The sequence below is a fragment of the Artemia sp. Qi Xiang Cuo genome, chromosome 20 (genome assembly GCF_049724085.1).
Source record: "Artemia sp. Qi Xiang Cuo chromosome 20, ASM4972408v1, whole genome shotgun sequence".
Classification (NCBI taxonomy): domain Eukaryota; kingdom Metazoa; phylum Arthropoda; class Branchiopoda; order Anostraca; family Artemiidae; genus Artemia; species Artemia sp. Qi Xiang Cuo.
Window position 1 is genome coordinate 28,532,880 of NC_142813.1, and position 72,089 is coordinate 28,604,968.

The following is a 72,089-nucleotide window of genomic DNA, read 5'->3' on the forward strand; positions in this document are numbered from 1 at the left end:
CAGCGGTAGCTCGCTAACTATTAAGAGACGATCACGCCCCATAGTAAAAACTAAAGTAGCCCATAACTCCTGAAAAAAGATTCAGATCAAAACAAGAATTACACTATTAGGACCACAATAGGACAACAATATAGAGATACGTACTTTATGAATTAAGCCAAAAAGGTTTGTTTTTAGGATGCAATAATAACTTTGAACTAAGATGATATAAAATTAATGGCGTAAAAAAATGGCGTAGCGAGTTAATTGAAGCAAAAGGAAAACAAAACTAATTTTATAATTTTGTGTTTTTTTCTGGTTTGAATTAAAAAATGGAAATTAGTGATCAGACACCATACATATTTTTGTACTTTGAAGTTAAATAAAATTATTTTATTTAAAATTTTTAGGAATGATTCTAGTTTCAGTTGACAAATGAGATTTTTTTAAGGAATCGAGCAGCTAACTAAGTCTGATATATGCAATGGTATGTTCTTCGAATGATCGTCTTTTAATTAGATTGTGTATAAATATTATATATTACGTATTAAATGAATATAAAATATTTACACGTTTATCTTTCGATAAGATAATTTTATTTTATTTTAGTTCTCAGTTCAGGATCGCTAAAGTTATTATGCAAATTGCAAAAATATTTATGGTGTCTGAGCAATAATTCTAACTATTTAATTAAAACTAGAAAAACTCTGAAAATTAAAAAATTAGTTGTTTTTTTTTTACTACGTTCTAACTCCGGGACACATTTTTTATGAGAATGATTTTAAGTACTGACAAGATATCGTCTGATTTATAATGCGAAAAATGAGTCAAAAGAAAGGGACGAAAAAAGAGCCAGCATTAGATAAAATCGCAGTTTTTGAGGCACCTGAACATGAAACTATTCTTTTAGGGAAATATCGTCTAGTTGTAAAAATTCAACGCAACGATGTTTGTCATACGTACTATGCAAAAGACATGGACAGCAACGAAGATGTACTTATCAAGTTGGGCTCTAAGGAAAAAAACGAGCTAATTCGTGACTTCGATAATTCCAAGACACTTCAAGACCCTGAAAATGGTGTACTTGCATTCAAGTGTCGTGGTCAGGAGAATAAGTACAACGTATTGGTAATGAATATTTTAGGACCTTCACTACAAGAACTGTTTACGTCTTGTAGTCTGAAGTTTAACCTCAAGACAGTCTTGATTCTAGCTGATCAAATGCTGAAAAGACTAGAATATGTTCATTCTAAATTTTTTATCCATGGGAACATTCATCCAAGTAGTTTTTCTATGGGTACAAAAGACTATACAGACGTTAAAAAAGTTTTCCTTACTAGTTATTCCTATACAAGACAGTATTCTATCTTAACGATACCAGTGAAGTACAATAAGTATAAAATAGGAAATCTTAAGTATGCTTCTTTAAATGCCCTTGAAGGTCTTGAACAAAACCGCCGAGATGATCTTGAATCCCTAGGATATGTATTGGTACATTTTGTGAAGGGTGATCTTCCGTGGCAAAACTGAAAAGGCACTTCAAAATTAGACTTATTAGACAAAATATACAAATCTAAGAAGTCCATCAGCATATCTACTCTATGTGAAAGCATACCAACAGAATTTGGTTTGTACTTGAACTACTGCCGAAACTTGGAGTTTGCAGAAACTCCAAATTATAAATATCTAATGTATATCTTCAGAAGTCTTGCTGATAAACTGAATATTCAGTATGATTTCACTTATGACTGGGAAACGATTAATATTAAGATTGATCGTTACAACAGAGTGCATTGATCTCGAATCATTCAGTGTCGAAGGAGATTACTCTCAGCTATACTGTGGCAACTTCCAATTTAAATATACTATTCAGCTTGTGGTGTCCAAGATGTCATAATTATGTGTGAAAATTTTAATAAAAATTTAATAGTAATTACACAAAGGATCGGTATAGGTGGATGATAGATTTACAAAAATCGTTTTTGTCGGCCAATAGTCTAGGACTAAACAGAAAAAAGATTGCGTATCTGTGTTCTTAGTAGTAGTTATTAACAGAGATTTGTCTTGAAATAAAATTATCCAGTGCACAAAAATATATCAATGCCGACAATTGAACCCACACCCTTCATATTGCACATCTAACACACTATCCACTACACTGCCCACTTATAAACACGTAATTTTTAAATGGTTTATGTGATACTTAAAGGGTGTCTTTTCCATGAGCACTTTCGTACTTATACTCTAGAGTTGGTGGAGGGAATGTTTAATATCTTATTTTAAAAGGAATTGCTGCATTAAATGTCTTTTGTAATTTACAGAAAAAATTTCAAATAAAAGATTTCAAATTTACGGATTTCAAATAAAAGTTCTGATAAAAAAAATACGTTTTAGCATACATAATGATAAATGACATCATAACATGTGCTATAACTATAAAAGTCATAAAAAGTAAAGATTCATGCAAAATGATACTACTGTAAAGATTGTATCATCGGAAAATGACGTAATCATTCCCCAATGATATAAAACGCATGGAGTCTACATAAATTAGATGCAATAAGGGTCCCAGTACAGAACATTGTGCGACTCCTCAATGGACACTATGACTTCTTGACATGCAACCATCAATATTCACTCTTAAGTCTTCTTCTATTGAAATACTAGAAACAATTTAATGATACATCCTGAATCCCTAAACAATGGATCCTACTCAATAAAATCTTAAAAACAATAGTATCAAAAGTTAAAGCTAAAGGTCTTGAAGCTCCGCAAAAAGCAGAAAATCTTCGAGAAACTGTGGTGACATTTTTTCAGTCTAATGGAATTGCGGATGCTGATCAGCTGAGTATGGGTACATTGTACCGTTTTTCTAAAAAGACAGCTCCCTCCCAAGGAGCTGGGCTGAGCCTTTGAAGTAATTCAAATAAGCAGAAAGCTATCGAGTATATCTTTATTAGCCTCTCAGACACTGAACGCTCAGCCATTATGAAAGAATGTAGAAAGCTGAAAAAATACGGGTTTCAGTTTGTCGACAAACTTGCCAGCTGAGCTCGGTAAACGAAGAAAAGAATTACTAGCGCTTGGGTACAGGCTAAAAAGTTCTAAATCGGCAGCAGAAAAGGTTGCAGAAACTCGTGTTGTCCAGCAAGGAATAATATTATGCTTAGAGGTAAAAAAGTCTTGAAATTCACAATGGACTATATTTCAAGACGACTGCTTTGACCCGCGAAAGTTGGCAGTACCCACCGAACCTGATAATACTGACTTTGATGTTTGAAACGTTATTAGTCTGATTGGTTTTTCTTGATTTTGTTTGTTGTTGTTGATAATTCTGCCTGCTGTAGTCGAAGAGATGAAGGAAAAATATGATAAAAATATTTAAGAGTTTTTTTTTTGTTTTTTTTTTGTTATTATTATTTATTTGTTATTGGGCTACAGCAGTGGAAACGGGCAAAATTGTCATTAATGAATTAGTTTTTTTTTTGCCGCTTGCCGAAATGAGTGATTTTTTTTTACAGAAATATTTTGGTTAAGTTAGGTTAGGTTAGGTTAGCCTACGTACGCGCGCGTACGTAGGCTAACCTAACCTAACCTAACTTAACCTAACCTAAATATTTCTGTAAAAACAAATCACTCATTTCGGCAAGCGGTAAAAAAAACTTTGGTGAGAGCCTTGATAAGGTAGCTAACATCAGGGATGTATACCCCACAATGCATTGTGACAGTTGCGAGCAGATAAAGACAAAATACCAATTGAAGAGTCTAAGATCCCTTTCAAATAAGAAAGGTTTTGATGTAATGATGGCCACGATTTTAGAACACCTACAACAGGACATACCCAAAGATGACAGAGAACAGCTAATTCATTGTACAGGTTGGAAAGAGGATGTCATAGATTCATTCTCTGTCTGTGATTACTGAGCTGTGAAAATGTTGAAAAGTCAGGAGAATGTCCGATCAGTATTAAATAACCTTCATATAGACTATACACCGGAATGTATAAAGTGTTTAAATAATTTTGAAATGGCAATGATTCGATTTGTAATGCCTTGTCTTACGATCATCAGATTAGGGCAGGTAACTGCATTGAAGAGACCTAGAACAGAACTTATTGACGCTTTTAAGGGGAGAATAGTATATCTACCTGTTGATGTGCAAGCAAATGCAGATCTTCAGCCTGAAAAACTTCTTAACATTGATAGTTTTGTAGTCATTGTCAATGGTCAGCCTACTTACAACAAGAACGTTTGGACTGCACTAATAGATCTGAGAAAAGTCCATGAAGCACTGTTTTGGTTAAGAGAGAACAACCGTCTTTATAAAACAATACGTGCATACACCCTAGAAGATTTAAATAAAATACTTGAAGTACGTCTTGCTGAAAAAGCGGTTGGTGTTGATAATTTACCTGAAATACCGGAAGCTGCAATCCTTCAGAAACTGACAGAAAGTGCAAAATCTACATTGGTTGAACATTTTTCTGTCCAGCCTCTCAATTCAGCGGTTCCAAAAGACTTCATTGAAGATTTTAAGCAGATAAAAGATCTTGGTACTGACCAATTTCAAATCAAGAAACTAAAAGGTGAGAGCGAAGACTAATTTCTGGAAGAACTTGATCTAAAAGTGTTTCCAAATCTTTTCCCGAAAGGCAAATATGGCTTGCGTGACAAGGCAAGACCATTTCGGATTAGGAATGCAGAATATTTTAAATCAAGGCTTCTTAGCAGACATTCTAAGTTTCGTCTTGACAAACAGTTTCTTTTTCACAGCTTCCAATTGCAAGAATTCTCTTACATGTGTAATAGCGTTGGTCATATGTTGCGGACTGTGAAACCAAATCAAAATGCTCGTCAATTTATAGACAGGCTTCATTCCCGTGATGGAGAGATGGAAGCGACTTTGTTTTCCGTTCAATCAAAAATCAGAGGATCTCAGCAGTATTTTCAATCTCTTTCGTATAAACTAAAGTCAATGATTGAGCAATTGGGTCCACCTACTTTGTTTCTGACAGTTTCATGTGCTGAGTGGTACTCTCCTGAATTTATTGACTATTTACGGACTGTCCATAAGAACTTACCTGGTGTGGCAAAAATTACCCCAGCAGAGTTGAAGTGTCTAGATCCAGTTGCAGTTTCCATGCACTTTGACAAAAAATGGACACCTATATTTAATGAGCTGATTTGTTCAAAGACAAATCCTTTGTTTGGTAAAATTAAGGATCATTTCTGGCGTATCGGGTATCAGAAACGAGGTGCGCCTCATGTACATTGTGTATTGTGGATTGAAGATGCTCCTATTATTGGGAAATCAACAGCGTCTGAAGTGATTCAGTATATCAATAGTATTATAACTTGTGAAATACCAAATAGATTGACTAGTCCAACTCTTCACAAACTGGTCAAAGACCATCAAGTGCACCACTGTAATAAATACTGTCAAAGAAAATATAAGAGAAAAAGAGGAAGATGGGTTACGTATTGTAAGTTTGGTTTTCCTCGTCCTAAAAAGGAACGAACAGAAATATATGACATCCTTGACTGCTTGGCTCATGGTACAAACCGTAAAAAGCCAAGAAAAAGAATATATCATCTGCTTCGAAGAGATGACGAGCGTTATATAAATGACTTTTCTCCTGCATTACTTATTGCTAATCAAGCAAACATTGATGTTCAATATATTGGCCATTTGGGCTCTAAATTACCGTATTACATTACCGATTACATGACAAAAGCAGAGAGTGTCGAAATAGAAGCAATGTGGGAGGAAGTAAATAATGCATGCAAAATTCTTGGTCAACGAACTATGTCCTACTTGTTGAAGTCCATAAAAACCCGTCAAGTTGGAGCAGTTGAAGCTGCTGATAGGCTTCTTGGTACTAAATTGTATAGTATTTCTAGGCAATTTAGATATATTGACCTTGCGAAAAAGAGCGAGGTGAAGAGGACACTGAGAAGGTATGAGGAGCTTGAAAAGCTTGCTAAAAATGATCCACAGAGTAGTGATTTGTACATTGCCCACTGGGTTATTGATATCAACCCTAAAAGACCGGAACATATGGAAAATATCAGTCTTTTTCAGTTATTGTCTTGGTGTGAACGGGAGCGTAATGGTACTGATGATAATATGATGTTAACTGACGGGTCTTTCTACCTCAGAAAAAGGCTTTTTAAACCATATATCATACAGCACAGAAAGGTAAACCCATTTGAAACTGACGAGAAGAAAAATGCTTACTATGGAGATCTTTTAAAATTGTTTAATCCTTGGCGAAATGAAAATGAACTAGAAGTCAGTGGAAATAGCAACTACGAAACCTACTGTGTTGAAAGTGTAAACTATCCCGACATGGTAGCTTACCACGAAAAATTTGTTGTTAAGAGGAGAAGCGATATAGAATTTGAAGAAAGGGTCCGAGAACGGGCAAAAGAAATTTTGAAGGCAGAAAATATTGATAAAAACATTGAAGATGACCCAGAAAATGCAATTCAGGGAGGAGTCATTGACAGAGCAGCAGATGCTATGGAGGATTTGTTAGACGCAAAAAAACAGATTTTAAATTATGACACCGAAGACAGGCTGAAAAATGATTATGAGTCGCTCAATATTGATCAAAAGAGAGTTGTTGACAAAATTTTAGACACATTTACCAAGCGCAATGGTGCAACATCTTTGAAGTTGATTGTATCTGGATGTGGGGGTACACGAAAATCTAGGGTTATCAGTGTCGTGAGAAGACTACTTTGCAATAAGTTCAAGAATGAACATTGTCCCGTTGTAGTTATGGCACCTACTGGTATTGCTGCACATAGCATAAATGGTTTAACAATACATAGTTGTTTAAGTTTAGCTATTGATCAGGAAAACACCACAAAATACACACCTCTCTCCACTGAAAAACTTTTTACTTTGAGAAAGACGCTTAAGGAGACAAGACTTTTTATTATTGATGAAATTAGTATGGTTTCGTCTCTTGTTTTAACCTACATTCATTTAAGACTATCAGAAATATTGGCAGTTGATTTGCCAATGGGTAATGCTAACTGCGTATTTTTGAGAGATTTTTTTCAATTAGGACCAGTAAGTGGTAATCCTCCTTATATACCTCTCACACGACTAGAAATAAAAAACAGGATCGGATCAGTTGGTACTTTTAACCTCTGGCATCTATTTGAGTATGAGGAACTAAGCATAAATGTGAGACAAAAGATGGATAAGAGTTATGCTAATACACTTGCTGAAATTAGACAGGGGTTTTGCACTGGTGAAAATTTTAATAGTCTTTACAAGAGAAAAACTGGGAACTCCTACAGAGCTTCAAATGACGAAATAATAGATCTTTACTCAAAATTGTATGAAGAGGGAAATAGACCTGTCATTCTTATGCCCACCAATGAAAATTTTATGATAGTTAACACGTTGCATCTTGCAAAAAGCTGCTTAGACTACGTTAATTTTTCTGCAGCTAATCGACTTTCTTCAGTTTTTGAAGACAAACGAATCGAACAGAAAGCAGCAAACACTGTTTTAAACTTTGGCAACGACAGAAAAAGAACAGCCGGCTCTTTCATGAGCTTGTTGCTTGCAGTAGGTGCACGTGTACAGAAAGCAGCAAACACTGTTTTAAACTTTGGCAACGACAGAAAAAGAACAGCCGGTTCTTTCATGAGCTTGTTACTTGCAGTAGGTGCACATGCAATACTCCAAAGAAATATTTGTGTTGCTAAGGGGCTAGTAAATGGATCAATGGGAACAGTAACAAGCTTCAAGTTGCTACCAAACGGAGAAATAATTGGAGTTCTTGTAAAATTTGATGGACTGGAACTTCCGGTTGAAATTGGCAGAGAAACCGTGCACTTTGAAGTTTTGAAGCAAGTCTTTTACACGCGAAGACAGTTTCATTATGGCGAAAACGAGCCTGTTAGGGTTATTAGTATATGTGTTTGTAAGACTAATGGTTTAGAACAAATTACTGGAACACCGACTCAAGAAAAAAGCATTTCTAACTGTGTTTTAAACAGTTCTTTTAGTTCTACTGAATATTTGGCAAAAAATTCTCTGTGTAGTAGAACAAACTGTCCTGAAAAGTACGAGACAACTATTGAAAAATGCTCTGAATCTAGATCTGACAAGGAAATTATGATGGCTGAAGTCACCTATAACAATCTGAGTAAACATTCAAAACCAAAAATTGGGCAGCAGGTTACTTGGCAATGTCACCCTGATATCTGCAAGCTCTATCCGACGGATATTGAATTATGTCAAATTCTTTTTGATATCCTTGAAAATAATATAGCATTAAAATTTTCAACTGACAAAGTGGTTAATTTCTACCTTGGCGGCTTGGGTTATTGTGAAATCAATTACAGGGACAAAAGAAAGCATGGGCATTCGTTATACTGTAGCCCAAATGAGGGATGTCAGAGCTATTTGCGTTCTCTAAGGGCACTAGCTCCACATTTTCCTGTCTTGAACTGTTTCATTAATAGCGTATATAAGGCAGTATCAAAATGTAAGATTATACAACATATTAATCTACTAAAAGTCGAGGGCTCGTACAAGGAACTAAGTCATTATATAGAAGAAGTGTCAAGAAGACTCTGTCGTAATAATAGTCAAAACTTCATCTACGGTGATAGCATTATTAGAGTTTCTGTGGATGAAAATACAATAATAAACTTATTTGGTGAGAGCCTTGATAAGGTAGCTAACATCAGGAATGTATACCCCACAATGCATTGTGACAGTTGCGAGCAGATAAAGACAAAATACCAATTGAAGAGTCTAAGATCCCTTTCAAATAAGAAAGGTTTTGATGTAATGATGGCCGCGATTTTAGAACACCTACAACAGGACATACCCAAAGATAACAAAGAACAGCTAACTCATTGTACAGGTTGGAAAGAGGATTTCATAGATTCATTCTCTGTCTGTGATTACTGAGCTGGGAAAATGTTGAAAAGTCAGGAGAATGTCCGATCAGTATTAAATAACCTTCATATAGACTGTACACCGGAATGTATAAAGTGTTTAAATAATTTTGAAATGGCAATGATTCGATTTGTAATGCCTTGTCTTACGATCGTCAGATTAGGGCAGGTAACTGCATTGAAGAGACCTAGAACAGAACTTGTTGACGCTCTTAAGGGGAGAATAGTATATCTACCTGTTGATGTGCAAGCAAATGCAGAAATTAAGCCTGAAAAACTTCTTAACATTGATAGTTTTGTAGTCATTGTCAATGGTCAGCCTACTTACAACAAGAATGTTTGGACTGCACTAATAGATCTGAGAAAAGTCCATGAAGCACTGTTGTGGTTAAGAGAGAACAACAGTCTCTATAAAACAATACGTGCATACACCCTAGAAGATTTAAATAAAATACTTGAAGCACGTCTTGCTGAAAAAGTGGTTGGTGTTGATAATTTACCTGAAATACCAGAAGCTGCAATCCTTCAGAAACTGACAGAAAGGGCAAAATCTACATTGGTTGAACATTTTTCTGTCCAGCCTCTCAATTCAGCGGTTCCAAAAGACTTCATTGAAGATTTTAAGCAGATGAAAGATCTTGGTACTGACCAATTTCAAATCAAGAAACTAAAAGGTGAGAGCGAAGACTTATTTCAGGAAGAACTTGATCTAAAAGTGTTTCCAAATCTTTTCCCGAAAAGCAAATATGGCTTGCGTCACAAGGCAAGACCATTTCGGATTAGGAATACAGAATATTTTAAATCAAGGCTTCTTAGCAGACATACTAAGTTTCGTCTTGACAAACAGTTTCTTTTTCACAGCATCCAATTGCAAGAATTCTCTTACATGTGTAATAGCGTCGGTAATATGTTGCGGACTGTGAAACCAAATCAAAATGCTCGTAAATTTATAGACAGGCTTCATTCCCGTGATGTAAAGATGGAAGCGACTTTGTTTTCCGTTCAATCAAAAATCAGAGGATCTCAGCAGTGTTTTCAATCTCTTTCCTATAAAGTAAAGTCAATGATTGAACAATTGGGTCCACCTACTTTGTTTCTGACAGTTTCATGTGCTGAGTGGTACTCTCCTGAATTTATTGACTATTTACGGACTGTCCATAAGAACTTACCTGGTGTGGCAAAAATGACCCCAGCAGAGTTGACGTGTCTAGATCCAGTTGCAGTTTCCATGCACTTTGACAAAAAATGGACATCTATATTTAATGAGCTAATTTGTTCAAAGACAAATCCTTTGTTTGGAAAAATTATGGATCATTTCTGGCGTATCGAGTATCAAAAACGAGCTGCGCCTCATGTACAGTGTGTATTGTGAATTGAAGATGCTCATGTTATTGGGAAATCAACAGTGTCTGAAGTGATTCAGTATATCAATAGTATTATAACTTGTGAAATACCAAATAGATTGACTAGCCCAACTCTTCACAAACTGGTCAAAGACCATCAAGTGCTCCACTGTAATAAATGCTGTCAAAGAAAATATAAGAGAAAAAGAGGAAGATGGGTTACGTATTGTAAGTTTGGCTTTCCTCGTCCTACAAAGGAACGAACAGAATTATATGACATCCCTGACTGCTTGGCTCATGGTACAAACCGTAAAAAGCCAAGAAAAAGAATATATCATCTGCTTCGAAGAGATGACGAACGTTATACAAATGACTATTCTCCTGCGTTACTTATTGCTAATCAAGCAAACATTGATGTTCAATATATTGGCCATTTGGGCTCTAAATTACCGTATTATATTACCAATTACATGACAAAAGCAGAGAGTGTCGAAGTAGAAGCAATGTGGGAGGAAGTAAATAATGCATACAAAAGTCTTGGTCAACGAACTATGTCCTACTTGTTGAAGTCCATAAGAACCCGTCAAGTTGGAGCAGTTGAAGCTGCTGATAGGCTTCTTGGTACTAAATTGTATAGTATTTCTAGGCAATTTAGATATGTTGACCTTGCTAAAAAGAGCGAGGTGAAGAGGACACTGAGAAGGTATGAGGAGCTTGAAAAGCTTGCAAAAATGATCCACAGAATAGTGATTTGTACATTGCCCACTGGGTTATTGATATCTACCCTAAAAGACCGGAACATATGGAAAATATCAGTCTTTTTCAGTTATTGTCTTGGTATGAACGGGAGCGTAATGGTACTGATTATAATATGATGTTAACTGACGAGTCCTTCTACCTCAGAAAAAGGCTTTTTAAACCGTATATCATACAGCACAGAAAGGTAAACCCATTTGAAACTGACGAGAAGAAAAATGCTTACTATGGAGATCTTTTAAAATTGTTTAAACCTTGGCGAAATGAAAATGAACTAGTAGTCAGTGGAAATAGCAACTACAAAACCTACTGTGTTGAATGCGTAAACTATCCCAACATGGTAGCTTACCACGAAAAATTTGTTGTTAAGAGGAAAAGCGATATAGAATTTGGCCCGAGAACGTGCAAAAGAAATTCTGAAGGCAGAAAATATTGATGAAAACATTGAAGATGACCCAGAAAATGAAATTCAGGGAGGTGTCATTGACAGAGCAGCAGATGCAATGGAGGAGTTGTTAGACGCAAACAAATAGATTTTAAATGGTGACACCGAAGCAAGGTTGAAAAATGATTATGAGTCGCTCAATATTGATCAAAAGAGAGTTGTTGACAAAATTTTAGACTCAGTTACCAAGCGCAATGGTGCAACATCTTTGAAGTTGATTGTATCTGGATGTGGGGGTACAGGAAAATCTAGGGTTATCAGTGTCGTGAGAAGAATACTTTTCAACAAGTTCAAGAATGAAGATTGTCCCGTTGTAGTAATGGCACCTGCTGGTATTGCTGCACATAGCATAAATGGTTTAACAATACATAGTTGTTTAAGTTTAGCTATTGATCAGGAAAACACCACAAAATACACACCTCTCTCCACTGAAAAACTTCTTACTTTGAGAAAGACACTTAAGGAGACAAGACTTTTTATTACTGATGAAATTAGTATGGTTTCGTCTCTTCTTTTAACCTACATTCATTTAAGACTATCAGAAATAATGGCAGTTGATTTGCCAATGGGTAATGCTAACTGCGTATTTTTGGGAGATTTTCTCCAATTAAGACCAGTGATTGTTATTCCTCCTTATATACCCCTCTCACGACTAGAAGTAAAAAACAGGACCGGATCAGTTGGTACTTTCAACCTCTAGCATCTATTTGAGCATGAGGAACTAAGAATAAATGTGAGACAAAAGATGGATAAGAGTTATGCTAATACACTTGCTGAAATTAGACAGGGGTTTTTCACTGGGGAAAATTTGAATAGTCTTTACAAGAGAAAAATTGGGAACTCCTACAGAGCTTCAAATGACAAAATAATAGATATTTACTTAAAATTGTATGAAGAGGGAAATAGACCTGTCATTCTTATGCCCACCAATGAAAATTGTATGATAGTTAACGCGTTACTTCTTACAAAAAGCTGCTCAGACTACGTTAAACTTTCTGCAGTTGATCGACTCTCTTCAGTTGTTGACGACAAACGAATCGAACAGAAAGCAGCAAACACTGTTTTAAACTTTGGCAACGACAGAAAAAGAACAGCCGGCTCTTTCATGAGCTTGTTGCTTGCAGTAGGTGCACGTGTACAGAAAGCAGCAAACACTGTTTTAAACTTTGGCAACGACAGAAAAAGAACAGCCGGTTCTTTCATGAGCTTGTTACTTGCAGTAGGTGCACGTGCAATGCTCCAAAGAAATATTTGTGTTGCTAAGGGGCTAGTAAATGGATCAATGGGAACAGTAACAAGCTTCAAGTTGCTACCAAACGGAGAAATAATTGGAGTTCTTGTAAAATTTGATGGACTGGAACTTACGGTTGAAATTGGCAGAGAAACCGTGCACTTTGAAGTTTTGAAGCAAGTCTTTTACACGCGAAGACAGTTTCATTATGGCGAAAACGAGCCTGTTAGGGTTATTAGTATATGTGTTTGTAAGACTAATGGTTTAGAACAAATTACTGGAACACCGACTCAAGAAAAAAGCATTTCTAACTGTGTTTTAAACAGTTCTTTTAGTTCTACTGAATATTTGGCAAAAAATTCTCTGTGTAGTAGAACAAACTGTCCTGAAAAGTACGAGACAACTATTGAAAAATGCTCTGAATCTAGATCTGACAAGGAAATTATGATGGCTGAAGTCACCTATAACAATCTGAGTAAACATTCAAAACCAAAAATTGGGCAGCAGGTTACTTGGCAATGTCAACCTGATATCTGCAAGCTCTATACGACGTATATTGAATTATGTCAAATTCTTTTTGATATCCTTGAAAATAATATAGCATTAAAATTTTCAACTGACAAAGTGGTTAATTTCTACCTTGGCGGCTTGGGTTATTGTGAAATCAATTACAGGGACAAAAGAAAGCATGGGCATTCGTTATACTGTAGCCCAAATGAGGGATGTCAGAGCTATTTGCGTTCTCTAAGGGCACTAGCTCCACATTTTCCTGTCTTGAACTGTTTCATTAATAGCGTATATTAGGCAGTATCAAAATGTAAGATTATACAACATATTAATCTACTAAAAGTCGAGGGCTCGTACAAGGAACTAAGTCATTATATAGAAGAAGTGTCAAGAAGACTCTGTCGTAATAATAGTCAAAACTTCATCTACGGTGATAGCAATATTAGAGTTTCTGTGGATGAAAATACAATAGTAAAATTATTTGGTGAGAGCCTTGATAAGGTAGCTAACATCAGGGATGTATACCCCACAATGCATTGTGACAGTTGCGAGCAGATAAAGACAAAATACCAATTGAAGAGCCTAAGATCCCTTTCAAATAAGAAAGGTTTTGATGTAATGATGGCCACGATTTTAGAACACCTACAACAGGACATACCCAAAGATAACAAAGAACAGCTAACTCATTGTACAGGTTGGAAAGAGGATTTCATAGATTCATTCTCTGTCTGTGATTACTGAGCTGGGAAAATGTTGAAAAGTCAGGAGAATGTCCGATCAGTATTAAATAACCTTCATATAGACTGTACACCGGAATGTATAAAGTGTTTAAATAATTTTGAAATGGCAATGATTCGATTTGTAATGCCTTGTCTTACGATCGTCAGATTAGGGCAGGTAACTGCATTGAAGAGACCTAGAACAGAACTTGTTGACGCTCTTAAGGGGAGAATAGTATATCTACCTGTTGATGTGCAAGCAAATGCAGAAATTAAGCCTGAAAAACTTCTTAACATTGATAGTTTTGTAGTCATTGTCAATGGTCAGCCTACTTACAACAAGAATGTTTGGACTGCACTAATAGATCTGAGAAAAGTCCATGAAGCACTGTTGTGGTTAAGAGAGAACAACCGTCTCTATAAAACAATACGTGCATACACCCTAGAAGATTTAAATAAAATACTTGAAGCACGTCTTGCTGAAAAAGCGGTTGGTGTTGATAATTTACCTGAAATACCGGAAGCTGCAATCCTTCAGAAACTGACAGAAAGGGCAAAATCTACATTGGTTGAACATTTTTCTGTCCAGCCTCTCAATTCAGCGGTTCCAAAAGACTTCATTGAAGATTTTAAGCAGATGAAAGATCTTGGTACTGACCAATTTCAAATCAAGAAACTAAAAGGTGAGAGCGAAGACTTATTTCAGGAAGAACTTGATCTAAAAGTGTTTCCAAATCTTTTCCCGAAAAGCAAATATGGCTTGCGTCACAAGGCAAGACCATTTCGGATTAGGAATACAGAATATTTTAAATCAAGGCTTCTTAGCAGACATACTAAGTTTCGTCTTGACAAACAGTTTCTTTTTCACAGCATCCAATTGCAAGAATTCTCTTACATGTGTAATAGCCTCGGTCATATGTTGCGGACTGTGAAACCAAATCAAAATGCTCGTCAATTTATAGACAGGCTTCATTCCCGTGATGGAAAGATGGAAGCGACTTTGTTTTCCGTTCAATCAAAAATCAGAGGATCTCAGCAGTGTTTTCAATCTCTTTCCTATAAAGTAAAGTCAATGATTGAGCAATTGGGTCCACCTACTTTGTTTCTGACAGTTTCATGTGCTGAGTGGTACTCTCCTGAATTTATTGACTATTTACGGACTGTCCATAAGAACTTACCTGGTGTAGCAAAAATGACCCCAGCAGAGTTGACGTGTCTAGATCCAGTTGCAGTTTCCATGCACTTTGACAAAAAATGGACATCTATATTTAATGAGCTAATTTGTTCAAAGACAAATCCTTTGTTTGGTAAAATTAAGGATCATTTCTGGCGTATCGAGTATCAAAAACGAGGTGCGCCTCATGTACATTGTGTATTGTGAATTGAAGATGCTCCTATTATTGGGAAATCAACAGCGTCTGAAGTGATTCAGTATATCAATAGTATTATAACTTGTGAAATACCCAATAGATTGACTAGTCCAACTCTTAACAAACTGGTCAAAGACCATCAAGTACACCACTGTAATAAATACTGTCAAAGAAAATATAAGAGAAAAAGAGGAAGATGGGTTACGTATTGTAAGTTTGGCTTTCCTCGTCCTACAAAGGAACGAACAGAATTATATGACATCCCTGACTGCTTGGCTCATGGTACAAACCGTAAAAAGCCAAGAAAAAGAATATATCATCTGCTTCGAAGAGATGACGAACGTTATACAAATGACTATTCTCCTGCGTTACTTATTGCTAATCAAGCAAGCATTGATTTTCAATATATTGGCCATTTGGGCTCTAAATTACCGTATTACATTACCGATTACATGACAAAAGCAGAGAGTGTCGAAATAGAAGCAATGTGGGAGGAAGTTAATAATGCATGCAAAAGTCTTGGTCAACGAACTATGTCCTACTTGTTGAAGTCCATAAAAACCCGTCAAGTTGGAGCAGTTGAAGCTGCTGATAGGCTTCTTGGTACTAAATTGTATAGTATTTCTAGCCAATTTAGATATATTGACCTTGCTAAAAAGAGTGAGGTGAAGAGGACACTGAGAAGGTATGAGGAGCTTGAAGAGCTTGCAAAAATGATCCACAGAATAGTGATTTGTACATTGCCCACTGGGTTATTGATATCTACCCTAAAAGACCGGAACATATGGAAAATATCAGTCTTTTTCAGTTATTGTCTTGGTATGAACGGGAGCGTAATGGTACTGATTATAATATGATTTTAACTGACGAGTCCTTCTACCTCAGAAAAAGGCTTTTTAAACCGTATATCATACAGCACAGAAAGGTAAACCCATTTGAAACTGACGAGAAGAAAAATGCTTACTATGGAGATCTTTTAAAATTGTTTAAACCTTGGCGAAATGAAAATGAACTAGTAGTCAGTGGAAATAGCAACTACGAAACCTACTGTGTTGAATGTGTAAACTATCCCGACATGGTAGCTTACCACGAAAAATTTGTTGTTAAGAGGAAAAGCGATATAGAATTTGGCCCGAGAACGTGCAAAAGAAATTCTGAAGGCAGAAAATATTGATGAAAACATTGAAGATGACCCAGAAAATGAAATTCAGGGAGGTGTCATTGACAGAGCAGCAGATGCAATGGAGGAGTTGTTAGACGCAAACAAATAGATTTTAAATGGTGACACCGAAGCAAGGTTGAAAAATGATTATGAGTCGCTCAATATTGATCAAAAGAGAGTTGTTGACAAAATTTTAGACTCAGTTACCAAGCGCAATGGTGCAACATCTTTGAAGTTGATTGTATCTGGATGTGGGGGTACAGGAAAATCTAGGGTTATCAGTGTCGTGAGAAGAATACTTTTCAACAAGTTCAAGAATGAAGATTGTCCCGTTGTAGTAATGGCACCTGCTGGTATTGCTGCACATAGCATAAATGGTTTAACAATACATAGTTGTTTAAGTTTAGCTATTGATCAGGAAAACACCATAAAATACACACCTCTCTCCACTGAAAAACTTCTTACTTTGAGAAAGACACTTAAGGAGACAAGACTTTTTATTACTGATGAAATTAGTATGGTTTCGTCTCTTCTTTTAACCTACATTCATTTAAGACTATCAGAAAATATTGGCAGTTGATTTGCCAATGCGTAGTGCTAACTGCGTGTTTTTAGGAGATTTTCTTCAATTAAGACCAGTGATTGTTATTCCTCCTTATTTACCTCTCACACGACTAGAAGTAAAAAACAGGATCGGATCAGTTGGTACTTTCAACCTCTGGCATCTATTTGAGTATGAGGAACTAAGCATAAATGTGAGACAAAAGATGGATAAGAGTTATGCTAATACACTTGCTGAAATTAGACAGGGGTTTTTCACTGAAGAAAATTTGAATAGTCTTTACAAGAGAAAAATTGGGAACTCCTACAGACCTTCAAATGACAAAATAATAGATATTTACTCAAAATTGTAAGAAAAGGGAAATAGACCTGTCATTCTTATGCCCACCAATGAAAATTGTATGGTAGTTAACGAGTTACTTCTTACAAAAAGCTGCTCAGACTACGTTAAACTTTCTGCAGTTGATCGACTTTCTTCAGTTTTTGAAGACAAACGAATCGAACAGAAAGCAGCAAACACTGTTTTAAACTTTGGCAACGACAGAAAAAGAACAGCCGGTTCTTTCATGAGCTTGTTACTTGCAGTAGGTGCATATGTAATGCTCCAAAGAAATATTTGTGTTGCTAAGGTGCTAGTAAATGGATCAATGGGAACAGTAAAAAGCTTCAAGTTGCTACCAAACGGAGAAATAATTGGAGTTCTTGTAAAATTTGATGGACTGGAACTTCCGGTTGAAATTGGCAGAGAAACCGTGCGCTTTGAAGTTTTGAAGCAAGTCTGTTACACTCGAAGACAGTTTCCTCTTCAACTGACCTTTGCCATTACAATACACAAGTCCCAAGGACTAAGTTTACAGTATGCAATTGTTGACGCGGGTAATCGTTGCGTCGGTCCAGTTATGATGTACGTTGCTCTTTCCCGTGTGACCACTAGTGCAGGTTTACATCTAGTAGAATTTGATAAGACAAAGATTAATTGCGATGTTCATGCTTTAATTGAGTACAACCGTTTGAGACAAATTTATAGAAGAGATCTTCCATTGTTTGAGTTCCCAGAAAGGCAACTCAGAGGTACACTAGATGAAGTATGTATAACAAATGAAGTAAACTCTAAAGGACAACAGACTCAATGAAAAAAAATTTTCATTGTTGGAGGTCCCAGAAAAAGAATGAGAAGCCCTTCAGTTGAAGAAATATTATTAATAGAAATTTATCCCAAAAATAAGAAAAGGATAACTAGTGTCGGACCGGTGGTGTCAACAAAAGAGAAAAAATTAAATAATAATGCGAAACTTGATCACGGTGATATATTTCGTGTCATTCCACCGGCCCAAGATCGTCAAGAACAACACAAAAATGTTAATAATGCAAATGCACCAGCAAGTGCATATGTTACTCTTAATAGGAATAGAAAGGTATCAAGAATTATACATGCTGACTGGAATCAAGCAGAAGCTAATATATTTCTATCTGGATATGCAGGCAGCCAATGCTTTGCCATGGTACTCACAAATATTGTCCGAGCTGCTATTATACCTCCAAGCCAATGGAATAAAAATATTCTGAACAGAAACATGATTGAAGGGGATACTATTTATGCTCTCATACGTGAAAATAATAATAATAGAAATCCAAGAGTTTTTCCAATTCCTCCTAGTGGCTATTTGGTATTGAAAAATTTAGATGTCATCAAGGATGATTTTCTAATGTATGACGCAGTATTGTCCCTAAATTAGACGATTATTGGTTGTGCAGCGGAAGCTTATTGGATTCTATAAATAATGGAGAATTAGGAACTACATTATTGGCTGCTTTAAAAAAATTATTTAGAGAGCATAATTCTGGAATAATAGTTGCACACTCTAAATCACTGGGTTTTATGCATTATGATGAAAAATACTATTTTACAGATTCTCACTCATGCGTACCCAGAGGAGCACCATTGCAAAATGATAATGGAAAAGCATGTGTCATAGAATGCGACACGATTGAAGAATTATATCGCATTACTCGAAGAGTCTTCAAAGCCAAAAATGAACAATTTACTATTCATTATATTGACGTTACAGTAAGCACATTAAAAGACGATCACTGAAATTTACAGTAAAAGAATCAATTTTGTCAAAAAAATTGCATTTTTGATGTATTTTCATACTGCAATCTTTTCAAAGATATTTGAATTTTATAATAAAGATCGAACTCTTCCCTATACTAACTTGCATACGCAACTTCACTATAGTTAAGATTACAGTATTTATCCGGGTTGCAGCGGTTACATTAAAAGACGATCACTGAAATAACAAACCATTCCATACATTGGACTTAGTTAGCTGCTTGATTGTTTGAGTTTCGTCTCTTACTATTTAAAAGAAGAAAAAGCCGTAGACTTTTTCCTGTTTGTATTTATAGTTAAAAAACGAACTCAAGTCCAAAGAAACTGAACACTGTGGTTCATTCATATTATCTTCATTATTTTAGCTAGTCCAGGTTGCAGCGGTAGCTAGCAACCTAGTAAGAGACGATCATGTTCAATGTTAAGAAATATAAAAACCCATAGTTCCTAAAAAAGGAGTCAGATCAAATTCAAAAGTACAACATTAGAACCGCCTTGTCCGAAACCCCTGTTTTTTTTCAAACAGTTCGTGGTAACGAACTGTAAGTAAGGAGCGACCCGGCTCAATGGTAACCGAAACTCTAGAAAACGGTATTTTGATACAAATAGATACATCAAAAGAATCAGATTTTAATGCTGATTTCAAATATATGACTTTTAACAAGTTTAGTCCAACCCATCAAAAGTTAGGTACCTGAGAAAATTTGGCTGATTTTCGAAAAAAGGAGGAAAGACGCCTTAAAAGTTATAGAACCTTAATGAAAATCACACCATCATATTCAGCGTATCAGAGAACCCTACTGTAGAGGTTTCAAGCTTCCATCTACAAAAATGTGGAATTTTGCATTTTTTGCCAGAAGAAAGATCACGGGTGCGTGTTTATTTGTTTGTTTGTTTTTTTTTGTGTTTTTTTTCCAGGGGTGATCGTATCGACCTAGTTGTCCTAGAATATCGTGGGAGGGCTCATCGGAATGGAAATTAAAATTTCTAGTGCCCTTTTTAAGTGACCAAAAAAAATGGAGCGCAACCAGGCCCCCTCCCACGCTCATTTTTTTCCCGAAGTCACCTAATCAAAATTTTGAGATAATCATTTTTTTCAGCATGTTCGAAAATATAATAAATATGTCTTTTAGGATTACTTAATCCCCCGACATTCCTGGGGGGAGGGCTGAAATTTTTGAATTTTACCCAATGTTAACATATACCATTGGTTATTTGGAAGTATACAGACGTTTTCAGGGGAGATTTTTCCTGGTAGTGGGGGAGGGGGGTGGGTCGGGGGTTATGTTGGAGGATCTTTCCATGAAGGAAGTTTTTAAGGGGGCAGGGGCATTGCTCTGAAGGGGACGCCGGGCTTCCCGGCATTATTTAAAAAAAAGATCAGAAATTTAATATAAAAAAACAAGTATTTCAACTGCAATAGCAGCAACATCGAAACTTTAAACGAACAGAAAATATTACATATATAATTGGGTTCACCCCCTAGTCAACACCTCGCTCTTTAAGCCAAAGATTTTTTAGTACTTTCATAAGAGCTATTTATTCTAATTAACGGCCTTTGTGATTAATCGGTCATTTCTAAAGAATTGGAACAAAATTCGAACTTTCGCTTAAAGAGCAAGGTATTGACTAGGGGGCGAACCCCCTAATAAACAAATTAAAAATATATGAATATAGAAGTTCGTTACGTAAGTTAATTCGTAAGTTACGTATATATATTACTAATAAAAACGTTCGTAAATAAAATTACACAAGTTTCGAGAAAGCCATTTAACTAAATAAAAGTAAATTAATATGAAAATTTTGTTTTAATTATTCATGTACGGTGAGCAAAGATAAAAACCTGAATTTATTAAAAAACTTTAAAAAATTAAATAAAAAAAAAAATTTTTTTAAACTGAAATTAAGAAGCGACATTAAAACTTAAAACGAACAGAAATTATTCCGTATATGAAAGGGACTGTCCCCTCCTCAACGCCTCGCTCTTTACGCTAAAGTTTGACTCTGTCTCACAACTTTATTTTTTAAAACGATAAAAACTTTAGCGTAAAGAGCGAGGCGTTGAGGAAGGGACAGTCCCGTTCATATACGGAATAATTTCTGTTCGTTTTAAGTTTTAATGTCGCTCCTTACTTTCAGTTTAAAAAACTTGTTTTTTTAATTTAATCCGGGTTGCAGCGGTAGCTAGCAACCTAGTAAGAGACGATCACCTCCAATGTCAAGAAATATAAAACCCCCCAACTCCTAAAAAAAGAGTCAGATCAAAACAAAAAGTACACCATTAGAACCGCCTTGTCCGAATCCTCTATAAAGAAAACTTACCGCCCTTTGGCTTGAATTTACAATAAAGAACGACTCCTAGCCCATGTTAACTGTGACACTAATAGGGATTATGTAATTTCCATAATTACATTAAAAGAGGATAATTGGATTAATCCGGGTTGCAGCGGTAGCTAGCAACCTCGTAAGAGACGATCACGTCCAATGTTAAGAAATATAAAAACCCTTAACTCCTAAAAAAACAGTCAGATCAAAACAAAAAGTACACCATTAGAACCGCCTCGATCATTACAAGAAGAAACCATTGCATATATTCGACATATTTACCTGCCTGATTCTTTGAGGTTCGTCTCTTACTATTCCAAAGAAGAAAAAGCCGTAGGTTTTTTTTCCTGTTTGTATTCAATTTTTTCCGGGTTGTTATAATGAAGAACAAACTCTTGCCTATACTAACTTGTATGGACCACTTAACTATAGTATAATCTTGTACAGTTATATTTGAAGTCAAAATTTTAAAAATTGCTTCTAACTTTAACTTGGATTTGAACCCTGGTCACCCGCGTGACAAGCGGGATTCCTTGCCATTGTACTATCGGAGACTTATTAAAAAAAATACGTTACATATAAAACATGATAATAAATTCGTTACTACACTAAAACTTATAAAAATTATATAGGGAATCGTTCTGGTTAATTATCCGGGTTGCATTGGTATAATAAAGAACGACCTCTTGCCTATACTAAACTTTATAGGCCACTTAACTATAGTATAGCTTAGTAAAGTTTACATGAAAGACCGATATAGTTCATCATAAATGGCGTTTTTCAGTAATTTCATGTTAAAGATTGACCAATGATGTCATGATTGAGGCTGTAGCCAGGTCGTCTCTTACTATTCCAATTAAGAAAAAGCCATAGGCTTTTTCTTGTTTGTATTACATTACATTAAAAGACGATCATTGGAGTAATCCGGGTTGCAGCGGTAGCTAGCAACCTCGTAAGAGACGATCACGTCCAATGTTAAGAAATATAAAAACCTAAAACTCCTAAAAAAAGATTCAGATCAAAAAAGATCCGGGTTGCAGCGGTAGCTAGCAACCTAGTAAGATACGATCACGTCCAATGTTAAGAAATAAAAAAAAACCATAGTTCCTAAAAAAGGAGTCAGATCAAAACAAAAATCACAGCATTAGAACTGCCTTGTCCGAAACCAATGTATAGAAAACTTTCTGTCCCTTGGCTTGAACAGCAAGGGAAATATATTGGTTTGTAAATCAAGAAAAGTGGCAGCTACTACAACATTCTGCCTAAACGGGATATTTTTTTCTTTCTTTCTTTTGTTTCCAGAGATAGCTTGGCACTGGAACATCGTAGAAAGTTGTTCAATGGCTCATTTTAAAGGAAATTAATTGGGTTAAAAACCTTTTCTAACTAAAACAAATCATTTTAAAACAGGATAAATTTTTCAACTAAAAACTGTATTTTTGATGTCTTTCCATACTGCTGTCTTTTCAAAGACATTTAATTTTTGAAGCAATCAAACAGTTCGTGGTAATGCTGTATTTTAAACTTTATATTCCATAGATAGCTTAGCACTGGCACATCGTAGAGAGTTGTTCAATGTATCATTTTAAATTAAATTAATGACATTCAAGGACGTATCCAAAGGGTTTAGCGGGTTTGAACCCCCCTCCCCCAAAACATTTTTCAGATTCATAATAATGAATATAAAATGATTTACAGTAAAGAACGAACTTCCAGCCCATAATCTGGATGCAGCGGTAGCTCGCTAACTATTAAGAGACGATCACGCCCCATAGTAAAAACTAAAGTAGCCCATAACTCCTGAAAAAAGATTCAGATCAAAACAAGAATTACACTATTAGGACCACAATAGGACAACAATATAGAGATACGTACTTTACGAATTAAGCCAAAAAGGTTTGTTTCCAGGATGCAATAATAAATTTGAACTAAGATGATATAAAATTAATGGCGTAAAAAAATGGCGTAGCGAGTTAATTGAAGCAAAAGGAAAACCAAACTAATTTTATAATTTTGTGTTTTTTCCTGGTTTGAATTAAAAAATGGAAATTAGTGATCAGACACCATACATATTTTTGTACTTTGCAGTTAAATAAAATTATTTTATTTAAAATTTTTAGGAATGATTCTAGTTTCAGTTGACAAATGAGACTTTTTTTAAGGAATCGAGCAGCTAACTAAGTCTGATATATGCAATGGTATGTTCTTCGAATGATCGTCTTTTAATTAGATTGTGTATAAATATTATATATTACGTATTAAATGAATATAAAATATTTACACGTTTATCTTTCGACAAGATAATTTTATTTTATTTTAGTTCTCAGTTCAGGATCGCTAAAGTTATTATGCAAATTGCAAAAATATTTATGGTGTCTGAGCAATAATTCTAACTATTTAATTAAAACTAGAAAAACTCTGAAAATTAAAAAATTATTTTTTTTTTACTACGTTCTAACTCCGGGACACATTTTTTATGAGAATGATTTTAAGTACTGACAAGATATCGTCTGATTTATAATGCGAAAAATGAGTCAAAAGAAAGGGATGAAAAAAGAGCCAGCATTAGATAAAATTGCAGTTTTTGAGGCACCTGAACATGAAACTATTCTTTTAGGGAAATATCGTCTAGTAGTAAAAATTCGACGCAACGATGTTTGTCATACGTACTATGCAAAAGACATGGACAGCAACGAAGATGTACTTATCAAGTTGGGCTCTAAGGAAAAAAACGAGCTAATTCGTGACTTCGATAATTCCAAGACACTTCAAGACCCTGAAAATGGTGTACTTGCATTCAAGTGTCGTGGTCAGGAGAATGAGTACAACGTATTGGTAATGAATATTTTAGGACCTTCACTACAAGAACTGTTTACGTCTTGTAGTCTGAAGTTTAACCTCAAGACAGTCTTGATTCTAGCTGATCAAATGCTGAAAAGACTAGAATATGTTCATTCTAAATTTTTTATCCATGGGAACATTCATCCAAGTAGTTTTTCTATGGGTATAAAAGACTATACAGACGTTAAAAAAGTTTTCCTTACTAGTTTTTCCTATACAAGACAGTATTCTATCTTAACGATACCAGTGAAGTACAATAAGTATAAAATAGGAAATCTTAAGTATGCTTCTTTAAATGCCCTTGAAGGTCTTGAACAAAGCCGCCGAGATGATCTTGAATCCCTAGGATATGTATTGGTACATTTTGTGAAGGGTGATCTTCCGTGGCAAAACTTAAAAGGCACTTCAAAATTAGACTTATTAGACAAAATATACAAATCTAAAAAGTCCACCACCATATCTACTCTATGTGAAAGCATACCAACAGAATTTGGTTTGTACTTGAACTACTGCCGAAACTTGGAGTTTGCAGAAACTCCAAATTATAAATATCTAAGGTATATCTTCAGAAGTCTTGCTGATAAACTGAATATTCAGTATGATTTCACTTATGACTGGGAAAAGATTTAATAATTTATAGCATTGATAAACAGGATATAACAATTTACAGCAAACCCAGATAAAACAACAGATATCTACATTTTAAATCCAATCACCCCCCAGAAGTTAAAAGAGCAATTGTTAAATCTCTTGTCGATCGTACTCTAAACATTTGCTTTGAATCTCACTTCACAGATTATCCGGGTTGCAGCGGTAGCTAGCAACCTAGTAAGAGACGATAACCTCCAATGTTAAGAAATATAAAACCCCCCAACTCCAAAAAAAAAGAGTCAGATCAAAACAAAAAGCACACCATTAGAACCGCCTTGTCCGAATTCCCTATAAAAGAAACTTACCGCCCTTTGGCTTGAATAACAAAGAAAATATATTTGCTTGAAAATCAAGAAAATTGACTTTAACCACGTTATTCTCCACAAACGGGATATTTTTTTCTTTCCGCTTTTTCTTCCTCCTCAGCTAGCTGGGCACTGGACAATCATAGCTGTATAATAGCTGATTTTAAAAAAAATTGCCACATCTAGTGCCTTTTGTCATTAAAAATAAAATACTTTTTAAAGAAGAATCAATTTTGTCAAAAAAATTGCATTTTTGATGTATTTTCATACTGCAGTCTTTTCAAAGATATTTGAATTTTGAAGCAATCAAACAGTTCATGGTAATGAGCTCTATAGTAATAATAGCTACTTGTCTCAATAGTAACCGAAACTCCTGGAACCAAAATTTTTATTTTTGGCTTAATCGCTAAAATTATTATGTAAACTGCAAAAATATTTCTGATACCTAATCAGTAATAGTATTTTTTTAATTTAAACAACAAAAATACTGGAAAATTCAAAAATTATTTTTGCTTTTTGTCTCTTGGAAGAAAATTTTTTTTCATCTCAGTTCAAAGTTATTATTGTCCTGAAACAAAACTTTTTTTGGTTTGTAAAACGTAAAGTACGTATCTCCATATTATTGTCTTATAATTCCAATTATTTTAGTTTTCAGCCCAGAATCGCTAAACTTATTATGTAAACTGCAAAAATATTTATGGTGTCTAACCAATAATACTAATTTTATAATTCAAACAAGATAAATACCTGAAAATTTTTAAATTAGTTTTGTTTTATGCAAGGTTTTAGATACTCGACAAGGGGGATTTGGTACTTAATAATTTTAAACCTTGAAAAAATATGGTCTCGCTTGAAAGGATCCGGGTTGAAGCGGTAGCTAGCAACCTAGTAAGAGACGATCACGTCCAATGTTAAGAAATATAAAACCCCTAACTCCCAAGAAAAAAGTCAGATCAAAACAAAAATTACACCATTAGAACCCCCTTGTCCAAAACCCCTATAAAGAAAACTTATCACTCTTTGGCTTGAATAACAAAGAAAATATATTGTCTTGAAAATCAAGAAAATTGACTTTAACAACGTTATTCTCCACAAACGGGATATTTTTTTCTTTCCGTTTTTTTTCCTCCTCAACTAGCTGGGCACTGGAAAATCATATAGAGCTGTATAATAGCTCATTTTAAAGGAAATTGCAACATCAAGTGCCTTTTGTTATTAAAAATAAAATACTTTTTAAAGTAGAATCAAATTTGCCAAAAAAATTGTATTTTCGATGTATTTTCGTACTGAAGTCTTTTCAAAGTTATTTGAAATTTGAATCCGGGTTGCAGCGGTAGCTAGCAACCTAGTAAGAGACGATCACGTCCAATGTTAAGAAATATAAAAACCCATAGTTCCTAAAAAAGGAGTCAGATCAAATTCAAAAGTACACCATTAGAACCGCCTTGTCCGAAACCCCTGTAGAGGAAACCTTCAGTCCCTTGGCTTGAACAGCAAGGGAAATATATTGGCTTGAAAATCAAAAAAAGTGGCAGCTACTACAACATTCTGCCTAAACGGTATTTTTTTCTTTTTTTTCTTTTCCACAGATAGCTTGGCACTGGAAAACCGTAAAGAGTTGTTCAATGGCTCATTTTATAGGAAATTAATTTGGTTAAAAATCTATAGTAACTAAAATAAATTATTTCTAAAAGAGAATAAATTTTTCCACCAAAAACTGCATTTTTGACGTCTTTTCACACTGCAGTCTTTCAAACATAATCGTATACCAGCGGTAAGATTTGAACCCACGCCTCCTAAGAGCCTGGTGGCTAACACCAGTGCCTTGGACCACTCGGCCAGGCTGCCTCTCATAAATAATATATATTTGAATCTGGGCTGCAGCAGTAGCTAGCAACCTAGCAAGAGACGATCAGTCCAAGAAATGCTAAGAAATATAAAAACCCAAAACTCCTAAAAATAGAGTAAGATCAAAACAAAAGTACATTATTAGAACTACCTTGTCTGAAACCTTACTAGATAAATAATGAATGTCATCATAGTTTTATATTAGAGCTATGACGTGAATAGAAAAACATTTCCGGGTTGCAGCGGTAGTTTCCGGGTTGCAGCGGTAGCTAGCAACCTAGTAAGAGACGATCACCTCCAATGTTAAGAAATATAAAACCCTCCAACTCCTAAAAAAAAGTCAGATCAAAACAAAAAGAACACCATTAGAACCGCCTTGTTCGAAACCTCTATAAAGGAAACGTACCGCCCTTTGTTCCTTTATAGAACAAATATACCTTTATACCTTTTACCTTTTTGTTCCTTTTTAGGCGGTTCTTACTAGATAGAACCGCCTTGTCCGAAACCTCAATAAAGGGAACTTACCGCCCTTTGGCTTGAATAACAAAGAAAATATATTGGCTTGAAAATCAAGAAAATTGACTTTTACCACGTTATTCTCCACAAACGGGATATTTTTTTCTTTCCGCTTGATTTTCCTCCTCAGCCAGCTGGGCACTGAAAAATCACAGAGAGCTGTATAATAGCTCATTTTAAAGGAAATTGCAACATCTAGTGCCTTTTGTAATTAAAAATAAAATACTTTTTAAAGTAGAATCAATTTTGTCAAAAAAATTGCATTTTTGATGTATTTTCATACTGCAGTATTTTCAAAGATATTTGAATTTTGAAGCAATCAAACAGTTCATGGTAATGAACTCTATAGCTACTTGGATAAATGTCTAAAAATTGCTTCTGGCAGGATTTGATACCCCTAGCAACTGAAGTATCAAATCAAACAGTTCGTGGTCATAATAAAGAGCTTTGTAATGGCTTATTTTAAAGAAAACTGCTGTATATAGAATTTTTTTTGTAATTAACAAAAATAATCTGGGTTGCAGCGGTAGCTAGCAACCTAGTAAGAGACGATCACCTCCAATGTTAAGAAATATAAAACCCCCAACTCCTAAAAAAGAGTCAGATCAAAACAAAAAGTACACCATTAGAACCGCCTTGTCCGAATCCTCTATAAAGGAAACTTACCGCTCTTTGGCTTGAATAACAAAGAAAATATATTGGCTTGAAAATCAAGAAAATAGACTTTTACCACGTTATTCTCCACAAACAGGATATTTTTTCTTTTTTCTTTTTTCTTTTCCACAGATAGCTTGGAACTGGAACATCGTAGAGGGTTGTTCAATAGCTCATTTTAAAGGAAATTAATTGGGTTAAAAATCTATAGTAACTAAAATAAATTATTTCTAAAAGAGAATAAGTTTTCCACCAAAAACTGCATTTTTGATGTCTTTTCACACTGCAGTCTTTCAAACATAATCGTATACCAGCGGTAAGATTTGAACCCACGCCTCCGAAGAGACTGGTGGCTAACACCAGTGCCTTGGACCACTCGGCCAGGCTGCCTCTCATAAATATCATATATTTGAATCTGGGCTGCAGCAGTAGCTAGCAACCTAGCAAGAGACGATCAGTCCAAGAAATGCTAAGAAATATAAAAACCCAAAACTCCTAAAAATAGAGTAAGATCAAAACAAAAGTACATTATTAGAACTACCTTGTCTGAAACCTTACTAGATAAATAATGAATGTCATCATAGTTTTATATTAGAGCTATGACGTGAATAGAAAAACATTTCCGGGTTGCAGCGGTAGTTTCCGGGTTGCAGCGGTAGCTAGCAACCTAGTAAGAGACGATCACCTCCAATGTTAAGAAATATAAAACCCCCCAACTCCTAAAAAAAGAGTCAGATCAAAACAAAAAGCACACCATTAGAACCGCCTTGTCCGAAACCTCTATAAAGGAAACGTACCGCCCTTTGTTCCTTTATAGAACAAATATACCTTTATACCTTTATACCTTTTACCTTTTTGTTCCTTTTTAGGCGGTTCTTACTAGATAGAACCGCCTTGTCCGAAACCTCTATAAAGGGAACTTACCGCCCTTTGGCTTGAATAACAAAGAAAATATATTGGCTTGAAAATCAAGAAAATTGACTTTTACCACGTTATTCTCCACAAACGGGATATTTTTTTCTTTCCGCTTGATTTTCCTCCTCAGCCAGCTGGGCACTGAAAAATCACAGAGAGCTGTATAATAGCTCATTTTAAAGAAAATTGCAACATCTAGTGCCTTTTGTAATTAAAACTAAAATACTTTTTAAAGTAGAATCAATTTTGTCAAAAAAATTGCATTTTTGATGTATTTTCATACTGCAGTATTTTCAAAGATATTTGAATTTTGAAGCAATCAAACAGTTCATGGTAATGAACTCTATAGCTACTTGGATAAATGTCTAAAAATTGCTTCTGGCAGGATTTGATACCCCTAGCAACTGAAGTATCAAATCAAACAGTTCGTGGTCATAATAAAGAGCTTTGTAATGGCTTATTTTAAAGAAAACTGCTGTATATAGAATTTTTTTTGTAATTAACAAAAATAATCTGGGTTGCAGCGGTAGCTAGCAACCTAGTAAGAGACGATCACCTCCAATGTTAAGAAATATAAAACCCCCCAACTCCTAAAAAAAGAGTCAGATCAAAACAAAAAGTACACCATTAAAACCGCCTTGTCCGAATCCTCTATAAAGGAAACTTACCGCTCTTTGGCTTGAATAACAAAGAAAATATATTGGCTTGAAAATCAAGAAAATAGACTTTTACCACGTTATTCTCCACAAACAGGATATTTTTTTCTTTTTTCTTTTTTCTTTTCCACAGATAGCTTGGAACTGGAACATCGTAGAGGGTTGTTCAATAGCTCATTTTAAAGGAAATTAATTGGGTTAAAAATCTATAGTAACTAAAATAAATTATTTCTAAAAGAGAATAAGTTTTCCACCAAAAACTGCATTTTTGATGTCTTTTCACACTGCAGTCTTTCAAACATAATCTTATACCAGTGGTAAGATTTGAACCCACGCCTCCGAAGAGACTGGTGGCTAACACCAGTGCCTTGAACCACTCGGCCAGGCTGCGTCTTATAATTTGGGTTGCAGCAGTAGCTAGCAACCTAGTAAGAGACGATCAGTCCCATGCTAAGAAATATAAAAACCCAAAACTCCTAAAAATAGAGTAAGATCAAAACAAAAGTACATCATTAGAACTACCTTGTCTGAAACCCTACTAGATAAATAATGAATGTCGTCATAGCTTTATATTAGAGCTATGACGTGAATAGAAAAACATGAAATTATATTGTTGTTTCTGATGACGTCATGAAATAATATCTTTGCGCCATGACGTCAATAAAATCATTACGCCGTGACGTCATAATTACTACTTAAGAACGACAAAGATGTAAATTCTCTCATTCTTGATTAGAATAATGGTTAGGTCGAAGCAAGCTATACGCAATTTGAAAAAACAGTACTACACAAACAACAGAGATAGTATCTTGAAAAGAGAAAAGCAAAGGTATTCAACCGACCAGGCGTATCGAGAAGTAAAAATTGAGAGAGCAAAACAAAGGTATTCAACCGACCAGGCGTATCGAGAAGTTTATAATAAAGAACGACTTCTTGCCTATACTAAATTTTATACGCCACTTAATTATAGTATAGGTTAGTAATTCAAAAGAAAGCTTTGCACTGGAACATCGTAGAGAGTTGTTCCATGGCTCATTTTAAAGGACATTAATGGGGTTAAAAACCTTTTGTAATTAAAACAAATTATTTTTATTACATTAAGAAATTCTAATTATATTCCTTAAGAAATCATCATAAGTAAAAATTTCCCATGCGGAAATTGAACTCAAGCCAACTGGGTGATTATAGTAAAGAACAAACTCTAGCCCATAGTAATTGAAATATTAAGATATTATCACTTAAGATCCATGTCACAGCGGTAGCTAGCAACATAGCAAGAGAGGATTACGTCTAATCTGGGTTGCAGCGGTAGCTAGCAACCTAGTAAGAGACGATCACGTCCAATGTTAAGAAATATAAAAACCCATAGTTCCTAACAAAGGAGTTTACATTAAAAGACGATTATTGGAATAACATACCGCTGCATAAATTGGACTTAGTTAGCTGCTTGATTGCTTGAGGTTCGTCTCTTACTATTTCAAAAAAGAAAAAGCCGTAGGCTTTTTCCTGTTTGTAATCATAGGCAGCGCGCTAGCGCTTGGCTTGAACAGCAAGGGAAATATATTGGCTTGAAAATCAAGAAAAGTGGCGGCTACTACAACATTCTGCCTAAACGGCATATTTTTTTCCTTCTTTCTTTTCCACAGATAGCTTGGCACTGGTTACAGTAAAGAACGATCTCTCTCCCATACTAACTGATATATGGTGCTTCCAGGTGTAGTTACATAAAGGAAGAATATAGCTCATCATAAATGGTGTTTGTCAATTATCCGGGTTTACAGTAAAGAACGATCTCTCATCCATAGTAACTGATAAATGGTGGCTCCAGGGGTAGTTACTTGAGGTTCGTCTCTTACTATTTCAAAGAAGAAAAATCTGTAGGCTTTTTCCTGTTTGTAATGATATAGCATACAAGAAAACCCAAGTGGTAACTGATTCACAGTATCCGGGTTGCAGCGGTAGCTAGAAACCTAGTAAGAGACGATCACGACCAATGTTAAGAAATATAAAAACCCATATAGTCCTAAAAATTATAATAAAGAACGACCTCTTGCCTATACTAAATTTTATGCGCCACCTAATTATAGTATAGGTTAGTAATTTAACAGATAGCATGGCACTGAAACATCGTAGAGAGTTGTTCAATGGCTCATTTTAAAGGAAATTAATGGGGTTAAAATTACATTAAAAGACGATCACTGAAATAGCAAACCATTCCATACACTGGATTTAGCTACTTGATTGTTTGAGTTTCGTCTCTTACTATTTAAAGGAAGAAAAAGCCGTAGGCTTTTTCCTGTTTGTATTTACAGTTAAAAAACGAACTCAAGCCCAAAGAAACTGTACCCTGTGGTTCATTCATATTGTCTCCATTATTTTAGCTAGGATGTAAATAAACAAGTTTCTTTTTTAAATTTTAATTACACTAAAAGACGATCATTGGATTACATCAAAGAAACAACTTATATCCATAATCCGGGTTGCAGCGGTAGCTAGCAACCTAGTAAGAGACGATCACCTCCAATGTTAGGAAATATAAAACCCCCTAATTCCAAAAAAAAGAGTCAGATCAAAACAAAAGTACACCATTAAAACCGCCTTGTCCGAAACCCCTGTATAGGAAACTTTCTGTCCCTTGGCTTGAAGAGCATGGGAAATATATTGGCTTGAAAATCAAGAAAAGAGGCAGCTACTACAACATTCTGCCTAAACGGGATATTTTTTTTTTCTTTTTTTCTTTCTTTTCCAGAGATAGCTTTGCACTGGAACATCGTAGAGAGTTGTTCAATGGCTCATTTTAAAGGAAATTAATTGGGTTAAAAACCTTTTGTAATCCGGGTTGCAGCGGTAGCTAGCAACCTAGTAAGAGACGATCACGTCCAATGTTAAGAAATATAAAAACCCATAGTTCCTAAAAAGGAGTCAGATCAAAACAAAAAGTACACCATTAGAACCGCCTTGTCCAAAACCCCTGTATAGGAAACTTTCTGTACCTTGGCTTGAACAGCAAAGGAAATACATTGGCTTGAAAATCAAGAAAAGTGGCAGCTACTACAGCATTCTGCCTCAATGGTATTTTTCTTCTTTTCCACAGATAGCTTGGCACTGGAACATCGTAGAGAGTTGTTCAATGGCTCATTTTAAAGGAAATCTCTAGATCTAGCAACTTTCTCACTTAATTTTTTTTTCAATTAATTATTTTTTACGAAAAACTTAATTTTTTATATGCAATATTGACCAATGACGTCATAGTCGTTGGATGTAGTTAGTATTACATAATTATAATAAAGAACGAATATTTTACCGATTATCTACTAATAACCATATATGACGTAATAAGTGACATGACATAATATCTAAAAACTATTGTGTACTAATAACCATATATGACTTAATGAGCGACGTGACGTAAAAATTGAAAAAATTAATTTTTATTTTATTTTCGTTTTTAGTTCAGAATCACTAAAGTTATAAACTGCAAAAATATTTATGGTGTCTGAACAATAGTTTTAATCTTTTAATTTAGACTAGAAAAATACCTGAAAATTTAAAAATTAGTTTAATTTTTTGCTAGGATCTTGATACTTGAAACGGGACATAAAAATTCAACTAATGGTTACATAATGGTTTCAATCAAGCAAGCTACACGCAAGTTAAAAAAAGAGTACTACCAAAAAAAACAGAGATAGCATCTTGAAAAGAGAAAAGCAAAGGTATTCAACCGACCAGGCGTATCGAGATGCAAAAATTGATAGTGACAAACACCGTTATTATAATGATGTAGTTTATAGACATGCGAAAATTGAGACAGCCAAACAAAAGAGCAAGGAACGGTAAGATAGCAATAAAGATTATCCAAACGAACATAAGAAGAAAGCTGCTACTAGAATAATGGGTAGATACTGGGATGACAAAAGCTATAATGAAAAAATTAAATTCTCTGCGAGGTTGTACCGAAGAACGCATAAGGACAAAGGGAAAAATTACATTCAGAAATACAAGAAGATGGCAAAAATGCAGGCTGATCTTTGTAAATTGAGAAACATTTTACGCATGTTTTATCGGGATCACGAAAAGTATTCAAAATTACAGATTAAAATTCTCTTTGAAAGAGCGGATGCTGTTGAAAAGTCGGCTAGAAATGCTTTGGCAAAGCTTCATAGTAATATCCAAAAGAAATGTTGTCAGTTTAACGAAAAGCTTCCAAAGTATGGATTGGCAACTGCGGAACAGTTTATAGATGCAATGGAAAATGTTCGACAACACAGTGAATATACGGAGGCGTACTTCTTAGAAAATTCGTATATTAATTTTGGAAGGAGCAATTGCAGTTTATGTAGCAGCAACAAAAATATATATACAAGCATACCTATCAACAGCGAAGGAAAAGCAATGTTTTTCAATTATGGTGAAAACAAGCCTGTTAGGGATATTAGTAAATGTGTTTGTAAGACTAATGATTTAGAACAAATTCGAACTTAAAATTGAACTTAAGATTTAGAACTTAACATTGGACGTGATCGTCTCTTTCTATGTTGCTTCTATTACAAACAGGTTCTTTACTGTAACTTTGACTTTCTCTCCTTCGGCGTCAATACCCATTGCCAAGTCCTGTTCAACTTTATAAAGACGACTGACTTCACTCTGGTATTTTTTCATACAGTCTTCAGCTAGATTCAGGAGTGAAGAGTAGTTACTTAGCTCCTTTTGATACTGTGGCATTTTCTTGATCATAATAGATAGATCACGAATTGATGACTTGTCACCAGCAGTCAGACTCTTCTTTGAATCAACAAAGGTCTTCAAGTTCTTCGTAATGTTTTGCGAAACTACTGCAATGTGCTGATGCCGTAGTTCTTTCCACTGGTCATCATTTTCATCAAGAAGGACATCTTTTTCCACACCTGAATTCAAGTACTTGTAGACATCATTTTCAATGGGAAGCTAATCATATGCCATGGCTTTCCATTTTCAAAATTGCCATTTCAAAATTATTTAAACACTTTATACATTCCGGTGTACAGTCTATATGAAGATTATTTAATACTGATCGGACATTCTCCTGACTTTTCAACATTTTCCCAGCACAGTAATCACAGACAGAGAATGAATCTATGACATCGTCTTTCCAACCTGTACATTGAATTAGTTGTTCTCTGTCATCTTTGGGTATGTCCTGTTGTAGGTGTTCTAAAATCGTGGCCATCATTACATCAAAACCTTTCTTATTTGAAAGCGATCTTAGACTCTTCAATTGGTATTTTGTCTTTATCTGCTCACAACTGTCACAATGCATTGTGGGGTATACATCCCTGATGTTAGCTACCTTATCAAGGCTCTCCCCAAATAATTTTATTATTGTATTTTCATCCACAGAAACTCTAATATTGCTATCACCGTAAATGAAGTCTTGACTATTATTACGACAGAGTCTACTTGACACTTCTTTTATATAATGACTTAGTTCCTTGTACGAGCCCACGACTTTTAGTAGATTAATATGTTGTATAATCTTACATTTTGATACTGCCTTATATACGCTATTAATGAAACAGTTCAAGACAGGAAAATGTGGAGCTAGTGCCCTTAGAGAACGCAAATAGCTCTGACATCCCTCATTTGGGCTACAGTATAACGAATGCCCATGCTTCCTTGTGTCCCTGTAATTGATTTCACAATAATCCAGGCCGCCAAGGTAGAAATTAACCACTTTGTCAGTTGAAAATTTTAATGCTATATTATTTTCAAGGATATCAAAAAGAATTTGACATAATTCAATATCCGTCGGATAGAGCTTGCAGATATCAGGGTGACATTGCCAAGTAACCTACTGCCCAATTTTTGGTTTTGAATTTTTACTCAGATTGTTATAGGTGACTTCAGCCATCATAATTTCCTTGTCAGATCTAGTTTTAGAGCATTTTTCAATAGTTGTCTCGTATTTTTCAGGACAGTTTGTTCTACTACACAGAGAATTTTTTGCCAAATATTCAGTAGAACTAAAAGAACTGTTTAAAACACAGTTAGAAATGCTTTTTTCTTGAGTCGGTGTTCCAGGAATTTGTTTTAAATCATTAGTCTTACAAACACATTTACTAATATCCCTAACAGGCTCGTTTTCGCCATAATTGAAAAACATTGCTTTTCCTTCGCTGTTGATAGGTATGCTTGTATATATATTTTTGTTGCTGCTACATAAACTGCAATTGCTCCTTCCAAAATTAATATACGAATTTTCTAAGAAGTACGCCTCCGTATATTCACTGTGTTGTCGAACATTTTCCATTGCATCTATAAACTGTTCCGCAGTTGCCAATCCATACCTTGGAAGCTTTTCGTTAAACTGACAACGTTTCTTTTGGATATTACTATGAAGCTTTGCCAAAGCATTTCTAGCCGACTTTTCAACAGCATCCGCTCTTTCAAAGAGAATCTTAATCTGTAATTTTGAATACTTTTCGTGATCCCGATAAAACATGCGTAAAATGTTTCTCAATTTACAAAGATCAGCCTGCATTTTTGCCATCTTCTTGTATTTCTGAATGTAATTTTTCCCTTTGTCCTTATGCGTTCTTCGGTACAACCTCGCAGAGAATTTAATTTTTTCATTATAGCTTTTGTCACCCCAGTATCTACCCATTATTCTGGTAGCAACTTTGTTCTTATGTTTGTTTCGGTAATCTATATCGTTATCATACCGTTCCTTGCTCTTTTGTTTGGCTGTCTCAATTTTCGCATGTCTATAAACTACATCATTATAATAACGCTGTTTGTCACTATCAATTTTCGCATCTCGATACGCCTGGTCGGTTGAATACCTTTGCTTTTCTCTTTTCAAGATGCTATCTCTGTGTTTTTGGTAGTACTCTTTTTTTAACTTGCGTGTAGCTTGCTTGATTAAAACCATTATGTAACCATTAGTTGAATTTTTATGTCCCGTATCAAGTATCAAGAACCTAACAAAAAATTCAACTAATTTTTAAATTTTCAGGCATTTTTCTAGTCTAAATTAAAAGATTAAAACTATAGTTCAGACACCATAAATATTTTTGCAGTTTATAACTTTAGCGATTCTGAACTAAAAACGAAAATAAAATAAAAATTAATTTTTTCAATTTTTACGTCACGTTGCTCATTAAATCATATATGGTTATTAGTACACAATAGGTTTTAGATATTACGTCATGTCACTTATTACGTCATATATGGATATTAGTAGATAATCGGTAAAATATTCGTTCTTTATTATAATGATCGTCTTTTAATGTAGAATGAGAACATTTACAGTTTTGACGCTTCTTATACAGTAATCAGTTCGTTTCTTATTGTAATATAGTTAAGTGGCCTATAAAATTTAGTATAGGCAAGAGGTCGTTCTTTATTATAATTTTAATCAAGAATGAGAGAATTTATATCTTTGTCGTTCTTAAGTAGTAATTATGACGTCACGGCGTAATGATTTTATTGACGTCATGGCGCAATGATATTATTCCATGGCGTCATCAGAAACAACAATATAATTTCGTGTTTTTCTATTCACGTCATAGATCTAATATAAAACTATGATGACATTCATTATTTATCTAGTAGGGTTTCAGAAAAGGTAATTCTAATTGTACTTTTGTTTTAATCTGACTCTATTTTTAGGAGTTTTGTTATATTTCTTAGCATTGGACTGATCGTCTCTTACTAGGTTGCTAGCTACTGCTGCAACCCAAATTCACATATATATTTATTTATGAGAGGCAGCCTGGCCGAGTGGTCCAAGGCACTGGTGTTAGCCACCAGTCTCTTCGGAGGCGTGGGTTCAAATCTTACCACTGGTATGCGATTATGTTTGAAAGACTGCAGTGTGAAAAGACATCGAAAATGCAGTTTTTGGTAGAAAAATTTATTCTCTTTTAGAAATAATTTATTTTAGTTACTATAGGTTTTTAACCCAATTAATTTCCTTTAAAATGAGCTATTGAACAACTATCTACGATGTTTCAGTGCCAAGATATCTCTGGATACAAAAAAAAGAAAAAAGAAAAAAATATCCCGTTTGGGGAGAATAACGTGGTTAAAGTCAATTTTCTTGATTTTCAAGCCAATATATTTCCCTTGCTGTTCAAGCCAAGGGACAGAAAGTTTCCTATACAGGGGTTTCGGACAAGGCGGTTCTAATGGTGTACTTTTTGTTTTGATCTGACTCCTTTGTTAGGAACTATGGGTTTTTATATTTCTTAACATTGGACGTGATCGTCTCTTACTAGGTTGCTAGCTACCGCTGCAACCCGGATCATAGCATTGGACTGATCGTCTCTTACTAGGTTGCTAGCTACTGCTACAACCCAGATTCACATATATATATATTATTTATGAGAGGCAGCCTGGCCGAGTAGTCCAAGGCACTGGTGTTAGCCACCAGTCTCTTCGGAGGCATGGGTTCAAATCTTACCGCTGGTATTATGTTTGAAATACTGCAGTGTGAAAAGACATCAAAAATGAAGTTTTTGGTGGAAAAATTTATTCTCTTTTAGAAATAATTTATTTTAGTTACAAAAGATTTTTCACCCAATTAATTTCCTTTAAAATGAGCCATTGAACAACTCTCTACGATGTTCCAGTGCCAAGATATCTCTGAATACAAAGAAAAATGAAAAAAAGAAAAAAATATCCCATTTAGGTAGAATGTTGTACCCAGATAATTATTAGTACACAATAGGTTTTAGATATTACGTCATGTCACTTATTACGTCACATATGGTTATTAGTAGATAATCGGTAAAATATTCGTTCTTTATTATAAAATCTTAACTATAGTTAAGTTGCCTATGCAAGTTAGTATAGGGAAGAGTTCGATCTTTATTATAATCATTGGGTAAAACAACACCTTTACAGGTTCAATCTTGTTGGAAGATATTCTTATTTCTGCTACTATGGGCTAAGGTTCGTTCTTTCATGTAAAACTAGCAAAACATTTTTTAAGTCTGATGAATATTTAACTAATGTGTCAAAAGTAAGGTTGCAAGTCAACGATTTTGTTTTGGCCTTATTATAATTAGTATGGTGAAATAATAATATGCCTATGGCTCTTAAATCATAAACACTTCTGTATGGTCCCATATGGTTTACTGGCTAGGATAGTTAACTTTCACTTAACAGGCCCGGGTCCGATTCCCGATGTTGGAAAATTTTTAACTCTATAATCTTCGAACATTTGAACCTTTTATAATTTATAATGATGTATAATATACATACTTGAATCTTAACTATAGTGAAGTTGCCTATGCAAGTTAGTATAGGGAAGAGTTCGATCTTTATTATAATAAGTGGATAAAAATTGTCACGGCCATTTTTAAACTTAAAAAAAGGAGGCATATAAATCTCTAGGTCTTATATGTATTTTCATTTTTTTTAGGGGGCGTGATCGTCTCATAGTAAAAACTATTAAAAAAATATTTTAACTTTAATTACAGAAGGAACTAAATGTGGCAAGTTTTACTATTGAGATGAGTCGCTCTTACTCTACAACGTACATTTTGTTATCACGAACTGTTTGCTTTTATGTATCAATTGGTATCAAACTTTCGTTCTTTAGTTTCGGTTAAAATTCAGACAAGTAGCTATTATTACTATAGAGTTCATTACCATGAATTGTTTGATTCCTTCAAAGTTCAAATATCTTTGAAAAGACAGCAGTATGAAAATACATCAAAAATGCAGTTTTTTTTTACAAAATTGATTCTACTTAAAAAGTATTTTATTTTTAATTACAAAAGTGACTAGACGTAGCAATTTCCTTTAAAATGAGCTATTATACAGCTCTCTATGATTTTCCAATGCCCAGCTAGCTGAGGAGGAAAAAAAGCGGAAAGAAAAAAAGATGCCGTTTGTGGAGAATATCGTGGTTAAAGTCAATTTTTTTTTATTTTCAAGCCCATATATTTTCTCTGTTATTCAAGCCAAAGGACGGTAAGTTTGCTATATAGAAGTTTTGGACAAGGTAGTTCTAATAGTGTACTTCTTGTTTTGATCTGAATCTTTTTTTAGGAGTTATGGGTTTCTTTAGTTTTTACTATGGGGCGTGATTGTCTCTTACTAGGTTTGCTAGCTACTGCTGCAACCCGGATATTCAGTTACTATGGATTACACTTCGGTCTTTAATGTAAAACTAGGCTGCTATCTACCGCTGCAACTCGGATTTTAATGTAATGAACAACTCTCTACAATGTTCCAGTGCCAAGCTATCTGTGGAATTACTAACCTATACTATAATTATGTGGCGTATAAAATTTAGTATAGGCAAGAGGTCGTTCCTTATTATAATTTAATGTAATTTCGTGAGAAAAATGATTCGAATTTAAAAATAAATTGTTTTATAAATACAAAAGGTTTTTAACCGAATTAATATCCTTTAAAATGAGCCATTAAACAATTCTCTACGATGTTCCAGTGCCAAGCTATCTGTGGAATTACTAACCTATGCTATAATTAAGTAGCTTATAAAATTTAGTATAGGCAAGAGGTCGTTCTTCATTATAAAAACTCAAACAATCAAGTAGCTAACAAAGTCCAATGTATGGAATGGTTTGTTATTTCAGTGATCGTCTTTTAATGTAAATTTAACCCCATTAATTTTCTTTAAAATGAGCAATTAAACAACTCTCTATGATGTTCCAGTGCCAAGCTATCTGTGGAATTACTAACCTATACTATAATTAAGTGGCGTATAAAATTTAGTATAGGCAAAAAGTCGTTCTTTATTATAATTTTTCTATTCACGTCATAGCTCTAATATAAAACTATGACGACATTCATTATTTATCTAGTAGGGTTTCAGACAAGGTAATTCTAATGATGTACTTTTGTTTTGATTTGACTTTAGGAGTGTTGTTATATTTCTTATCATTGGACTGATCGTCTCTTACTAGATTGCTAGCTACTGCTGCAACCCAGATTCACATATATAGTTATTTATGAGAGGCAGCCTGGCCGAGTGGTCCAAGGCACTGGTGTTAGCCACCAGTCTCTTCGGAGGCGTGGGTTCAAATCTTACCGCTGGTATACGATTATGTTTGAAAGACTGCAGTGTGAAAAGACATCAAAAATGCAGTTTTTGGTGGAAATTTTTTTTCTCTTTTAGAAATAATTTATTTTAGTTACAAAAGGTTTTTTATTCCAATGATCGTCTTCCCTACTATAACAACCAGGATGACGTCAGTTACAACTTGGAATTTGTTTTATGCTATATCATTACAAACAGTAAAAAGCCTACGGCCTTTTCTTCTTTGAAATAGTAAGAGACGAACCACAAGTAACTACCCCTGGAACCACCATATATCAGTTACTATGCATGAGCGATCATTCTTTACTGTATGCTGCAACCCAGATTCACATATATAGTTATTTATGAGAGGCAGCCTGGCCGAGTGGTCCAAGGCACTGGTGTTAGCCACCAGTTTCTTCGGAGGCGTGGTTTCATATCTTACCGCTGGTATACGATTATGTTCGAAAGACTGCAGCGTGAAAAGACATCAAAAATGCAGTTTTTGGTGGAAAAATTTATTCTCTTTTAGAAATAATTTATTTTAGTTACAAAAGGTTTTTAACCCAATTAATTTCCTTTAAAATGAGCTATTGAACAACCCTCTACGACGTTCCAGTGCCAAGCTATCTGTGGAAAAGAAAAAAAGAAAAAAAGAAAGAAAAAAATATCCCGTTTAGGCAGAATGTTGTAGTAGCTGCCACTTTTCTTGATTTTTAAGCCAATATATTTCCCTTGCTGTTCAAGCCAAGGGACAGAAAGTTTCCTATACAGGGGTTTGGACAAGGCGGTTCTAATGGTGTACTTCTTGTTTTGATCTGACTCCTTTGTTAGGAACTATGGGTTTTTATATTTCTTAACATTGGACGTGATCGTCTCTTATTAGGTTGCTAGCTACCGCTGCAACCCGGATTATGTAATACTAACTACATCCAGCGACTATGACGTCATTGATCAATATTGTATATAAAAAATTAAGTTTTTCGTAAAAAATAATTAACTGAAAAAAAAATTAAGTGCAAAAGTTGCTAGATCTAGAGATTTCCTTTAAAATGAGCCATTGAACAACTCTCTACGATGTTCCAGTGCCAAGCTATCTGTGGAAAAGAAGAAAGAAAAAAATATCCCATTTAGGCAGAATGTTGTAGTAGCTGCCAATTTTCTTGATTTTCAAGCCAATATATTTCCCTTGCTGTTCAAGCCAAGGAACAGAAAGTTTTCTATACAGGGGTTTCAGACAAGGCGGTTCTAATGGTGTACTTTTTGTTTTGATCTGACTCCTTTTTTAGGAACTATGGGTTTTTATATTTCTTAACATTGGACGTGATCGTCTCTTACTAGGTTGCTAGCTACCGCTGCAACCCGGATTACAAAAGGTTTTTAACCCAATTAATTTCCTTTAAAATGAGCCATTGAACAACTCTCTACGATGTTCCAGTGCAAAGCTATCTCTGGAAAAGAAAGAAAAAAAGCAAAAAAAAATATCCCGTTTAGGCAGAATGTTGTAGTAGCCGCCACTTTTCTTGATTTTCAAGCCAATATATTTCCCTTGCTGTTCAAGCCAAGGGACAGAAAGTTTCCTATACAGGGGTTTCGGACAAGGCGGTTCTAATGGTGTACTTTTTGTTTTGATCTGACTCTTTTTTTAGGAGTTGGGGGGTTTTATATTTCTTAACATTGGAGGTGATCGTCTCTTACTAGGTTGCTAGCTACCGCTGCAACCCGGATTATGGATATAAGTTGTTTATTTGATGTAATCCAATGATCGTCTTTTAGTGTAATTAAAATTTAAAAAAGAAACTTGTTTATTTACATCCTAGCTAAAATAATGGAGACAATATGAATGAACCACAGGGTACAGTTTCTTTGGGCTTGAGTCTGTTTTTTAACTGTAAATACAAACAGGAAAAAGCCTACGGCTTTTTCTTCCTTTAAATAGTAAGAGACGAAACTCAAACAATCAAGTAGCTAAATCCAATGTATGGAATGGTTTGCTATTTCAGTGATCGTCTTTTAATGTAATTTTAACCCCATTAATTTCCTTTAAAATGAGCCATTGAACAACTCTCTACGATGTTTCAGTGCCAGGCTATCTGTTAAATTACTAACCTATACTATAATTAGGTGGCGCATAAAATTTAGTATAGGCAAGAGGTCGTTCTTTACTATAACAAAAGAAAAAAAAGAAAAAATATCCCGTTTAGGCAGAATGTTGTAGTAGCTGCCACTTTTCTTGATTTTCAAGCCAATATAGTTCCCTTGCTGTTTAAGCCAAGAGACAGAAAGTTTACTATACAGGGGTTTCGGACAAGGCGGTTCTAATGGTGTACTTTTGAATTTCATCTGACTCCTTTTTAGGAACTATGGGTTTTTATATTTCTTAACATTGGACGTGATTGTCTCTTACTAGGTTGCTTGCTACCGCTGCAACCCAGGTTTACTATAACAACCAGGATGACGTCAGTTACAACTTGGAATTCGTTTTTTGCTATATCATTACAAACAGGAAAAAGCCTACGGCTTTTTCTTCTTTGAAATAGTAAGAGACGAACCACAAGTAACTACCCCTGGAACCACCATATGTCAGTTACTATGCATGAGTGATCGTTCTTTACTGTAAATTATTTCAATAATCATTTATATTATGATTCCTTTTATTACTTCAGTTCCTATGGGTTACAGTTCGTTCCTTAATGTAAAAAAGGTTTTTAACCCCATTAATTTCCTTTAAAATGAGCCATTAAACAACTCTCTACGATGTTCCAGTGCCAAGCTATCTGTGGAATTACCAACTTAGACTATAATTAAGTGGCGTATAAAATTTAGTATAGGCAAAGGGTCGTTCTTTATTATACGATGAAGCTTAAATAGTTCCAATCCAAAATTAACCACATGACTATTTAAAGTAATTTAGTCAAAATTAAATGTATCCTCGTATGACCCTTTTACTTTTCCCTGTTTCTTCAGTTGCTATGGGATTGACTTCGGTCTTTAATGTAATTTGTTTTGATCTGACTCTTTTTTTAAGAACTATGGGTTTTTATATTTCTTAACATTGGACGTGATCGTCTCTTACTAGGTTGCTAGCTACCGCTGCAACCCGGATAAACATTGGACGTGATCGTCTCTTACTAGGTTGCTAGCTACCGCTGCAACCCGGATTGGACGTGATCGTCTCTTACTAGGTTGCTAGCTACCGCTGCAACCCGGATTATTCCAATGATCTTCTTTTATTGCATTACATAATAACTTTAGCGATTCTAAACTGAAAAGTAAAATATATATTAAAAAAATGGAATTTTTCGGTCTGAAAATACATAGTCAATCCCACATCGGGTAGTTAGAACCTAACCAAAAATAAAACTAATTTTAACATTTTAAGGTATTTTTCCAGCTTGTATTGAAATATTCAAACTATTGCTCGGATACCATGGATATTTTTGCAGTTTACACAAGCTGCAAAGAACGCACAGGCTGATCTTTGTAAACTGAGAAAATTTTACGAATGCTTTACCGGGATTACGAAAAATATTCAAAATTAAAGATTAAAATTATCTCTGAAAGAATAGATTTTGTTGAAAAGTCAGCTAGAGATACTTATGCAAAACTTCATAGTAATATCCAAAAGAAATGTTGCATGTTTAGTGAAAAGCTTCCAAGGTATGGACCGGCAACTGTGGAACAGTTTATATATATGGTTCAATATATGGAGGCATAATTGTCCTTTACTTAGTTTCAGCTTAAATTCGATGATCGAGCCTTTATGTAATTTCTTAAGGAACATAATTAAAATGTCTTAATATAATAAAAATAATTTGTTTTAATTACAAAAGATTTTTAACCCCATTAATTTCCTTTAAAATGAGCCATTGAACAACTCTCTACGATGTTTCAGTGCCATGCTATCTGTTGAATTACTAACCAATACTATAATTAAGTGGCGTATAAAATTTAGTATAGGCAAGAGGAGGTCGTTCTTTATTATAACTTTAAAATGAGCTATTGAACAACCCTCTACAATGTTCCAGTGCCAAGCTATCTCTGGATACAAAAAAGAAAAAAAAAATATTCTGTTTAGGCAGAATGTTGTAGTAGCTGCCACTTTTCTTGATTTTCAAGCCAATATATTTCGCTTGCTGTTCAAGCCAAGGGACAGAAATTTTACTATACAGGGGTTTCGGACAAGGCGGTTCTAATGATGTACTTTTTGTTTTGATCTGACTCTTTTTTCAGGAACTATGGGTTTTTATATTTCTTAACATTGGACATGATCGTCTCTTACTAGGTTGCTAGCTACCACTGCAACCCGGATACAAAATTCCCATTTACACTATCGATCCTTATTGTAATTATGCTCTCTTAGATTATGTATCCAATCGAGTTTATTTATCTCGAACAATACTTTTGCAGAAAATTCCTCCTCGTACATCTCTTCTAACTTTTGTTTGAGGATGTAGAGGAGTTTCTGCTTTTAAAATTTTTGCGCTTTCGTTGAATTTTCCGGTAGAGTACTAGGAGGCAGAAACTTCTGTGTTAAATTTTCTTATGCATCTGTACAAAGCATCTTCAGAATGTCCTCATTAGTCAGAATGTGCTAATTTACTTCTTTTTTCTCTTGGGCCTCAATGTTTTCCTCATTATTAGATTTGGATGAACTCTTACTGCCAGAATGAGAAATTGTGTCTTCTTTCCTCTCATTTGAAGCATCTTTTACTGGAATATTGTCACCCCTTTACTGAAATCCTTACTGTATTACAAACAGGAAAAAGCCTACGGCTTTTTCTTAATTGGAATAGTAAGAGACGACCTGGCTAAAAAATACGATTATGACATCATTGATCAATCTTTAAAATGAAATTATAATCTTATTTTAGTTTCTATGAGTTTGTAAGTTTGTTCTTCACTGTAATGGTTTGTTCTTTACTAGGTTTCAGCCATCTCTACAGTCATGATACTGATGGAAATTAAATAATCCCTATTTATGTTTCAGTTAACATGGGCTAGGTGTCGTTCTTTATTGTAAATCTTTTAATGTAAATTTACTAACCTATACTATAGTTAAGTGGCCTATATAATTTAGTATAGGCAAGAGGTCGTTCTTTATTATAATCTAATGATGTACTTTTGTTTTGATCTGACTCTATTTTTAGGAGTTTTGGGTTTTTATATTTCTTAGCATTGGACTGATCGTCTATTACTAGGTTGCTAGCTACTGCTGCAACCCAAATTCACATATATATTTATTTATGAGAGGCAGCCTGGCCGAGTGGTCCAAGGCACTGGTGTTAGCCACCAGTCTCTTCAGAGGCGTGGGTTCAATTCTTACCGCTGGTATACGATTATGTTTGAAAGACTGCAGTGTGAAAAGACATCAAAATGCAGTTTTTGGCGGAAAAATTTATTCTCTTTTATAAATAATTTATTTTAGTTACTATAGATTTTTAACTCAATTAATTTTCTTTAAAATGAGCTATTTAACAACCCTCTACGATGTTCCAGTGCCAAGCTATCTCTGGATACAAAAAAAGAAAAAAAAAAGAAAAAAAAAAAAAAATATCCCGTTTAGGCAGAATGTTGTAGTAGCGGCCACTTTTCTTGATTTTCAAGCCAATATATTGCCCTTGCTGTTCAAGCCAAGGGACAGAAATTTTACTATGCAGGGGTTTCAGACAAGGCGGTTCTAATGGTGTACTTTTTGTTTTGATCTGACTCTTTTTTTAAGAACTATGGGTTTTTATATTTCTTAACATTGGACTTGATCGTCTCTTACTAGGTTGCTAGCTACCGCTGCAACCCGGATAATCGTCTCTTACTAGGTTGCTAGCTACCGCTGCAACCCGGATTGTGATAACACATCTTGCTGTTTTGTTTTGCTCTCTCAATTATTACTTCTCGATACGTCTCGTCGGTTGAATACCTTTGCTTTTTTCTTTTCAAGTTACTGTCTCTGTTTTTTTTTTGTAGTACTGATTTGTTAACTTTGGTTTAGCTTGCTTTGATCTAACCACTATGTAATCACGAATGAGTCCATTTACATTTCTATCTTTTCTTATATAGTAATTATTTAGCCACGGTGTAATAATTTTATTTCATTACGTCATGGCGCAATTGTATTATTTCTTGATTTCTTCAGAAACAACAATATAATTTCGTGTTTTTCTATTCACGTCATAGCTCTAATATAAAACTATGATGACATTCATTATTTATCTAGTAGGGTTTCAGACAAGGTAGTTCTAAATGATGTAGTTCTGTTTTGATCTGACTCTATTTTTAGGAGTTTTGGGTTTTTATATTTCTTAGCATTGGACTGATCGTCTCTTACTAGGTTGCTAGCTATTGCTGCAACCCAAATTATGAGAGGCAGCCTGGCCAAGTGGTCCAAGGCACTGGTATTAGCCACCAGTCTCTTCGGAGGCGTGGGTTCAAATCTTACCGCTGGTATACGATTATGTTTGAAAGACTGCAGTGTGAAAAGACATCAAAAATGAAGTTTTGGGTAAAAATTTATTTTCTTTTAGAAAAAATTTATTTTATGTACTATAGATATTTAACCCAATTAATTTCCTTTGAAATGAGCCATTGAACAACTATCTACGATGTTCTAGTGCCGAGCTATCTCTGGATACAAAAGAAAAAAAAATATCCCGTTTAGGCAGAATGTTGTAGTAGCTGCCACTTTTCTTGATTTTCAAGCCAATATTTTTCCCTTGCTGTTCAAGCCAAGGGACAGAAAGTTTCCTATACAGGGGTTTCCTGACAAATACTATTTATGATGAAGTATATCGGTTGTTGTTGCTAGCTACCGCTGCAACCCGGATAAAAAACTGATTACAGAAAAAAGCCTACGGCTTTTTCTTCTTTGAAATAGTAAGAGACGAACCTGAAACAATCAAGCAGCTAACTAATTCCAATGTATACAATTGTCCGTTATTCCAATAATCGTCTTTTAATGTAATAATTAAGTGGCGTATAAAATTTAGCATAGGAAAGAAGTCGTTTTTTATCAAAAAATGACAGAAAGTTTCCTATACAGGGGTTTTGGACAAGGCGGTTCTAATGGTGTACTTTTTGTTTTGATCTGACTCCTTTTTTAGGAGCTATGGTTTTTTTATTTCTTAATATTGGACGTGATCGTCTCTTACTAGGTTGCTAGCTACCGCTGCAACCTGGATTTAACATAAACTTTATAAATCGGATATTTTAATATATCTTATATGGTGTAGAGGTTGGGATAGATCTCACCCAGTAGTCTTGAGTTCAATTTCTGTATGGGAAATTTTTACTTATGATGATTTCCTAAGGCATATATAAAATTTCTTAATGTAATAAAAATAATCGTTTTAATTACAAAAAGTTTTTAACCCCTTTAATTTCCTTCAAAATGAGCCATTGAACAACTCTCTACAATGTTTCAGTGCCATGCTATCTGTTGAATTACTAACCTGTACTATAATTAAGTGGCGTATAAAATTTAGTATAGGTAAGAGGTCGTTCTTTATTGTAAAATTTTATGAAAACTTTACGGTTTATAGTTTTTGTTTTACAGTTAATGGTTTAAAAAAATATTTATGGAAACTTTACGGTTTTTAGTTTTTGGTTTACAGTTAATAACAAACGAAATTTTATGGGAACTTTACGGGTTAGTCTTTAATTCACAGTTAATGCCTTAAACAACAATTTTATGGAAACTTTACGGTTTATAGTTTTTGGTTTACAGTTAATGGCTTAAACAAAACTTTATGGAAACTTTACGGTTTATAGTTTTTGTTTTACAGTTAATTGCTTAAACTAAATTTTATGGAAACTTTACGGTTTATAGTTTTTGGCTTACCGTTAATGGCTTAAACAAAATTTTATGGGAAATTTACGGTTTAGTTTTTGTTTTATAGTTAATGGCTTAAACGAAATTTTATGGGAACTTTACGGTTTAGTTTTTGTTTTACAGTTAATGGCTTAAACAACAATTTTATAGAAACTTTACGGTTTAGTTTTTGGTTTACAGTTAATGGTTTAAACAAAATTTTATGGCAACTTTACGGTTTATAGTTTTTGGTTTACAGTTAATGGCTTAAACAAAATTTTATGGAAACTTTATTGTTTAGTTTTGGGTTTACAGTTAATGGCTTAAACAACAATTTTATGAAAACTTTACGGTTTATAGTTTTTGTTTTACAGTTAATGGTTTAAAAAAATTTTATGGAAACTTTACGGTTTATAGTTTTTGGTTTACAGTTAATAACAAACGAAATTTTATGGGAACTTTACGGTTTAGTCTTTAATTCACAGTTAATGCCTTAAACAACAATTTTATGGAAACTTTACGGTTTATAGTTTTTGGTTTACAGTTAATGGCTTAAACAAAACTTTATGGAAACTTTACGGTTTATAGTTTTTGGTTTACAGTTAATAACAAACGAAATTTTATGGGAACTTTACGGTTTAGTCTTTAATTCACAGTTAATGCCCTAAACAACAATTTTATGGAAACTTTACGGCTTATAGTTTTTGGTTTACAGTTAATGGCTTAAACAAAACTTTATGGAAACTTTACGGTTTATAGTTTTTGGTTTACAGTTAATTGCTTAAACTAAATTTTATGGAAACTTTACGGTTTATAGTTTTTGGCTTACCGTTAATGGCTTAAACAAAATTTTATGGGAAATTTACGGTTTAGTTTTTGTTTTATAGTTAATGGCTTAAACGAAATTTTATGGGAACTTTACGGTTTAGTTTTTGTTTTACAGTTAATGGCTTAAACAACAATTTTATATAAACTTTACGGTTTAGTTTTTGGTTTACAGTTAATTGTTTAAACAAAATTTTATGGCAACTTTACGGTTTATAGTTTTTGATTTACAGTTAATGGCTTAAACAAAATTTTATGGGACCTTTATGGTTTAGTTTTTGGTTTACAGTTAACGGCTTAAACAACAATTTTATGAAAACTTTAAGGTTTATAGTTTTTGTTTTACAGTTAATGGTTTAAAAATTTTTTTATGGAAACTTTACGGTTTATAGTTTTTGGTTTACAGTTAATAACAAACTAAATTTTATGGGAACTTTACGGTTTAGTCTTTAATTCACAGTTAATGCCTTAAACAACAATTTTATGGAAACTTTACGGTTTATAGTTTTTGGTTTACAGTTAATGGCTTAAACAAAACTTTATGGAAACTTTACGGTTTATAGTTTTTGGTTTACAGTTAATGGCTTAAAAAAATTTAATAGGAACTTTACGGTTTATAGTTTTTGGTTTACAGTTAATGGTTTCAACAAAATTTTATGAAACTTTACGGTTTATAGTTTTTGGTTTACCGTTAATGGCTTAAACAAAATTTTATGGGAAATTTATGGTTTAGTTTTTGTTTTACAGTTAATGGCTTAAACGAAATTTTATGGGAACTTTACGGTTTAGTTTTTATTTCACAGTTAATGCCTTAAACAACAATTTTATGGAAACTACGGTTTATAGTTTTTGATTTAAAGTTAATGGCTTAAACAAAACTTTATGGAAACTTTACGGTTTATAGTTTTTGGTTTACAGTTAATAACTTAAACGAAATTTTATGGGAACTTAACGGTTTAGTTTTTATTTCACAGTTAATGCCTTAAACAACAATTTTATGGAAACTACAGTTTATAGTTTTTGATTTAAAGTTAATGGCTTAAACAAAACTTTATGGAAACTTTACGGTTTATAGTTTTTGGTTTACAGTTAATAACTTAAACGAAATTTTATGGGAACTTTACGGTTTAGTTTTTAATTCACAGTTAATGCCTTGAACAACAATTTTATGGAAACTACGGTTTATAGTTTTTGATCTAAAGTTAATGGCTTAATCAAAACTTTATGGAAACTTTACGGTTAATAGTTTTTGGTTTACAGTTAATAACTTAAACGAAATTCTATGGGAACTTGACGGTTTAGTTTTTAATTCACAGTTAATGCCTTAAACAACAATTTTATGGAAACTTTACTGTTTATAGTTTATGGTTTACAGTTAATGGCTTAAACAAAACTGTATGGAAACTTTACGGTTTATAGTTTTTGATTTAAAGTTAATGGCTTAAACAAAACTTTATGGGAACTTTACGGTTAATAGTTTTTGGTTTACAGTTTATGGCTTAAAAGAAAATTTATAGGAACTTTACTGTTTATTGCTTTTGGTTTACAGTTCATTGCTTAATCTAAATATTATAGGGACTTTGAAATTTAAAGTTTTTGATTTACTCTTAAACAAAACTTTATGGGATTATAGTTAATTGCTTAAACTAAATTTTATGGAAACTTTGAAACTTAATGTTTTTGATTTACTCTTAAACAAAATTTTATGGGAACTTTACGGCTTATAGTTTCTGGTATACAGTTAATGTATTAAACTAAGTTTTATGGGAACTTTCCAGGTTGGTTTACAGTTAATTGTTTACGGTTTATTACAGTTTACTTTACGGTTTATAGTTTTTGGTTTACAGTTAATTGCTTAAAAAAAATTTTATGGGAACTTTAAGGTTTAGTTTTTGTTTTACAGCTAATGGCTTAAACAACAATTTTATGGAAACTTTACGGTTTATAGTATTTGGTTTACAGTTAATAACTTAAACAAAATTTTATGGGAACTTTACGGCTTAGTTTTTAATTCACAGTTAATGCCTTAAACAACAATTTTATGGAAACTTTACGGTTTACAGTTTTTGGTTTACAGTTAATGGTTTAAACAAATTGTATGGAACATTTATGGTTTAAAGTTTTTGGTTTAAAGTTCATGTCTTGAACAAAATTTTATGGAAACTTTACGGTTTATAGTTTTTGGTTTACATTTAATGGATTAAACAAAACTTTATGGAAACTTTACAGTTTATAGTTTTTGGTTTACAGTTAATAACTTAAACGAAATTATATAGGAACTTTAGGGATTAGTTTTTAATTCACAGTTAATGCCTTAAACAAAAATTTTATGGAAACTTTACGGTTTATAGTTTTTGGTTTACAGTTAATGGCTTAAACGAACCTTTATGGAAACTTTACGGTTTATAGTTTTTGATTTACAGTTAATAACTTAAACGAAATTCTATGGGAACTTTACGGTTTAGTTTTTAATTTACAGTTAACGGCTTAAACAAAAATTTTATTGAAACTTTACAGTTTATAGTTTTTCTTTTACAATTAATTTCTTACACACAATTGTATGAATACTACTGATTGTATTCTTTTTATTACAGACTGTTATTTGAACTAGATTGTCTTCAGCATTAACGGTTTATAGATCTGGGTTTACAGTTTACTACTTTAAGCAACAAATTTTATGAAAACTTTACAGGTAATTGTTTATCTTTTACAGTTAATGACTTAAACAAAATTGTATGGGAACTTTACGGTTTAGTTTTTAATTCAAAGTTAATGCCTTAGACAACAATTTTATGGAAATTTTACGGTTTATAGTTTTTGGTTTACAGTTAATGGCTTAAACAAAACTTTATGGAAACTTTACGGTTTATAGTTTTTGTTTTAGAGTTAATGGCTTAAACAAAATTTTATGGGAACTTTACGGTTTATAGTTTTTGGTTTACAGTTAATAACTTAAACGAAATTCTATGGGAACTTGACGGTTTAGTTTTTAATTCACAGTTAATGCCTTAAACAACAATTTTATGGAAACTTTACGGTTTAGTTTTTGGTTTACAGTTAATGGTTTAAACAAAATTTTATGGTATCTTTACGGTTTATAGTTTTTGGTTTACAGTTAATAACTTAAACGAAATTTTATGGGAACTTTACGGTTTAGTTTTTAATTCACAGTTAATGCCTTAAACAACAATTTTATGGAAATTTTACGGTTTATAGTTTTTGGTTTACAGTTAATGGCTTAAACAAATCTTTATGGAAACTTTACGGGTTATAGTTTTTGGTTTACAGTTAATGGCTTTAAAAAAATTAATGGGAACTTTACGGTTTATAGTTTTTGGTTTACAGTTAATGGTTTCAACAAAATTTTATGGAAACTTTACGGGTTATAGTTTTTGGTTTACCGTTAATGACTTAAACAAAATTTTATGGGATATTTACGGTTTAGGTTTTGTTTTATAGTTAAAGGCTTAAACGAAATTTTATGGGAACTTTACGGTTTAGTTTTTGTTTTACAGTTAATGGCTTAAACAACAATTTTATAGAAAATTTACGGTTTATAGTTTTTGGTTTACAGTTAATGGTTTAAACAAAATTTTATGGAAACTTTACGGTTTATAGTTTTTGGTTTAGAGTTAATTGCTTAAACAAAATTTTATGGGAACTTTACGGTTTAGTTTTTGGTTTACAGTTAATGTCTTAAACAACAATTTTATGAAAACTTTACGGTTTATAGTTTTTGTTTTACAGTTAATGGTTTAAAAAAAAATTTATGGAAACTTTACGGTTTATAGTTTTTGGTTTACAGTTAATAACAAACGAAATTTTATGGGAACTTTACGGGTTAGTCTTTAATTCACAGTTAATGCCTTAAACAACAATTTTATGGAAACTTTACGGTTTATAGTTTTTGGTTTACAGTTAATGGCTTAAACAAAACTTTATGGAAACTTTACGGTTTATAGTTTTTGGTTTACAGTTAATTGCTTAAACTAAATTTTATGGAAACTTTACGGTTTATAGTTTTTGGTTTACCGTTAATGGCTTAAACAAAATTTTATGGGAAATTTACGGTTTAGTTTTGTTTTATATTTAATGGCTTAAACGAAATTTTATGGGAACTTTACGGTTTAGTTTTTGTTTTACAGTTAATGGCTTAAACAACAATGTTATAGAAACTTTACGGTTTATAGTTTTTGGTTTACAGTTAATGGTTTAAACCAAATTTTATGGAAACTTTACGGTTTATAGTTTTTGGTTTACAGTTAATGGCTTAAACAAAATTTTATGGGAACTTTACGGTTTAGTTTTTGGTTTACAGTTAACGGCTTAAACAACAATTTTATGAAAACTTTACGGTTTATAGTTTTTGTTTTACAGTTAATTTTTTAAAAAAACATTTATGGAAACTTTACGGTTTTTAGTTTTTGGTTTACAGTTAATAACTTAAACGAAATTTTATGGGAACTTTACGGGTTAGTCTTTAATTCACAGTTAATGCCTTAAACAACAATTTTATGGAAACTTTACGGTTTATAGTTTTTGGTTTACAGTTAATGGCTTAAACAAAACTTTATGGAAACTTTACGGTAAATAGTTTTTGGTTTACAGTTAATGGCTTAAAAAAATTCAATAGGAACTTTACGGTTTATAGTTTTTGGTTTACAGTTAATGGTTTCAACAAAATTTTATGGAAACTTTACGGTTTATAGTTTTTGGTTTACCGTTAATGGCTTAAACAAAATTTTATGGGAAATTTATGGTTTAGTTTTTGTTTTACAGTTAATGGCTTAAACGAAATTTTATGGGAACTTTACGGTTTAGTTTTTATTTCACAGTTAATGCCTTAAACAACAATTTTATGGAAACTCTACGGTTTGTAGTTTTTCATTTAAAGTTAATGGATTAAACAAAACTTTATGGAAAATTTACGGTTTATAGTTTTTGGTTTACAGTTAATAACTTAAACGAAATTTTATGGGAACTTTACGGTTTAGTTTTTAATTCACAGTTAATGCCTTGAACAACAATTTTATGGAAACTTTACGGTTTGTAGTTTTTCATTTAAAGTTAATGGATTAAACAAAACTTTATAGAAACTTTACGGTTTATAGTTTTGGTTTACAGTTAATAACTTAAACGAAATTTTATGGGAGCTTTACGGTTTAGTTTTTAATTCACAGTTAATGCCTTGAACAACAATTTTATGGAAACTACGGTTTATAGTTTTTGATTTAAAGTTAATGACTTAATCAAAACTTTATGGAAACTTTACGGTTTATAGTTTTTGGTTTAAAGTTAATAACTTAAACGAAATTTTATGGGAACTTTACGGTTTAGTTTTTAATTCACAGTTAATGACTTCAACAACAATTTTATGGAAACTTTACGGTTTATAGTTTTTGGTTTAAAGTTAATTCCTTAAACAATACTTTATGGAAACTTTACGGTTTATAGTTTTTGATTTAAAGTTAATGGCTTAAACAAAACTTTATGGAAACTTTACGGTTTATAGTTTTTGGTTTACAGTTTATGGCTTAGAAAAAAATTTATAGGAACTTTACTGTTTATTGTTTTTGGTCTACAGTTCATTGCTTAATATAAATATTATAGGAACTTTGAAATTTAAAGTTTTTGATTTACTCTTAAACAAAACTTTATGGGATTATATTTAATTGCTTAAACTAAATTTTATAGAAACTTTGAAATTTAATGTTTTTGATTTACTCTTAAACAAAATTTTATGGGAACTTTACGGCTTATAGTTTCTGGTATACAGTTAAGAGAATAAACTAAGTTTTATGGGCACTTTCCATGTTGGTTTACAGTTATTTTTTTACGGTTTATTACTGTTAACTTTACGGATTCTAGTTTTTAGTTTACATTTAGTGTCTTACACAAAATTTAATGTGAACTGCAAGGTTTCTAGTTTTTGGTTTACATTTAATTGTTTAAACTAAATTTTATGTGAACATTAATGTTTAGTTTTTGGTTTAAAGTTCATTGCTTAATATAAATATTATGGGAACTTTGAAATTTAAAGTTTTTGATTTACTCTTAAACAAAATTTTACGGGAACTTTACTGTTTATAGTTTTTGGTTTACAGTTAGTGGCTTAAGCTCAGTTATATGGGAACTTTCCAGGTTATAGTTTTTGAGTTTACAGTTAATGTCTTAAACAAAATAAATAGTGACGAAGACCACACTGCCTTTCCATTTCAAATTGGGCGTTGGACTCGCATTTTTTTTAAACTTATCTTTTGGGGACGTTACATGGATGACGCAATTTCACTGTGGGATTATGGGGAAAATAAACTTAGGGTTTTTAGATCATCTTAATACATATGACAAAATTTACAGTTTACCTTATAAATTGAAATTGCTAATAAAATCTCATTCCCAGATTTGACTTTACTGTATCTTATAAGACTTCAGTTACTATGGACTACAGATCGGTGTTTATTATAACTACCGCTGTAACCGAGATTGATAAATCAGATTATGTAAACCCTGATTACAAACAGGAAAAAGCCTACGGCTTTTTCTTCTCTGGAGTAGTAAGAGACGACTCTTAAAAAATCAGGCAGCTAACTAAGTCCAATGTATGCAATTGTTTTTTATTCAAACGATTGTCTTTTAATGTGACTACCATTGCACCCCGGAATATATTAAAGATTTGAGTTAGTATAAGCGAGGGTTCGTTCTTTATTATAATTCTTGATTTTCAAGCCAATATATTTTCTTTGTTATTCAAGCCAAATGGTGGTAAGTTTCCTGTATAGAGGTTTCGGACAAGGCGGTTCTAATGGTGTACTTTTTGTTTTGATCTGACTCCTCTGTTAGGAACTATGGGTTTTTATATTTCTTAACATTGGACGTGATCGTCTCTTACTAGGTTGCTAGCTACCGCTGCAACCCGGAAAACCCATTCACGCCTTTCAGTTACTATAGGTCAAAGTTTGCTCTTTATTGTACTAGGTTGCTAGCTACCGCTGCAACCCGGAACTGTGGAATTACTAACCTATACTATAATTAAGTGGCGTATAAAATTTAGTATAGGCAAGAGGTCGTTCTTTATTATAAGGCGTATAAAATTTAATATAGACAAGAGGTCGTTCTTTATTGTAATGTTAGCCACCAGTCTCTTCGGAGGCGTGGGTTCAAATCTTACCGCTGGTATGCGATTATGTTTGAAAGACTGCAGTGTGAAAAGACATCGAAAATGCAGTTTTTGGTGGAAAAATTTATTCTCTTTTAGAAATAATTTATTTTAGTTACTATAGATTTTTAACCCAATTAATTTCCTTTAAAATCAGCTATTGAACAACTATCTACGATGTTCCAGTGCCATGCTATCTCTGGAAACAAAGAAAAGAGAAAAAAATATCCCGTTTAGGCAGAATGTTGTAGTAGCTGCCACTTTTCTTGATTTTTTAGTACTGATTTTTTAACTTGCGTGTAGCTTGCTTTGATCTAACCATTATGTATTCATGAATGAGACCATTTACAGTTTTGACGTTTCTTATATAGTAATTATGACGTCACTGCATCAAAAATACAGTTTTTACTGGAAAAATTTATTCTCTTTTAGAAATAATTTATTTTAGTTACTATAGATTTTAAACCCAATTAATTTCCTTTAGGATGAGCTATTGAACAACCCTCTACGATGTTCCAGTGCCAAGCTATCTCTGGATACAAAGAAAAGAGAATAAAATATCCCGTTTGGGGAGAATAACGTGGTTAAAGTCATTTTTCTTGATTTTCAAGCCAATATATTTCCCTTACTGTTCAAGCCAAGGGACAGAAAGTTTCCTATAAAGGGGTTTCGGACAAGGCGGTTCTAATGGTGTACTTTTTTTTTTGATCTGACTCTTTTTTTAGGAGCTATGGGTTTTTATATTTCTTAACATTGGACGTGATCGTCTCTTACTAGGTTGCTAGCTACCGCTGCAACCCGGATCGCTTGATTGAAACCATTATGTTGAATGTTTATGTCACGTATCAAGTATCAAGAGCCTAACAAAAAATTAAACTAATTTTTAAATTTTCAGGTATTTTTCTAGTCTAAATTAAAAGATTAAAACTATTGTTCAGACACCATAAATATTTTTGCAGTTTATAACTTTAGCGATTCTGAACTAAAAAATAAAATAAAATAAAAATTAATTTTTTCAATTTTTACGTCACGTCGCTCATTAAGTCATATATGGTTATTAGTACACAATAGGTTTTAGATATTACGTCATGTCACTTATTACGTCATATATGGTTATTAGTAGATAATCGGTAAAATATTTGTTCTTTATTATAATTTCAAGCCAATATATTTCCCTTGCTGTTCAAGCCCAGGGACAGAATGTTTCCTATACAGGGGTTTCAGACAATGCGGTTCTAATGGTGTACTTTTTGTTTTGACCTGACTCCTTTGTTAGGAACTATGGGTTTTTATATTTCTTAACATTGGACGTGATCGTCTCTTACTAGGTTGCTAGCTACCGCTGCAACCCGGATTGCTAGCTACTGCTGCAACCCGGATATATGGTTATTAGTACAAACTAGGTTTTAGATATTACGTCATGCCACTTATTACGTCATATATGGTTATTATTAGATAATCGGTAAAATAATCGTTCTTTATTATAATAGGAGTTAGGGGTTTTTATATTTCTTAGCATTGGACGTGATCGTCTCTTACTAGGTTGCTAGCTACTGCTACACCCCGGATTATGGCATCAATTGATCAATCTTTAACATGAAATGTTCTTTACTGTAATGGTTTGTTCTTTACTAGGTTTTGGACACCTCTGCATCCATGATACTGATATAAATTACATAATCCCTATTTATGTTTCAGTTAACATGGGCTAGGTGTCGTTCTTTATTGTAAAATCTTCGAAAATTTGAACCTTTTATAATTTATAATGATGTATAATATAAATACTGTAATCTTAACTATAGTGAAGTTGCCTATGCAAGTTAGTATAGGGAAGAGTTCGATCTTTATTATAAATCATGTAAAACCAGCAAAACATTTTTTAAGTCTGATGAAGATTTAACTAATGTGTCAAAAGTAAGGTTGCAAGTCGACGATTTTGTTTTGGCCTTATTATAATTGGTATGGTGAAATAATAATATGCATATGGCTCTTAAATCATACTTATTTATGGTCCCATATGGTCTAGTGGCTAGGATAGTTAACTTTCACTTAACAGGGCCGGGTTCGATTCCGGTTTGGGAAAATTTTTAACTCTATAATCTTCAAACATTTGAACCTTTTATAATTTATAATGATGTATAATATAAATACTGTAATCTTAACTATAGTGAAGTTGCCTATGCAAGTTAGTATAGGGAAGAGTTCGATCTTTATTATATGAATGTTTACTCAGATTGTTATAGGTGACTTCAGCCATCATAATTTCCTTGTCAGATCTAGTTTTAGAGCATTTTTTCAATAGTTGTCTCGTACTTTTCAGGACAGTTTGTTCTACTAAACAGAGAATTTTTTGCCAAATATTCAGTAGAACTAAAAGGACTGTTTAAAACACAGTTAGAAAAGCTTTTTTCTTGAGTCGGTGTTCCAGGAATTTGTTCTAAATCATTAGTCTTACAAACACATTTACTAATAACCCTAACAGGCTCGTTTTCGCCATAATTGAAAAACATTGCTTTTCCTTCGCTGTTGATAGGTATGCTTGTATATATATTTTTATTGCTGCTACATAAACTGCAATTGCTCCTTCCAAAATTAATATACGAATTTTCTAAGAAGTACGCCTCCGTATATTCACTGTGTTGTCGAACATTTTCCATTGCATCTATAAACTGTTCCGCAGTTGCCAATCCATACCTTGGAAGCTTTTCGTTAAACTGACAACATTTCTTTTGGATATTACTATGAAGCTTTGCCAAAGAATTTCTAGCCGACTTTTCAACAGCATCCGCTCTTTCAAAGAGAATTTTAATCTGTAATTTTGAATACTTTTCGTGATCCCGATAAAACATGCGTAAAATGTTTCTCAATTTACAAAGATCAGCCTGCATTTTTGCCATCTTCTTGTATTTCTGAATGTAATTTTTCCCTTTGTCCTTATGCGTTCTTCGGTACAACCTCGCAGAGAATTTAATTCTTTCACTATAGATTTTGTCACCCCAGTAACGCTCCTTGATCTTTTGTTTGGCTGTCTCAATTTTTACTTCTCGATACACCTGGACGGTTGAATACCTTTGCTTTTGGTTTTTCTTATATTTGATGCGGTAATCTTCATCATTGTTTGTGTAGTACTGTTTTTTCAACTTGCGTATAGCTTGCTTCGATCTAACCATTATCTAATCAAGAATGAGAGAATTTACATCTTTGTCGTTCTTAAGTAGTAATTATGACGTCACTTTGAATGATTTTATTGACGTCATGGCGCAATGATATTATTTCATGACGTCATCAGAAACAACAATATAATTTCGTGTTTTTCTATTCACGTCATAGCTCTAATATAAAACTATGATGACATTCATTATTTATCTAGTAGGGTTTCAGACAAGGTAATTCTAATGATGTACTTTTGTTTAGATCTGACTCTATTTGTAGGAGTTTTGTTATATTTCTTAGCATTGGACTGATCGTCTCTTGCTAGGTTGCTAGCTACTGCTGCAACCCAAATTCACATATATATTTATTTATGAGAGGCAGCCTGGCCGAGTGGTCCAAGGCACTGGTGTTAGCCACCAGTCTCTTCGGAGGCGTGGGTTCAAATCTTACCGCTGGTATGCGATTATGTTTGAAAGACCGCAGTATGAAAAGACATCGAAAATGCAGTTTTTGGTGGAAAAATTTATTCTCTTTTAGAAATAATTTATTTTAGTTACTATAGATTTTTAACCCAATTAATTTCCTTTAAAATGAGCTATTGAACAACTATCTACGATGTTCCAGTGCCAAGCTATGTCTGGATACAAAAAAAGAAAAGAGAAAAAAATATCCCGTTTGGGGAGAATAAAGTGGTTAAAGTCAATTTTCTTGATTTTCAAGCCAATATATTTCCCTTGCTGTTCAAGCCAAGGGACAGAAAGTTTCCTATACAGGGGTTTCGGACAAGGCGGTTCTAATGGTGTACTTTTTGTTTTGATCTGACTCCTTTGTTAGGAACTATGGTTTTCTATATTTCTTAACATTGAACGTGATCGTCTCTTACTAGGTTGCTAGCTACCGCTGCAACCCGGAACCATTTATAATATTTCATACTGCAGTCGATCCTTTATGTAATTATGCTATAAGAGATCATAAAACAATTAATTAGCTTTTTATACATATCTCATATGGTCCAGTGGTTCAGGATAGTTGGCTTTCAACCAATTGGCTTGGGTTAGAATCCCGGTGTTAGAATTATTTTTAAAACAAAATTGGATGAAATTAATTAGCTAATTTGACAAGACATAGTAGGTAACTAAGGGCAAGAGTTCGTTCTTCACTATAACAACCAGGATGACGTCATTTACAACTTGGGTTTCGTTTTATGCTATATCATTACAAACACGAAAAAGCCTACGGCATTTTCTTCTTTGAAATAGTAAGAGACAAACCTCAAGTAACTACCCCTGGAACCACCATATATCAGTTACTATGAGTGATTTACTGTAAATTAAATTAAAAAATTAAAATTATTGATCACATACCATAAATATTTTTGCAGTTTTTAACTTGAGTGGTTCTGAACTGAAAACTAAAATAAAATAAAATTTTATTTTTTCAATTTTTAAATCACGTCACTCATTACGTCATATATGGTTATTAGTTATCAATTGGTGTTAGATATTACGTCATGCCACTTATTACGTCATATATGGTTATTGGTAGACAATCGGCAGAATAGTCGTTCTTTATTATAATTCTTTATTATAATTTTGTTTTATTCATTTTTTATTCGTTATTATGAATCTGAAAAACATTTTGGGGGAGGGGGGTTCAAACCCACTAAACCCTTTGGATACGTCCTTGAATGTTATCATTATTTATCTAGTAAGTTTTCAGACAAGGTAGTTCTAATGATATACTTTTGTTTTGATCTGACTCTATTTTTAGGAGTTTTGTTATATTTCTTAGCATTGGACTGATCGTCTCTTGCTAGGTTGCTAGCTACTGCTGCAACCCAGATTCACATATATATTATTTATGAGAGGCAGCCTGACCGAGTGGTCCAAGGCACTGGTGTTAGCCTCCATTCTCTTCGGAGGCGTGGGTTCAAATCTTACCGCTGGTATTATGTTTGAAAGACTGCAGTGTGAAAAGACATCGAAAATGCAGTTTTTGGTGAAAAAATTTATTCTCTTTTATAAATAATTTATTTTAGTTACTATAGATTTTTAACCCAATTAATTTCCTTTAAAATGAGCCATTGAACAACTCTCTACGATGTTCCAGTGCCAAGCTATCTTTGGAAAAGAAAGAAAAGAGAAAAAAATATCCCGTTTAGGCAGAATGTTGTAGTAGCTGCCACTTTTCTTGATTTTCAAGCCAATATATTTCCCTTGCTGTTCAAGCCAAGGGACAGAAATTTTACTATACAGGGGTTTGGGATAAGGCGGTTCTAATGGTGTACTTTTTGTTTTGATCTGACTCCTTTTTTAGGAACTATGGGTTTTTATATTTCTTAACATTGGACGTGATCGTCTCTTACTAGGTTGCTAGCTACCGCTGCAACCCGGATCAATTTACTTTAAAATGATCCATTGAACAACTCTCTACGATGTTCCAGTGCTAAGCTTTCTATGGAATATAAAGTTTAAAATACAACCTTCCCACGAACTATTTGATTGCATCAAAAATCAAATGTCTTTGAAAAGACAGCAGCATGGAAAGACATCAAAAATACAGTTTTTAGTGGAAAAATTTATCCTGTTTTAAAATAATTTGTTTTAGTTACAAGAGATTTTTAACCCAATTAATTTCCTTTAAAATGAGCCATTGAACAGCTTTCTACGATGTTCCAGTGCAAAGCTATCTCTGGAAACAAAAGAAAGAAAGAAAAAAATATCCCGTTTGAGCAGAATAACGTGGTTGAAGTATATTTTCTTGATTTTCAAGCCAATATATTTTCTTTGTTATTCAAGCCAAAGGGCGGTAAGTTTGCTTTATAGGGGTTTTGGATAAGGCGGTTCTAATGGTGTACTTTTTGTTTTGATCTGACTCCTTTTTTAGGAGTTATGGGTTTTTATATTTCTTAACATTGGACGTGATCGTCTCTTACTAGGTTGCTAGCTACCGCTGCAACCCGGATACCGCTGCAACCCTTTATTATGCCCACGAACTGTTTGATTTAATACTTACGTTACTATGGGATCAGTTCGTTCCTTATTGTAATGAAAAAAATTTTTCTTCCAAGAGACAAAAACTAAAACTAATTATAAAATTTTCATGTATTTTTGTTGTTTAAATTAAGAACTTACTATTACTGATTAGGCATCATAAATATTTTTGCAGTTTACATAATAATTTTAGCAATTAAGCCAAAAATGAAAATTTTGGTTCCAGGAGTTTCGGTTACTATTGAGACAAGTAGCTATTATTACTATAGAGTTCATTACCATGAACTGTTTGATTGCTTCAAAATTCAAATATCTTTGAAAAGACTGCAGTATGAAAATACATCAAAAATACAATTTTTTTGACAAAATTGATTCTACTTTAAAAAGTATTTTATTTTTAGTTACAATAGGCACTAGATGTTGCAATTTCCTTTAAAATGAGCTATTATACAGCTCTCTATGATTTTCCAGTGCCCAGCTAGCTGAGGAGAAAAATCAAGCGGAAAGAAAAAAATATCCCGTTCTTGGAGAATAACGTGGTAAAAGTCAATTTTCTTGATTTTCAAGCCAATATATTTTCTTTGTTATTCAAGCCAAAGGGCGGTAAGTTTCCTTTATAGAGGATTCGGATAAGGCGGTTCGAATGGTGTACTTTTTGTTTTGATCTGACTCTTTTTTTAGGAGTTGAGGGGTTTTATATTTTTTAACATTGGACGTGATCGTCTCTTACTAGGTTGCTAGCTACCGCTGCAACCCGGAAAAGAAGAAAAAACAAAAAAAATATCCCGTTTGTGGAGAATAACGTGGTTAAAGTCAATTTTCTTGATTTTCAAGCCAATATATTTCCCTTGCTGTTCAAGCCAAAGGGCGATAAGTTTCCTTTCAAGGGGTTTCGGACAAGGCGGTTCTAATGGTGTACTTTTTGTTTTGATCTGACTCCTTTTTTAGAAACTAGCGGTTTTTACATTTCTTAACATTGGACGTGATCGTCTCTTACTAGGTTGCTAGCTACCGCTGCATGTATGCCATGGTTTGTTATTCAAATGATCGTCCTTTATTGTAATTTTAACCCAATTTATTTCCTTTAAAATGAGCTATTGAACAACCCTCTACGATGTTCCAGTGCCAAGCTATCTGTGGAAAAGAAAGAAAAAAAATATCCCGTTTAGGCAGAATGTTCTAGTAGCTACCACTTTTCTTGATTTTCAAGCCAATATATTTCCCTTGCTGTTCAAGCCAAGGGACAGAAAGTTTCCTATACAGGGGTTTCGGACAAGGCGGTTCTAATGGTGTACTTGTTGTTTTGATCTGACTCCTTTGTTAGGAACTAAGGGTTTTTATATTTCTTAACATTGGACGTGATCGTCTCTTACTAGGTTGCTAGCTACCGCTGCAACCCGGACTATAGTTAAGTGGCCTATATAATTTAGTATAGGCAAGAGGTCGTTCTTTATTATAACAGTTTAAGAAAAAGTCACAGAAAAGAAACAGCAAAAAAATCACATTGAATTGCAGACAAAAATTTGGCTTAAAACCAAAGAATGACACAATCATTGTGCTTTTGTGCAAATTAAATATTTTTGGAAATTATATGGAATTTTAACCCCATTAATTTTCTTTAAAATGAGCCATTGAACAACTCTCTACGGTGTTCCAGTGCCAAGCTATCTGTTGAATTACTAACCTGTACTATAATTAATGGCGTATAAACTTTAGTATAGGCAAGAGGTCGTTCTTTATTTTAAATGAAAATTACATAATCCCTATTTATGTTTCAGTTAACATGGGCTAGGTGTCGTTATTTATTGTAAAATTAATATAATATTTTTAACTCCATTGATTTCCTTTAAAATGAGCTATTGAACAACTCTCTACGATGTTCCAGTGACAAGCTATCTGTGGAATTACTAACCTATACTATAATTCAGTGGCGTATAAAATTTAGGATAGGCATGAGGTCGTTCTTTATTATAACTCTTACTAGGTTGCTAGCTACCGCTGCAACCCGGATACATAAGAAAAACATAATTGACAATTACCATTTATGATGAACTATATCGGCCCTTTATGTAAACTATGACCTAAGGTTCGGTCTTTATTATAAAAAATATCCCGTTTAGGCAGAATGTTTTAGTAGCTGCCACTTTTCTTGATTTTCAAGCCAATATATTCCCCTTGCTGCTCAAGCCAAGGGACAGAAAGTTTCCTATACAGGGGTTTCGGACAAGGCGGTTCTAATGGTTTACTTTTTGTTTTGACCTGACTCTTTTTTTAGGAGTTAGGGGTTTTTATATTTCTTAACATTGGACGTGATCATCTCCTACTAGATTGTTAGCTACCGCTGCAACCCGGATATAGGATTTACTATAATTAACAAAATACCCCTGATTACAAACAGGAAAAAGCCCACGGCTTTTTCTTCTCTGAAATAGTAAGAGACGAACTTCAAACAATCAAGTAGCTAACTAAGTCGAATGTATGCAATGGTTTATTATTCTAATGATCGTCTTTAAATGTAAAATGTATTATTTCACTTAGCATGGTCATGTCGTTCTTTACTGTAATACTAATGGTGTACTTTTTGTTTGGATCTGACTTTTTGTAGGAGTTAGGGATTTTTATATTTCTTAACATTGGACGTGATCGTCTCTTACTAGTTTGCTAGCTACCGTTGCAACCCGGATATTTTCAACCTCGTTAATTTCCTTTAAAATGAGCCATTGAACAACTCCCTACGATGTTCCAGTGTGTAGCTATCTGTGAAATTACTAACCTATACTATAATTAAGTGGTGCATAAAAATTAGTATAGGCAAGAGGTAGTTCTTTATTATAATCTTCTTTGAAATAGTAAGAGACGAACGTCAAAAGATCAAGTAGCTAACTAAGTCCAATATATGCAATAAGTTTTTATTCCAATGATCGTCTTTTAATGTAATTTTATATTTCTTAACATTGGACGTGAACATCTCTTACTAGGTTGCTAGCTACCGCTGCAAGCCGGATTTCAGCTATATCCGATGAAACTTACATATTCCCCATTTATACTTAACTGTATCGGTCCTCTATGTATTTAATAACCAATGATCGTCTTTTATTGTAAATCTTAATGTAATAAAAATAATTTATTTTAATTACAAGAAGTTTTTAACCCCATTAATTTTGCTTTAAAATGAGCCTTTGAACAACTCTCTACGATGTCCCGGTGCCAAACTATCTGTTGAATTACTAACCTATACTATATTTAAGTTGCGGCAAGAGGTCGTTCTTTATTATAAACATTTTAAGGTATTTTTCTAGCTTGAATTGAAATATTTGAACTATTGCTCGGATACCATGGATATTTTTGCAGTTTACACAAGCTGCAAAGAACGCACAGGCTGATCTTTGTAAATTGAGAAAAATTTTACGAATTTTTTACCGGGATTACGAAAAATATTCAAAATTAAAGATTAAAATTACCTCTGAAAGAATAGATTTTGTTGAAAAGTCAGCTAGAGATGCTTTCGCAAAACTTCATAGTAATATCCAAAAGAAATGTTGCATGTTAAGTGAAAAGCTTCCAAGGTATGGACCAGCAACTGTGGAACAGTTTACAGAATTAATGGGAAATCTTATACATCACTGTGAATATATGGAGGCATAATTGTCCTTTACTTAGTTTCAGCTTAAATTCGATGATCGAGCCTTTATGTAATTTTTATTAGTAGAAATTTGGATTGCTCTATTTTGATATTGTTTTTGGTTATTCTTTCTTTTTTTCCTTTCAAGTGAGACCATATTTTTTCAAGGTTTGAAATTATTAAGTACACAATACCCCGTGTCGAGTATCTAAAACCTAGCACAAAAAAAACTAATTTTTAAATTTTCAGGTATTTATCTTGTTTGAATTACAAAATTAGTATTATTGGTTAGACACCATAAATATTTTTGCAGTTTACATAATAAGTTTAGCGATTCTGGACTGAAAACTAAAATAATTGCAATTATAAGACAATAATATGGAGATACGTACTTTACGGGTTACAAACCAAAAAAGTTTGGTTCCAGGATACAATAATAACTTTGAACTGAGATGAAAAAAATTTTTCTTCCAGGAGACAAAATTAAAACTAATTATAAAATTTTCATGTATTTTTGTTGTTTAAATTAAGAACTTACTAATACTGATTAGGCATCATAAATATTTTTGCAGTTTACATAATAATTTTAGCGATTAAGCCAAAAAAGAAAATTTTGGTTCCAGGAGTTTCGGTTACTATTGAGACAAGTAGCTATTTTTACTATAGAGTTTATTACCATGAACTGTTTGATTGCTTCAAAATTCAAATATCTTTGAAAAGACTGCAGTAAGAAAATACATCAAAAATGCAATTTTTTTGACAAAATTGATTCTACTTTAAAAAGTATTTTATTTTTAATTACAAAAAGCACTATATGTTGCAATTGCCTTTAAAATGAGCTATTATACAGATCTCTATGATTTTCCAGTGCCCAGCTAGCTGAGCAGGAAAAAAAAGCGGAAAGAAAAAAATATTCCGTTTGTGGAGAATAACGTGGTAAAAGTCAATTTTCTTGATTTTCAAGCCAATATATTTTCTTTGTTATTCAAGCCAAAGGGTGGTAAGTTTCCTTTATAGAGGATTCAGACAAGGCGGTTCTAATGGTGTACTTTTTGTTTTGATCTGACTCTTTTTTTAGGAGTTGGGGGGTTTTATATTTCTTAACATTGGAGGTGACCGTCTCTTACTAGGTTGCTAGCTACCGCTGCAACCCGGATGTCTTTACTGTTCTTTACTGTAAACTTCAATTCTTTTGAATTTGAATGGAAGTCCTTAAGCCACCGTGCTACCGATGACCATTGGTTTAGATGAATTATTCTCTTTGTGATTATAATGAAGCCATAGAAAAATCGGAGAAAGATATATTTCTGTTTCAATTAAAACAGGCCTTATTTTGAAGAAAATTACTGCATCTAGTCGCTTTTGTAAGTAATAAAAACACTATTTGAAAAAAAAATCCATTTTTACAAAAGAAATTGTATTTTCGTGTACAAAATCGTGGTTGTAGCGATAGCTGCAAACTAGTAAAAAACAAACTAGACCAATTATAAATGACATAATGACCAATTATAAATTATTTTTTTTTCCGTCATAAATGACGGGAAAAAACTTGATTTTTCTTGACTCCTCTAAAAATTAATTCTCACTCAACTCCCCACCAATGTAAATTATAAATAATTTCTAATTGTATCAAATTACAATTTTTGGTTTTTTGGGTTACTAGGCCAAAAACCTATTTTGCTTATTGTTAAATAACTGACACTATAAGCATAGTTTATGAATATATAGCTGTAGATACATAAGTTATAAAATTATAAATATAAGTTTAGATATTCATAAATATATTTTATTACTTTTTTGCGCATCGAAGGGATCTTTTTTTCTCTTTTTTTAGTTTTACAGTTTTTAGTGGAAAAATTTATCCTGTTTTAAAATAATTTGTTTTGGTTACAAAAGGTTTTTAACCCAATTAATTTCCTTTAAAATGAGCCATTGAACAACTCTATACGATGTTCCAGTGCAAAGGTATCTCTGGAAAAGAAGAAAAATAGAAAAAAATATCTCGTTTGTGGAGAATAACGTGGTTAAAGTCAATTTTCTTGATTTTCAAGCCAATATATATCCCTTGCTGTTCAAGCCAAAGGGTGGTAACTTTTCTTTTAAGGGGTTTCGGACAGGGCGGTTCTATTGGTGTACTTTTTGTTTTGATCTGACTCCTTTTTTAGGAACTATGGGTTTTTACATTTCTTAACATTGGACGTGATCGTCTCTTACTAGGTTGCTAGCTACCGCTGCAACCCGGATGGAAGTGATCGTCTCTTACTAGGTTGCTAGCTACAACTGCAACCCGGAGCTAGCTACCGCTGCAACCCGGATCAATGCTACGAATAGACTTCGGTCCTTACTGTAAAATTTGAAAAGACAGCAGTATGGAAAGACATTAAAAATACAGTTTTTAGTGGAAAAATTTATCCTGTTTTAAATTAATTTGTTTTAGTTACAAAACATTTTTAACCCAATTAATTTCATTTAAAATGAGCCATTGAACAACTCTCTACGATGTTCCAGTGCAAAGCTATCTCTGGAAAAGAAGAAAAAAAGAAAAAACATATCCTGTTTGTGGAGAATAACGTGGTTAAAGTCAATTTTCTTGATTTTCAAGCCAATATATTTCCCTTGCTGTTCAAGCCAAAGGGCGGTAAAATTCCTTTCAAGGGGTTTCGGACAAGGCGGTTCTAATGGTTTACTTTTTGTTTTGATCTGACTCCTTTTTTAGGAACTATGAGTTTTTACACTTCTTAACGTTGGACGTGATCGTCTCTTACTAGGTTGCTAGCTACCGCATCCACCCTGATGTGCTTTACTTAGTTTCAGCTTGAATTCGATGATCGAGCCTTTATGTAATGTATATGAAAAATTAAGTTTTTCGTAAAAAATAATTAATAAAAAAAAATTAAGTGCAAAAGGCGCTAGATCTAGAGATTTTCTTTAAAATGAGCCATTGAACAACTCTCTACGATGTTCCAGTGCCAAGCTATCTGTGGAAAACAAGAACAAAAAAATGTGCCGTTTGTGGAAAATAACGTGGTTAAAGTCAATTTTCTTGATTTTCAAGCCAATATATTTTCTTTGTTATTCAAGCCAAAGGGCGGTAAGTTTCCTTTATAGGGGTTTGGAACAAGGCGGTTCTAATGGTGTACTTTTGTTTTGATCTGACTCTTTTTTTAGGAGTTAGGGTTTTTTATACGTACCACCAGTCTCTTCGGATGCGTGGGTTCAAATCTTACCGCTGGTATAAGATTATAATTTATGTACAAAAATCAAATATCTTTGAAAGACTGCAGTATGAAAAGACATCAAAAATGCAGTTTTTAATAGAAAAGTTTATTCTCTCTTAGAAATAATTTATTTTAGTTGCAAAAGATTTTTAACCCAATTAATTTCCTTTAAAATGAGCCATTGAACAACTTTCTACGATGTTCCAGTGCCAAGCTATCTCTGGAAAACAAGAAAAAAAATATCCCGTTAAGGCAGAATGTTGTAGTAGCTGCCACTTTTCTTGATTTTCAAGCCAATATGTTTCCCTTGCTGTTCAAGCCAAGGTACAGAAAGTTTACTATACAGGGGTTTCGGACAAGGTGGATCTGACCTTTTTTTTAGGAGTTATGGGTTTTTATATTTCTTAACATTGGACGTAATCATCTCTTACTAGGTTGCTAGCTACCGCTGCAACCCGGATTGATATTTCTTAACATTGGACGTGATCGTCTCTTAATAGGTTGCTAGCTACCGCTGCAACCCGGATACTAGGCTGCTAGCTACCGCTGCAACCCGGATGGAAATTACATAATCCCTATTTATGTTTCAGTTAACATGGGCTAGGTGTCGTTCTTTATTGTAATGCTTTAAAATGAGCCATTACACTCTTTATTATGACCACAAACTGTTTGATTTAATACTTAAGTTACTATGGGTTACAGTTCGTTCCTTATTGTAATTTTAGGACCACTGGGTCGATGTGATTACCCTTTGGGAAAAGAAAAAACAAACAAATAAACACGCATCCGTAATCTTTCGTCTTGTAAAAAATACCATTTTCCACATTTTTCAGCATAGGAGCTTGAAACCTCTACAGCAAGGTTTTCTAATTCGCTGAACTGATGGTGTGATTTTCTTTAAGATTCTATGACTTTTAAGGGGTGTTTTCCCATTTTTTTTTGAAAATAGGGCACACTTTCTAAGGCTCACAAATTTTGATAGTAAGACTAAACTTGATGAAACTTAAATATTCAAAATCAGCATAAAAATCTAATTCTTTTGATGTATCAATTGATATTGAAATTCTGTCTTTTAGAGTTTCAGTTACTGTTGAGACCCGTTGCTCTTACTATACACATCGTTACCACGAACTGTTTGATTGGTGGTTCAAGGCCAACCGGGGTCGATTTCTTTCAGTTTGTAATTCAGCTATTAATAAAACCATGATACCGATGATACTTACAAAATTCCAAGTTACAGTATCGATCCCTCATGTATAAAATTAAACTTGATGAGACTAAACTTGATGAAACTTACACATTGAAAATCAGCATAAAAATTTGATTCTTATGATGTTATTATTAGTTATTATTGAGGCGAGTCGCTCTTACTATATAATTCCAGTGCCCACCTAGCCGAGGAGAAAAAAAAACGGAAAGAAAAAAATATCCCGTTTGTGGAGAATAACGTGGTTAAAGTAAATTTTCTTGATTTTCAGGCCAATATATTCTCTTTGTTATTCAAGCCAAAGGGCGGTAAGTTTCCTTTATAGGGGTTTCGAACAAGGCAGTTTTAATGGTGTACTTTTTGTTTTGATCTGACTTTTTTTAGGAGTTAGGGGTTTTTATATTTCTTAACATTGGACGTGATCGTCTCTTACTAGGTTGCTAGCTACCGCTGCAACCCGGATTTTGCTCGGACTCTATTTTTAGCAGTTATGGGTTATTGTAGTTTTTACTAAGGGACTTGATTGTCTCTAACTAGGTTGCTAGTTACTGCTACAGCCCAAACTAGGTTGGTAGCTGCTGCTGCAACCCGGATTCAGCTATATCCGATGAAACTTACATAGATCGATCCTTTATGTACCTCAAACGATCATGTACCGAACTAAGTCCAATGTATGCAATAATTTTTTATTCCAATTCTCCTCTTTTAATGTAATAATTGACAAACACTATCTATGATGAGCTCGTAGTATATGCCAAAAATATGCCGTTTAGGCTATCAATGTTGTAGTATATGCCACTATAGGAAAGAGTTCGTTCTTTATTATAACTATTGAACAACCCTCTACGATGTTCCAGTGCCAAGCTATCTCTGGATACAAAAAAAGAAAAAAAAGAAAAAAAGAAAAAAATATCCCGTTTAGGCAGAATGTTGTAGTAGCTGCCACTTTTCTTGATTTTCAAGCCAATATATTTCCCTTGCTGTTCAAGCCAAGGGACAGAAATTTTACTATGCAGGGGTTTCGGACAAGGCGGTTATAATGGTGTACATTTTGTTTTGATCTGACTCCTTTTTTATGAACTATGGGTTTTTATATTTCTTAACATTGGACGTGATCGTCTCTTACTAGGTTGCTAGCTACCGCTGCAACCCGGATGGTATGCGATTATGTTTGAAAGACTGCAGTGTGAAAAGACATCGAAAATGCAGTTTTTGGTGGAAAAATTTATTCTCTTTTAGAAATAATTTATTTTAG

General features: G+C 33.5%; 1 pseudogene; it reads left to right on the forward strand.

Moving 5' to 3' along the window:
• Positions 1-23,970: 23,970 nt before the first annotated feature.
• On the forward strand, positions 23,971-24,912 carry LOC148940064 (casein kinase I pseudogene; annotated as a pseudogene).
• Positions 24,913-72,089: the final 47,177 nt, after the last annotated feature.